The 71934-nt window shown below is 42.2% G+C and overlaps 2 protein-coding genes across 3 annotated transcripts; one reads left to right on the top strand and one right to left on the bottom strand.

Annotated features, from left to right (window-relative positions):
* Window positions 1–13081: 13081 nt before the first annotated feature.
* On the top strand, window positions 13082–48918 carry GALNT5 (polypeptide N-acetylgalactosaminyltransferase 5). Of its 2 annotated transcripts, XM_030580742.1 has the most exons (11): window positions 13082–13149; window positions 13389–15119; window positions 22627–22793; window positions 25503–25622; window positions 27139–27274; window positions 27662–27781; window positions 29406–29523; window positions 30735–31058; window positions 36562–36642; window positions 37806–37967; window positions 42658–48918. In XM_030580742.1, exons 2-11 carry the CDS (start codon window positions 13606–13608, stop codon window positions 42796–42798), a joined length of 2883 nt encoding a protein of 960 aa, XP_030436602.1. In that variant the 5' UTR covers window positions 13082–13149; window positions 13389–13605; the 3' UTR covers window positions 42799–48918. The 2 variants fall into 2 exon arrangements, with proteins under 2 accessions (XP_030436602.1, XP_030436601.1); XM_030580741.1 differs by lacking the exon at window positions 13082–13149 and having other exon boundaries at window positions 13260–15119.
* A 2171-nt stretch (window positions 48919–51089) lies between these two features.
* On the bottom strand, window positions 51090–62529 carry ERMN (ermin). The gene is made up of 3 exons (XM_030581089.1): window positions 62071–62529; window positions 61588–61680; window positions 51090–53736 (listed from the first exon to the last, which is right to left on the bottom strand). Exons 1-3 carry the CDS (start codon window positions 62315–62317, stop codon window positions 53243–53245), a joined length of 834 nt encoding a protein of 277 aa, XP_030436949.1. The 5' UTR covers window positions 62318–62529; the 3' UTR covers window positions 51090–53242.
* Window positions 62530–71934: the final 9405 nt, after the last annotated feature.

The raw sequence follows: 71934 nt of genomic DNA, 5'->3' as shown, positions 1-71934 counted from the left end.
TAAAATCTCTTGTTTTCAATAGTTCATTAAGGATCACTTGCCAGATTTTTCTGAATAGCACAACAGGCTGCAGAAAGCTTGGGCCTTCCATGCTCCTAATGAAAACATAATAGTCAGTGAGAATTAAAACAGAGATTTAAGTTACTGAGACATAATTTAAAAATATGTTTTGGTATTACAAGCAACCTGAGAAAATTTTAGGGTACAATAGTACCCCCACTCTAGAGCAGTCCATAGGGTTTGGGATTCCTAGAATAGCATGAGTCATTGCTGAAAGGAGAATTAGTGACACAGAAACTCAGGATTTTCCTTCTACTCTGTTTGTACAGAATTCCTGTTCACCTTGAACAAAGAGGGCAAAGACACAGCTATGTCCCAACTCTTTAGCGCTCAGCAGCTACACTCAGACCCTTTCTCAAGCACACAGTGCCAATTTCAGTTTGTGCTCTGTGTGGTATCCCAGCTACAAACACTAACAGAATGATACATTTCTAACTGAAGTCACTCTAAGTCTTTCCTTAGTTCCTCAGTGTGAGTTAAAGGTGCAAGTACTGGCTTCACTCTGCAGCCCCATGGTGTTCTTTTCGTACATGTGGGCTGATTGTGGGCATTCTCTTGTGTACAACAACAATACCAGACATGGTGCCTCCAGCTCAGTAGGAGTTTTGGGTGGACATCTGACCATCTTTGTTATAACAACCTTTTAAAATCAGATATATGCATATAACATTTGTTTTAATAACACCATCAAGTACAGAATGTTACCTTTCAAATATATTCCTATTTCCTTCTAGAGATGAGGCCACTTTCCTTAAATGCATTTGGCTTTTCAATATAAATTGGAACTGATTAAAGACTTTGATGTCAACATCCATTCCTTGGCTCATGTAGTTCCATGTACCGTGGAATATTGTAATCCTATGTGAGAGAGAATTCAAGCCAAGTGGTGATCTTGTTTACCCTGTAGAATAATGGGATTAGGCAATGTACGTCAGTCATTCCTGTAGGCCAGGATGCTGCTTCCAGCAGTGTTTGAGACCTGATGCTTCAGAGAAAAATATAATTAATCAAGACAGTTGCATTATGGTAGGGTAATTTCTTCTGGACCTATAGGCAATCTCCTTGACCCTGAATTTTGTCTTACCTTACAGAGGTGCAATACCTTAGACACCATGGGAGTTGCTATAAGGTCACCTCCTCTCTTGAGGCCCTTCTGACAGAAAAATCACCATGTCTTTAAATCCAAATTTACTTCCCTTCATGGGTTTAAATCTGATCCTAACACTATTCTAATGTACCAATGATCTGGATTTAATTACTTAATTTGTCCCTATAATGGCAGCTGTCTCACATCAAGAAATGCTGTGCAACTACCTGGAACATTTGTATTGCCAAGCAGGAAAACCAGAGGATAGAGTTTACAGTGGGAATGTTTGACCACACCAACACCAGCAGTGCATTTTCATGACACATAATGTGAAGGCAAAGTTTTAAAAAAATGCAGAGGGTATACCACCATTCACAGTGAATGAGTCATTCATTGCCCGACTTTTCTAGATTACAATGGTAAGCATTTCCTCTTGAGTTACAGGTAATTAAGGGCCAGCCTAGTCTTGTCAGGTGCTGTGTGCTCCCTGAGAGGTGCTGGGAACTGAGGGTCTCCAGCACTTCAGACAATTCCATGACAAACCAGTAACAAAATCATAACTACCATCTAAGGCCCCAACTGGGCATTCAGATCCACTAGCGTGTACCCTCCTGCTTTGTGGAGCTTGGCTGAGATGCATGGGTCTTCTGTAGTGGAGCTAATGCCAGAAGCAGGACCTAGATCTGCAGTGTGCACTGTAATTCTCAGACATAATTTGTTTTTTATATCTTTATGTTGTGTATCACTTTTCAAATGGCTGTGTTATTGTCCCAAATTATAACAGTTGCAGAGCCATAGTACCTCTGGCTTTGGAATATTACCGTAGAGCCCATCAGTGCCTGATTCAGACAAGTGCTGCGCACCTGCAACTCACTTTAATTTTAGTGGGATCATTTAGCACTTCTCAGAACAAGTCTCAAAAAGGAAGTGGATGGACGGTCCTGAAAAATAAGATCGTCTATATTATTTATCCGCAAAACAAGATGCTAAGGGCCAATATCACATTTTCCCGTTAGCGTTTCTCACACTCCCCATGCCCAAGGGCCCTCCCTTCACTTGCTGGATTTTTCCATTTATAACAGCAACACTGGGAGGAAACGTCCTTTTTGTTTTTATTTCCATGTCTCTGAGAGAAGGCAAATAAACAGAATTGTACAGTGCTGCAGCTGTTAATGCCAGTTTCACTGCTTAAATGTGATTTTTCTTGCCAATATTTTCTCTCTTTACTTTACTTCCATGGAATAAAATGTCTGTGTGAGCCATCTCCCTCTTCAGATTTCACCCTTTGTGAGTCTGAATGCTGCTGATCATGTGTATATGACTCACCCTACAAAGATGTGACCTTGTAAACAGAATTCACCCCCTGACCTTTGCAATATTTGCACCTCACAGTGATATCCAACTTCTGTAAGTAGGAAGGCAGTTTTTTCGCAGTGGAAATGGCAAATATTAGCCCTTGGAGCAAAATCATGAATTTTCACAAATTTGACTCAAAGCAATTTTTTTGGAGTGGGGAGAAGAGGGGGAAAGACCAGGTTTGGGTGAAATCAAATTTTCATATGTGCTCGTGTGTGGGATGAGTGGGATGAGGAGCATATGGAAGTTTATCCATGTGTGAAAAACCTGTTTATTCATCTGTATCTGTGATACACATTTTTATATTCCAGCTGCAAGCTCTACAAGTACAGTACCTTCTCCAAATTTCACTATGGATTTCTAAAAATGTTCTTATGAAAAAATATTGATGAAAGAAAAATAGAAGAAGCAGAAATATGGTGTGACAAAGTTCCTCCTCTATTTTGGTGGGTCTTGCGCTTATTGGCAGATTTGCTCGCCTCACAGATTCACCCTGTGGATTGGGAAACAGCCCAGAGACCTTCCCCTCTGGTAGAAGCCAAAGTCAAGGTCAATTCCTCCTGTGTTTGATCAGGAATTGGGAGGTTTGGGGGGAACTCGGGCCCGCCTTCTACTCTGGGTTCCAGCCCAGGGCCCTGTGGACTGCAGCTATCTTGAGTGCCTCCTAGTGCAACAGCTACAACTCCCTGGGCTATTTCCCCATGGCCTCCTCTCAACACCTTCTTTGTCCTCACCACTGGACCTTCCTCCTGATGTCTGATAACGGTTGTACTTCTTAGTCCTCCAGCAGCACGCCTACTCACTCTCAGCTTCTTGCACCCTCTTGCTCCCAGTTCCTTTCATGCACTTCCTCTCCTCTGGCTAACTGGCTCTCTTTGGCCTGACTGGAGTGAGCCCTTTTATAGCATCAGAGGAGTCTTAATTAGAGTCAGGTGCTTACCAGCCTCACCTGACTCTTAGCAGGTTAATTGGAGTCAGGTGTTCTCATTAGCCTGGAGCAGCTCCTGCTCTGGTCACTCAGGGAACAGAAAACTGCTTATCATCTGGCCAGTATATCTCCCTTCTACTACTCTGCTGTTCCCAGCTGGCCTGGGTCTATCACATAGGTCACTCAATGAGTGCAACAAATATTCCATATTTATGATGTGCACAGCCATAAGCTATGCACTTCTGAAATCTCTTTGAAGTCCTGTTCCAAAAAATAATACAAAGTAGGTGTGAAAGAAACACAAAATGAAAGATGACGACTAATGTCACTATGAGGACTGAGTTAAGGCTATTTGGTTGATCTTAACTGTGCATTTCCATGCAGAAAATATTTGTATATTACTTCCTCCATTTCTAAAGGTTGTTTTTTGCTAACTACAATGATCTTTGATGGGTTTTTTATAACCTTTTAAAAACTGATAGGTACTCTTCGCCTTGCTTCCATTTTAACTATAGGGGCCAGTCCTGAAAACTCTTAAGAATATGCATAGCTTTACTCATATGAGGTAGTCCCATTGAAATCAAGATAGACCAGGCAGAGCTGAGAAAAAAATTTTCCCTTAAAAAGGAAAGAGTTGGAAAAATATCAAAACTGCAGCATCTTGAAAGCTCATTCTAGTCTTCAAAAGGGAAACACAGACATTTGGGATTATCAACCCTCAAAAAGAGATTGATTTGATTCCACCTCGACTTTTTTGGTTTCTGTTATTTCCTACATGCATTTTTACTGTGTTTGGCTGTCTCCCCCCTTCCCTCATTTTTTTTCTGGTGTGTTTCTTTTTCATTTCCTTCTCTGTTGCTACTGAATCTTGTTGGGTTTCCAGAAACGTATTGCTTTAAATTATTTGTTAATACCAGTATTCAAAGGATCTACAAATATTGGCCAATGCGAGATTTTCACTTTAATAACTGTATCCTGAATTTCCTAAATGATAAGTAGCATTTTTGTGTTGGCTGGTAAATTTTCATGAGAATTTTCCAAGGCTGTATGATTAGCTTTTTACAGAGGAATTTTAGAGGGGACTAGAAAGCCATTCTGTTGCTCCATTGCTTGTTGTCAAGGGGCCACATTCTGCATGCTCCCCCACCCCCAAAGTCTGAGTAAGCAGGATTTGTTCAGGATGTATAATCAAGATTGCACACAAGGATTACACTGGTCTACAATTTTTGAGAAGTCATCTGCTTCAGAGATAAAATGTGCTATTTATTATGTATTACGATCTGCTGAATTCAAATATGACAATTAAAACAACTAATTGGCTACTGTTTCTAAGATATTTAAGTTTTTACATTTTATGTCTATGTATATTGTGTAGATAGTAGAGTTTTAATCATAAATTGTAAACCTAGGTCTTTTCATGTGTTTATGGTTGCTTTACATGATAATATTTCACCTGTTTTGTTTATGTAACACTTTAAAAATCAGCAAAAGGGTTATATAAATAAAATTTATTATGAAACAAAAGGCAAAAAACTATTATGTACATAGTTTAGTCCTATTCAGTGTCTACTCAGCGCTTCTTGGCTTGTCTCTTGTATTCATTACATGGAGCATCTCTTGTCACTGTCCAGTAATAGTCTGCAAGCATTGATGGGCTCCATTTGCCCTGATAGCCTGCTAGGAGATTCCACTGCTGTAGTCTGGAGCCCAACAGCTCTGCCTTACTCTTGGGTAGTTCCAAATCCCTGACAAGGTCATTCAGTTCACCTTGCATTATGAGGTGTGGTTCAGAGGAGGAGGATGGGAGAAAATGTGGGTCCTGTGACATTGATGGTTCAGGACCAGAAGTTTCATCCCCTTCCTCTTCCTCGTCTGACTCAAGTGAGAATGATTCTGGTGCATCAGGAACCGGCAGTCCTTCTCCGTGGGGTACTGGCCGTATAGCTGATGGAATGTTTGGATAATGCACAGTCCACTTTTTCTTCTTTGACACACCTTCCCCAGCTGGAGGCACCATGCAGAAGTAACAATTGCTGGTATGATCTGTTGGCTCTCTCCAAATTGCAGAGATAACTTTACTCTTTTTCTTTTTTTTTATTAAAAGTTTTGCTTTTAAGACCTGTCTGATTTTTCCCCGTGTTGAGGCTCAAGGGAATTGAGTCTGTACTTAACAGGGAAGGGGAAGGGAGGGGAGAAGGGTGGAATCCCTTTGTTTTAGATTCACGGGATTGAATCTGTTTTGCTTCTGGGTGAGGGAGAAAAGGGGAGGGGGGAAGGGACATTCCTCCCTGTTTTAAGGTTCAAGGAGTTCGAATCACGGTAATCTTCCAGGGTAACCCAGGGAGGGAAATCCTAGGAGAGGCACGGGTGAGGGAAAGAAAGAGTTTACTTTCCTTGTGTTAAGATCCAGGGGGTCTGGGTCTTGGGGGTCCCCAGGGAAAGTTTTGGGGGGACCAGAGTGTATCAGGCACTGGAATTCCTGATTGGTGGCAGCTTATCAGATCTAAGCAGGTAATTAAGCTTCGAGGAATTCATGCTGGTACTCCAACTTTTGGACTCTAAGGTTCAGATTGGGGAAAGATACTATGACAGGAGCAACTTAGTCATCCACCACCTTTTAATATATGATGGCCTATAGCAACTTTTTACGCAAAAATACTGGGACCAAATATTAATGATTCTATTTACTGCAACATTCACTTGCACCTTAAATCAAATGAGAAAAAGAAAATAAGTGTATCCCTTTCTGCTAATGCCTGGCAAACCTTTCCTTGCATTTAGCTTCTGCATATTAATGAATGTAAAAACTATATCATCATTTATTCTATATTGGTGGCTAACCAAATCATACCGAGAAGGACCCTGGACTTCAGAAAATCAGACTTTGACTCCCTTAGAGAAACTGATGGGCAGGATCCCCTGGGAGGATAACATGAGGGGCAAAGGAGTCCAGGATAGCTGGCTGTATTTTAAAGAATCTTTACTGAGGTTGAAGGAACAAACCACCCGGATGTGTAGAAAGAATAGTAAATATTGCAGGTGACCAGCTTGGCTTAACAGTGAAATCCTTGCTGATCTTAAACACAAAAAAGAAGCTTACAAGAAGTGGAAGGTTGGACAAATGACCTGGAAGGAGTATAAAAATATTGCTCAGGCATGCAGGAGTGAAATCAGGAAGGCCAAATCACACTTGGAGTTGCAGCTAGCAAGAGATGTTAAGACTAACAACAAGGGTTTCTTCAGGTATGTTAGCAACAAGGTGGTGAAGGAAAATGTGAGCCCCTTACTGAATGGGGGAGGCAACCTAGTGACAGAAGATGTAGAAAAAGCTAATGTACTCAATGCTTTTTTTGCCTCTGTCTTCACGAACCCAGACAACTGCACTAGGCAGCACACCATAGGGAGGAGGTGACCAGCCCTCCATGGAGAAAGAAGTGGTTCAGGACTATTTAGAAAAGCTGGACAAGCACAAGTCCATGGGGCCAGATGTGCTGCATCCAAGGGTGCTAAAGGAGTTGGCAGATGTGATTGCAGAGCCATTAGCCATTGTCTTTGAAAACTCCTGGAGATCAGGGGAGGTCCCAGATGACTGGAAAAAGGCTAATGTAGTGCCCATCTTTAAAAAAGGGGAGGAGGAGGATCCAGGGAACTACAGGCCAGTTAGCCTCACCTCAGTCCCTGGAAAAATCATGAAGCAAGTCCTCAAGGAATCAATTCTGAAGCACTTAGAGGAAAGGAAAGTGATCAGGAACAGTCAGCATGGATTCACCAAGGGCAAATCATACCTGACTAACCTAATTGCCTTCTATGACTAGGTAACTGGCTCTGTGAATGAGGGGAAAGCAGTGGTCGTGTTATTCCTTGACTTTAGCAAAGCTTTTGATACGGTCTCCCACAATATTCTTGCCGCAAGTTAAAGACGTATGGGCTGGATGAATGGACTATAAGGTGGATAGAAAACTGGCTAGATTGTTGGGCTCAGAGTGTAGTGATCAATGGCTCCATGTCTAGTTGGCAGCCAGTATCAAGCAGAGTGCCCCAAGGGTTGGTCCTGGGGCCGGTTTTGTTCAATATCTTTATTAATGATCTGGAGAATGGCGTGGATTGCACCCTCAGCAAGTTTTCAGATAACACTAAAATGGGAGGAGTGATAGATACGCTGGAGGGTAGGGATAAGATACAGAGGGACCTAGACAAATTAGAGGATTGGACCAAAAGAAATCTGATGAGGTTCAACAAGGACAAGTGCAGAGTCCTGCACTTAAAATGGAAGAATCCCATGAACTGCTACAGACTAGGGACTGAATGGCTAGGCAGCAGTTCTGCAGAAAAGGACCTACAGTATGGACAAGAAGTTACAGTGGACGAAAAGCTGGATATGAGTCAGTGTGCCCTTGTTGCCAAGAAGGCTAATGGCATTTTGGGCTATATAAGAAGTGGCATTGCCAGCAGATCAAGGGACGTGATCATTTCCCTCTATTCAACATTGCTGAGTCCTCATCTGGAGTACTGTGCCCAGTTTTGGGCTCCATGCTACAAAAAGGATGTGGAAAAATTAGAAAGAGTCCAGGGGAGAGCGACAAAAATGATTAGGGGGCTGGAGCACATGAATTATGAGGAGAGGCTGAGGGAACTGGGATTGTTTAGTCTGCAGAAGAGAAGAAGGAGGAGGGATTTGATAGCTGTTTTCAACTACCTTATAGGGGTTCCAAAGAGGATGGATTTAGACTGTTCTCAGTGGTAGCAGATAACAGAACAAGGAGTAATGGTCTCAAGTTTCAGTGGGAGAGGTTTAGCTTGGATATTAGGAAAAACTTTTTCACTGGTGAAGCACTGGAATGGGTTATCTAGGGAGGTGGTGGAATCTCCTTCCTTAGAGATTTTTAAGGTCAGGCTTGACAAAGCCCTGGCTGGGATGATTTGGATGGGGATTGGTCCTGCTTTGAGCAGGGGGTTGGACTAGATGACCTGAGGTCCCTTCCAATCCTGATATTCTATGATTCTATGAAATCTGAGATGACTTCTTCAATCAATGGTTGGGCTAATAAGATTTCCAGATTGTTATTAGTTCTGTTAGTGCCAATCTGAAAATAGAAACAAGTGCAAGGAATACCGTGGCACATGGTCACTACACAGTAACACCATAAGTACAGGATTTCCCTCTCTCTTCTGTCAGATTGTTGGTATACATGCCTGCACTTGGCAGAAGTCAGTTGCAGAATTTTCTTGGAGTCGGACCTCCTGTTAAGAGTTTTTAGCTTGACTGGTTAGAGTCAGGGCCGGTGCTTCCATTTAGGCGATCTAGGCGGTCGCGTAGGACACCAGGATTTGGGAATGCAGCATTTTGTGGCCCTCAGCGGCAATTTGGCAGCGGGGGGGTCCTTCCGCGCTCCGGGTCTTCAGCGGCAATTCTGCGGCGGGTCCTTCACTCGCTCCGGGACCCGTCGCTGAAGTGCCCCGAAGACCGGGAGCGTGGAAGGACCACCCCCCCCACAGCCGAATTGCCGCCGACCGGGAGCGCGGAAGGATGCTTGCCTAGGGTGCCAAAAACCATGGTGCCGCTCCTGGTTAGAGTCATGAGTAGGCTTACCATGATTGAAATCATAGGTGCCGGCTCCTTGGGTGTTCCGGGGCTGGAGCACCCACAGGTAAAAAATGGTGGGTGTTCAGCAGCCTCCCTATGAGCTCCCCACAGCCCCCCTCCTGCCCACCGGCAGGCCCCATGGATCAGCATCTCCCCCTCCCTACTCATGCCTACCACTCGCCACAATCAGCTGTTTCGCAGCATGCAGAAGGCTGGAAGGGAGGGGGGAGGAGCAAGGATGCAGCACGCTTGGGGGAAGGGGTGGAACTGAGTGGGAAGAGATGGGGCGGGGTGGAGTAGGGATTTGAAGAGGCAGGGTGGGGATGTGGGCATGGGGGATGGGGAGTTGTGGGGGCAGGGCCTGGGACAGAGCCAGGGGTCAAGCATCCCCCGGCACTTTGAAAAGTTGGTGCCTGTGATTGAAATGCAAAAAAAAAGGCATCCCTCCGAAAGCAAGCCTGCCATAACCCCAACCACAAGGCAACTCTGTAACCCTCCCGCAACAGCCACTTATAGTATCTAAAGAGATAACACAGATAGATAAGATTGATAACATCGCCCATCTCCTCACTCTCGTATTACTCAAACCCTCTCACACAGACACACACATGGTGTGCTGGTGTGTCAGTGGGCAGACAACTGCTGTATTTTCAACAGTTTTGATCTGTTACTGCTTAAAGTGCAGAAGTGGGAACACTTCAGCATCTTTAGCTGCACAAAGAAAGTTTTAACAGTAAATATCCCAGTGTGTTGTGATAATAATGCAAATCTTTAGACGCATGTAAAAATGATTAAATTATTTTCCTGGCAACTGGCAAATCCATAAAAAAATCCAGCCAGGCCAGTCAAATACCAGCCAGGTAGTAACTCTGGTCACTAGTGAATGTGTATCATAAGTGCCAACACCTCAGAGGCCAAAGGGGACATTTCCCTCTCTCCCCAACTGTCAGACAGAAGGAATCAACAATATATTTCATTTGCCCCAAGTTTGAACCACTTCTGGCAGGGAGACATTGCCATTCCAGTCCCAAAAGCAAGCTCCCTCTCTTCCTCCCCAGGCCCCTCTGACAGATGATGAACAGAGATTAGAGCTCCTCCAACCACCTGAAAGGTAACGTAGTGCCACATCCATCCAGCAGAGGGAACCAGAGGTACGAGACCAGCATCCTTGTTTCTTGCAGTACTAGCAGGGACATGTGGAAGCAGGTGCATCCCCTCCTCACAGGCCTGGAGCACATGGAAGGAGGCAGAGGGTAAATATTAGCCCCTCCTCTCCCCATGGTATGGCATGGTAGGGAAAAAGTTACTAGTGGGAGAGAGTCAGACATATTCTACTGGGGAGACTGGAAGTGAAGTGGAGTGGGGAATGGTGGTGACACACAGCTAGAGGATACAGAATGCTGTGAAGGAGACCAGGGGTTCCAAACCATGTGAGTGGGAGGTGACGCAGCATGTGGGGGAACAGGTCATAGAGCATTTAGGGGGACACAGCGCATGGAGAGCGACACAGAACTCAGGGGGACAGAGTGCCAGGCCCGTACACACACAAGCACAGTCCTGCTCATACACATACTTCATGGTATCAGTGGAGGATGTGGGAATTTGGAAGTAGGGGAAATGAGTGCAGCTATGAAGCCAGCTCCCTCCCTTCCCCCAACTTTTGGATCCATAGGTCCCACCTACCTTTTTTCTGCAGTTGCACCAGTAGCATCTACGTTCTAGTATGTGGATATGTTCATGTTCAGGTGCTTTTGCTCATCTTTTTTCTTCTCTTGCTGTGTTATTTATAGGGCCCTACCAAATACACGGCTATGAAAAATGCCTCACGGACCGTGAAATCTGGTCTTTTGTGTGCTTTTACCCTATACAATACAGATTTCCCCAAGAGACCAGTGTTTCTCAGACTGGGGGTCCTGACCCAAAAGGAAGTTGCAGGGGGGTCACAAGGTTATTTTAGGGTGGGGGGTTCACAGTATTGCCACCCTTATTTCTGCACTGCCTTCACAGCTAGGTGGCCCAGGCACCCAGCTCTGAAGGCTGCGCCCACTAGCAGTGGAAGTAAGGGTGGCCAGCGTTACCATACCATGCCACCCTTACTTCTGCACTGCTGCCTTCAGAGCCGGCCGGCCGGAGAGCGGTGGCCGCTGACTGAGGGCCCAGCTCTGCAGGCAGCAGTGTACAAGGAAGGGTGGCAATATCATATCCTGCTCCCAGCCAGCAGCTGCCACTCTTCAGCTGCCCAACTCTGAAGGCAGCACCACCAGCAGCAGCAGGGCAGAAGTAAGGGTAGGAGTAGTGCGACCCCTCCTCCCCCAATAACCTTGTGACCTACCCACCCCCACAGCTCCTTTTTGCGTCAGGATCCCTACAATTACAACATAGTGAAATTTCAGACTTAAATAACTGAAATCATGAAATTTACAGTTTTTTAAATCCTATGACTGTGAAATAGACCAAAATGGACCATGAATTTGGTAGGGCCCTAGTTATTTAGGATTCCTTGTTTATGGAAAAGTAAAAAAAAAAAAAGCCATTTTTAAGCCATAGGTTCCCATGTCTACATTTAGAGAACTTTAAATGCTCCTCCGCTCCCTTCGGCTTTTCCTTATAGAACTATACCAGACCAAATCAAGACCCTGTATACTGTCATGGCACAGAACTCCAAGGGACAAATTCTGCTCTCAGTCCACCTCATTAAGCCCTATTGATTTCAGTGAGGTTGCCTCCCTTTAACTGATGTTGGTATTGTAAAATAGGAACAAACAGCCAAATGCGCTCCTTTAACATGTACTGCAAAGAAGAGCAAATGTGTGCTAAATATGTGAAATCTAGCCAAATATAGCAACAAAAGGTGAACAGTTGCCCCTTCCGGTGTTGTCATCTCCTTTGTTCTCTTTTTAATTTAGATCCTGATTCAGCATGTGCAGCAGTGTTCTTCCTCATCTACAGGGATGTTTTCCTGAATTGAGCCTTTGATCATAGGCTTTTTGGGGCAGTGAATCCAACTTCTGCACCGTAAAGTGTAGTGTGCATTTATGGTGCTCTACAGGTATTAATGGACAGCACTGTGGGGTAGGGTGTTCCTGGGGTATTAAGGGATAGTCTCCAGGGTGAGCAGACCTACAGAGCAGCTTCTTTGCATGACTTGCTTCCTTGGGAACCTGGCAGTGAATTCACCAATTTTATGCTGTTCAGAACAGGAAGTTAATGCTGGTGTAAACCACAGCACTGCACCTCCTACTTCACCCTCACCCCTAGTCTGGCTAAAGGGCCTGGGAGAGTACAGTCCTAGGGTGGAAGCTAGTGGCAGCCTGGCTGTGTTGTGAGCTGTGCTGCTGTACAGTCACAGCATTGGATGAAGCATGGAGAGGAAAGCACAATGCATGGATGTCCTGAGATCTATGGATCCTTGACGAGTCTGAAGTTACTGGGACACACGCCTAGTCCCCCCAAATGACCACTAGCTTTTCCCCCCACACTGACCCCCAAGAAAAGAATGTGATGGGTTTTCAGTGATATGAAAGCTGTGGAGCTTTTGTCTTTGTTTTCCCCTGGATGCATCTTTGTGCAGGGACAAGGAAAATTTGGCTCATTCTGCTTAAAGAGCATGTCCATTTTTTTGTCTTTCACTTCCTTGGACCCTATATAGAACAGCTCTGTTCACCCTACAGCTAGCTACACCCCACAATTCAAGTATATGAACAAGAAGTTTACAAGTTTTAAGCTAACCCATTTACTTCAAGTATATCTGCCATCTGCAGTGTAGCAGGAGAAATACAAATACTCACCAAAACACTGCAGTTATACTGTTATACTTCTAATTATTATACTTGTGTTATCTATTGCTAATCAAGATAGACTGTGGTCAGATGTTGAATTTTTGCTACCTTATCTAAATGAGACACTGAGCTACATTTATCCATTGATTTAGAGTTACACTGGAGATAAATTTTGTCCTTTTAATTTATTATTTACTTAAGGTGAGCCAGTGCAGTAGTAACAGTGCCTTAGACAAGAAGAGTTAATGAAGGGTTAACTTTCAATACTCTAAGAAAGTATTACGAAACAGGAACTAAAGTATTGCCTCTGGACAGATTGCTGTATAAATGGTTAATAAACAGAAGAACTCGAAAGGTAAGAGCTGCACAGAAAGTTTTCTGGGTAATGGACTGAAGTAGTTTCCTTATGCGAGGAGGTGTTGAGTTACAGCAGGAGGAATGAGAGCTGGGTGGAGAGAAAGAACATCTGATCTGCAACCTTTCCCTTCTCGTAGGGCAACGTGTATAATAGTTAAACAAGAAAAGCAACGGGAATATAACGTGCAACTTGTACTTGTTGTTTCTTCAGTGACCTAACGCCTGTGTTTACTGTAGATGAAATGAAATGCTGCTGGATTAATCATGAAAAGCTGAGGAGACGCAGATGCCCCGCTGTAAAATGCCACGCAGGCAAAGACTGACAGGCAGCAGGATCTGAGGTTTCCCCTGGATCACTAGTCAGACGTGTTCCAGGGAGCGGGGAGTGCTGGCTCACTAAGGTAAGAGGCCCAGGGGGGCAAGCACAATAAAGAAGACAAACAAACTTTTCAAGATGAACAAGATCCGGAAGCTTTTCCGAGGTAGTGGGAGAGCTCTCGCGTTTATATTTGTTGCCTCTGTCATTTGGTTGATCTTTGACATGGCAGCTCTCAAGCTTTCATTCAGTGAGATCAATACCAGGGTTCTGAAAGATGAGATGATCAGGAGGGAAAGGGAAAGATTCAAAGTTTGGCGAAACCTAGAGAAGACCCCTGAAAGCTCCAGAAGGGAACCAAAACCTCCCCCGAAAGGCTTTGAAAGGGGGAGATTTAGTAGAGAGAAATATAGAAATATAGAAGAGAAAATGGTAGAGGCTGAAAATGATATAGACAAACAGAATGAAAAGAGAACACCAAAACCAACAGAAAAGAGAAGCATGGCCTATAAGAAAATGATTGTTCCACTTAGGACATTCTCAGTGAAACTGCTAAGCCCCTATCCCTCTGTTCCCATGGAAAAGAAAGAGAGAAAAGAGCATGTAAAGGCTGTAAACTCCACGGACCTGCTGGGAACAAAGCAAACTGTTCCCAAAAGGCTTCAGCAAACCCCATTAGCTGCAGCAACTGGGAGATCAGTTGTCAAATTAACACACAGCACAGCTACTGTAAGAAACAAAGTTGCACAGAAAGAGAACCAACCTGTAACTAAGGCATCAAAGGGCATTGAGGGAAATTTAAAAATTGGGATTACAGAGAAAATCCCTTTGGCTGGATTAAAACAGGAATTGCAAATAGAGGCAAACCCCAAGGAACCTCAGAACAAACCCCCAGTACCAGATTTGCCAATTCCTGGGCAAATCATCCTTGTAAAGCAAAACAAGATTGGAGTGAAAGCAATAAATGGCACCAAACACAAAGCAAACAGGAGTTTGGATGTACCTGTCAGCAAGCTGGCTGCTGCAAACAGTGCCGAGAAAAAGGGATTGTCCAAAAAGACAACAGGACCAGGAAAGCTGCCGAAGGAAGACGAAACAAAAGCTGCTCATGAAAAGAAACTAACTTTCTCTGAAAATCAGTTTGTCATTATTAGTAAAGAAGGGATAAAAATCAACATCCCAGCAGCCCAGAATCTTGTAGCTGATTCTAAAGGAAATTTTACAATGAGCTTGAAAATGAGAAAAGAACAGCAATTTATTAGCAACAAAAGTGAAGATGCCCCTAACATGAACTCTGTAACCAAGACTGCTGAGTTTAATGGTCTAACTAAGAAAGCAATTTTGACTGAAGGTCCAGAGCTAACAAAAGTTCACAGTGTCAGGTTAGATGATAAGGAGCAATTAAGGAAAAGAAATCGAAGCAGCTATACGGTCCACTTTACAAGGGACACTGGGATGCACAAAGTCTTAACAATTGATGTAACACTTTCCCCAAGAAATCCCAAAGCTCCCGGTCAGTTTGGGCATCCTGCTTCAGTCCCTGATGATAAGCAAGAAGAGGCAAAAAGTAGATGGAAGGAAGGAAACTTCAATGTCTATCTGAGTGATTTGATCCCTGTAGACCGAGCCATTGATGACACAAGGCCTGACAGGTAAGATCTGTTTCCCCCTGCATAAATTCTCTCAGAAAAGTTTGGATTATGTATTGATCAAAAGGATTTGATCATGATATGCGTTCTGGAATGCTTTTAACCTGTATAAAAATGGCCCATAACTTTAAATAGTCAAGTGCTCTTTCAAAACTGCAGTGCACTGTTATTAGCCCCATGAAAAGTATCAATGAAATATCTCTCTATTTTCAGCTAATGGCCTAATCACAGTGTAGATAAAATTTTCAGCGGCACCTAAGGGAGTTAAGAGCCCCTACCCTATTTTAAAGAGACTTGGGCACATGGAAGCATGCATCCTATTGACTTTCAGTGTGCTTAAGTCACTTTTAAAAATAGGACTTAGTCTCCCAAGTCATTTGAGCACATTGGAAAATTTTACCCAGTTTATCTGGTGTAATATCCAGCATTTAAGGGCATCATAAGCAAAATCAAAAACTTTTGGCATATGGATGTTTGGTTTCCAAGTTAATTCTGTCACATAATTGGTCTAAGCACAGGGCTGGTAACTGGCAGCTCATGAGGGCTCATCCTTGCTCTGATATTGCCTCCCTGTCTGATCTTTTTATTTTCCTCAGTTTCCCAACATACATGGTGGAGATAATATTTTATACACAGCTGTTACAAGCACCTTGTAAGGATTAGTTAGCTGATATTTCTACCATGCTCTGAAGATGAAAACTAATATGTAAGTGCTAACTAGTAGTATTTTTAAATAGCATTGTGCATACTGTACTTGACATATTGTTTGAGATATCTATTAGGTAATGCACCCTTGCCTAAGATTAATCTAAATGACCACTGAGTAGTGGCACTCTTAGTTTAGTGAAGGACCCATTGGAGCTCACTTTCTTGGTTATAGCCGGGGCAGTTCTGAAAGACAGACATTTGTGCATTTCAGGTTTAAATGCCTGCACAGTGTGAAAATGTAGATTTTTGTTTTTAAAATTGTTGGCGGGGAAACCAAACATTTCCTTGAAATTTGCAGATGTTCCTGGAAATTTCATTTTTGTGCTCCAGATGCAAAAGTCCATGTCCAAATACAGAAGTGATGTGTAAGATACTTGTATGCTGGTCAATAGGTGTGACAGCATCTCATTGAGTCTAAGGGAGCCTGAGGTAGTGAATTGTAATATACACATAGAGGATCTAGAAGAAGATTCAGGTTAAAGTTGGGGACTTAATTTAATCTGCTGTCTACTTTTGTACATCTCCCTATTAGCTGCTTTTCTCACTGCATCCTTCTCGCTTAGTCTCTTGGTTATTGTACATTACTTTTCATACTCCTGGGGGAATTCTGTGCCACTGCGCAAGTGGAGATTTATTGTCCTTTGCACCTTCTTCCCTCTGAGGAATAATTGATTCTGACAGTGAGGGGAAGGTGCAATCATACCTTTTGCCCACCAGGGGCTGATGTGGCACCAGAAGAGAGGGCGGCTGGCTCATAGGCTGGAGCGGCCAGCTGTGGAGAGGGAGAGGGCAAAGGCTACTTTCCTCACAATTCCCTGCCCACAGGGCTGCTGGAGGGGTTACATATACTGGGGTTCAGAAGGGCTAGCAGCGAGACAGACTGGGACAGCAGCTAGTGGGGTAACAACATTGAGCCTGGGGATGAATGGGTGTGGGGATAGGGCCACATGAGGACAGAGGCAACTATGCTTGGCTGAGTGAGGGTGCAGGGACACATAGGGGCAGAGGGAAGTTGGGTACAGGGCCACGTGAGGACATGTGCTTATATGCATGGCTGAATGGGGGTGCAGGGATACACAGGGACAGGGCAGATGTGCCTGACTGATTGGGAGAGGCTAGTGGTCAGCCAGGCTCCCCATCTCCTTGACAATCCCTCCCACCCCCCAAAAAACTTCTATACTTCTCTGTCCCCCTCCCAAGAACCCTCCAGGTTCACTCCCAGGCTCCTTCCCTCTCCCTCAGCTCCTCTTTTACCCCTGATTCCCCCAAGCCTTTGCACTGCTTCTTAGGGGTACATGCATTTCATGTAGTTTTACATGAATTATTACTCAAAGTCCCATATTAATATGCCTAGTAAGGAATCTATTTGTCAAAAAACATTTCCTGAATCATTTTTGTTGTCTGTATTGTTACAGATATACTTGCTGAAAGGTATTCTGAAACAAATTACCAAAATAATTGAAACTGGCATGATTATATTGTGTTATTTTGACAAATAAAATATGCAGAATTTTGCAGAATTTTAAAATATTGTGCACAGAATTTTTAACTTTTTGGTGTAAAATTTTAGGCACAGAATTCCCCCAGAAGTAAAACTGCATTACATTCAGACTCCCTGCGCTCTAGCCTGCTACAACTTCATGCACTCACTGATTTCAGTGGCAGCTGCATGCATTTATAGCAGGATTCACTACCCCTCCTCACTGTTACTTAAAACATTTTATACATCAGGTCTGAAGTTGGCTCCATGATCAAAGGTGAATTGCTACAATGCGTAACCTACCTTTGAAGTGATGAGACATTGGAAAAAGCTATGATAGTTTTCCACTTTGTATTCTATGAAGCACAGCAAAGCAGAGAAACTACAAGTGATATGAGGCAAATGAAGAGCAAAGAGGCAACACTCATGTTTCATAGAACAAAGTTTTGTCTTGAAATAGTAAAGTGTCACCTGAAGAAAACAGAAGACCCACAGAGACCAAAATCAGGATATTCTCCTTCCAGTATTATCAGTGCATGTAACAGGTATATTATAGAACTGTAAGGTACTTAGGTAATGAGTCAGAGCTCCCAGGAAGGCTAGAAAATGGGCATCTACCTTGTTATCACAGAAAACACCATAGCCAAACATGGGAGTGTTGTAGGCAATATAGCACCTAGGCAAACTGCCCATCTGATATTACAGCTTAGTATTACTGTGTCTGAAAAGAGACAGAAACCATACTTGGCTACATGGAAAGTTGGCTGGAATATTTTCACTGTGCTGGTAGCTTTTTCCATTTCTAGAGGGCAAAGATTTCTTCTTTGTTTAGCTCATGGAGTATGCAGTTCCCGAGTTAAAATTTCCCAGCAACAGATCCTGTATTCTGCAAAGCTCTCTAACTAGTGGTGTCTGATGTTGGAATAATAATTTAGGTAGAAAAAGAAGATGCAACCAAGCGCAAAATTATGTACCAACTGGAATAGGCCAGTTGCTATTTAAAAATCCATAACTACTTAAATGGATGCCTTTTTTTTTGACCCACATCAGCCAGAGCCAATCCAAATTCTTTGCTCACTGTCCATTGGCAAGAAAGCAATACTGCATGTCCAGTTTTCAAACAGCTCACAGTGCAATGAATGTATTAGAGAATCTGTTTGATAAAATTGCCATTTTTTTCTCTGAGATCTCCTAATCTTTCCCATTTACACCTCAGCTCCCCTTTTAAGCCGTGCCACAGTACTAAGCTAGTGAACCGAACCCCAGTAACCAGGCAGGCCTTAGGAACTTGTTCCATCAGTGTCTTATGCCTTTCTAGCCCTTAACACAATAAAAATAAAAACTCACTGAGGACCAAATCCACCCAGGTGCAGAATTACACTGGAGGCCCCATGAATAGTGGGACCAGTACAGGAATGGGAAAGATCCTAAGAATCTATGCAAAGAGAGATCTGGAATACGCACAGTGGGATGGCCAGTGGATTTGCAAATGAAGTACTGGACAAAACCCATTTGTAGGATTTGGCTAGCAGACAATGGATGCTACTGCACACAAGGGTCATGGAAGGACTGCATAACTGGTCTCCATCTTCTCTGAACTTGGTGGGTAGGATTCCAATCCCCTGGCCCTAACTATCATTGTAGTTCCTCTTTGCACAGCTATTTACCTGGGCTTTGCTCATTAACCTGGATTTGTTTCTGAGCATGCCCAACCCATAACAACCTCACTTGGTAGAAGAGCATCATTTCCTACATGCCACTCTGCATCTTGGCAACCAGGTATCCGTGCTCGCAAAGTCATACATTTTAGCCGCCATTCTAGCAGCAAAAGAAGATATTTTAGGGCACCAACAGTCTTTAACAAAAAAGTGTCTAGTGACACCTCCAGATGATTAATGCAGATTGCATGCTCTGACTCCATTATACTCTCAAACTCATGAATCAAGAGAACAGAGGTAACATTTTCAGAAGAGGCTTCTAACTCACTTAGACACTTTAGAAAATGTTACCCTGAGCTAGGAAGCAGATGCAAGTCACCCTCATGTAAATGCAGAGACTTATCACTAGAGTGTCAGACCTTGGAGCCATGTTGATTAAAAATGTCATTTAAGGTGAGTTGTTCAAAAGCCTTCACAGTTGGCTTCTCTCTGTTGCTCTCTAAGTCAATGGTGAGCTGACTTCAAGGAAAGCAGAGTCAGGCCAACGCTGAGCACTTTGAAAGTCCCATCTTTAAGCCACATCATTTGGCTCCTTTCATTTAGTTGTCATGTATACATACATATTAATTTCAAAATTTCCCTCAGCTAGTGTATCAATAAAAAGAAGAATGGACCCACTGGTCTCTGTGCGGGGAACTTATCCCTTTTCCTTCAGGCAAAAAAAGAGACACTGATGCCATTCCTTAATTTAAGGTTGCTCCTAAGGGTTGCTTTAAGTCCTTAGGGGCTGTTGCATCATCCACAGATTCATCTTTGCTAGAGGAATTCCCCACTACTTTCTAGATGCTTTATGCTCCCTAAAAGATTAGAAGAAGGCCCAGAGATCTGGACTAGTGATAATAAAATTAAATAGTTAAATGTGGATATAATATTCTTTTTTATATGTTACTCGCCTATTACCACCACTTGCAGTCTATTGAGTCTTGCTTGTGTCTTCATTGTAGGGCTACTTTTTTGCCCCTTAAATCTCTCTTTACAGTGAAAGCTGTTACTCTCAGAATCTACCTTCTGCCTCCACTGAGGTCACCAACAAAATCATCCATGTCACAAAGTTTTTTAAGAGCAGGGAAGGATTGCAAATTCTTTCCTCTTTCCCATCCCCACCCCCCCCGTGATAAATGCCTCTCCTGTGGTACATTCAGTAAGTGTTTTCTAGTGACTTTGAGAGTCCTGAACTCACTTTCAATCCAAAATCTCCTGCACTGAAGCAAGCTGTGTCATTGCTATGGGCCAATATGTTGATGGTTTCCAACTAAAACATATCAAATATCAATATTCCCTTCTGGCTGATCCAGTGATGACTGGTGTCCTAAGATGAACCCCTTGTAAATCGATTACAAAATCATTCTCATGCTATAAAAGGGGGAGGAAAGATATACTTAAAGGAATGCTAGAGAGGCTGATGTGGATTTTTTGTATAGCCAGTGCTAGAAAAGAAATCAAAACTGCACTTACAATTAGCAAGATACAGATAGGCTCTGCCAATACTTCTTTTTTATGGCCCACACTTCACTTTCTTTCTGAGATATGCAGATATGAGAGCTGCATCTGAGCCTATAAAAGTATAATTTGATGGCTTATATTTCCAAATATAAGAAAAAATATGACTTTTCAAAATTATTCTGGCATGTAGGGCTTTGGTGCCTGCTTGTTTTTAAAGGGTAAGTATAAAAACAAATGGTGCTATCTGTTTTGTGTTCACCAAGAAGAGCATTATTCCTGTAGTATTCTCAATTAGCAAGTGGGTTGGTTGCTCTTCCTACACGTAAGAGGCCTATCCTGGAAGAAAACAGATCAAACCTTTGCCAGGCTATACTTTATCAGTAATAGAGAGCAAGCAAGCCCCAATAATGCTAAGGTATTCTAGGTGAAAAATAATATAATTCTAGGAAGAGGAGTTTGTCAGTAAGATGCTCTGTACTCCTCAAGATCCACTTGAAGATACCAGCGCTTAGGGAGTGAATGTCCCCTTAAGGCACATATCAAAGCAGTAGTTGAATTGCAAATAGAAGATGAGAAAGCTGCTCATCGACCTTTTGTTCAAGCTTTGTAGACCCAGACTTGACCCTGCCATCACATTTTGACTGTCATGGAATAAGATGACAAATTCATAGAAATTGGAGAAATTTTATCACTCCCTCAAATCTGCTGATTTTCATCTTTCCCTGTTTGCTAGGCGAGTAGGCTACATTCAGACCCTCTGGATGGAAGCTGTTGATGAGCATTCAGCATTCACAGGCTGAGTTGGCCGAGGGAGTGGAGGGAGGGGGAATTAAGTTCATGTAAAAAGGAAAGGTCTACATATTTTGACAAAAGACAGCAAATGCTTGATGGTTTTAGATTATGAGATTGTTTGAGAAATGGAATCTCAAAGATAGTTTTGTGCGTGTTATGTGTATACAGATTTAATTACAATATACCTCACATCAATGCAATGTCATCCCATCCCCTCAAGATTAATCCATTTTGGTCCACTCAGTACAGTTACATTGGGTAAGTTTTCTTCTGCATCCGCATGTTGTGTGTATTGTTACTGTACTATGAATAGTCCTTTTTGGAAGTAATTATTTCCCTGTACTATTACATGTACCATTGGATTTTTACATGCAGTTTGGAATGTCAAGGAATTCAGACACTCTGTGAATCCTCAGCATTTCTCTCAGTCTTTCTCTGCTTCCAGTTCAGTACAGCATTGTGCAAGCGCCAAGAAACTGATGCTCTGAAAAAACAGCAAGGCCACTGTGCCCACCCTGCTTTTTCTGACCAGGCAGCACTTTCTTAAACATAAAAGTGGTGATACCAGTTCAGGCTGTAGACTGCATTTCTTTATGAGCAACTGGGGACTGTGCTTAGGGGAGAGACACAGCAAGAGAGAAAAGAAGGCATGCCAGCAATAAGGCAATTTGAGCTATAAGACAAAGACATGCCAGAAACAGGGCAGCATGAGCTATACAATACCTTGAGCAATAGAGGAAACATTAGGAACAAACACTGTAATTATTTGTTGTTCTTAGGCCCTGATCCTGCAAAACCCATAAGCACATATGAAACTTTGCTTACATGTGAAGTCAATTGCAATCAATAGGAACACTCCCGTGAACAAGTATGTATCTGCTTATTTGAGGGATCAGGGCCTTAGAGGATGTTTGTTCATGATAATGAGATAATTGAACAGTGGCTAGTTTGCAGTAGATGCAGCCTCTGTGAGGTGTTAATACAGGCTTAGCACTCTGTAGGTGGGTAAGAAGTAGGGCTGTGAGTATGTGTGTGCACACATGTGAGTGAGAGAGAGGACATCTTGGCCTCTCTTCTGAGACTGCCCCCACTACAAGTAGCAATATATACATTATAAAAATCATAATCTAATGCACCTGAATGCTCATCTTTGTATCACTGGAATTTCCTTATTGTTGTTATATCTTTATTATTCAGAATACTTCTCCCCACTCCTCCAACCACCAGCTTATAAATCTCCAAGCTAAACACAAAACAAGCAGCCTTTCAAAGTTTTACTGAAACTTGCAGAAGTTTAAATTCTCTGGCCTCATGTACATTGAAAACATCACCTGCTGGATGCTGTTCATTTGTATTGTTGACATCTTAGGTGTTCAGAACAACTGGTTCATAATGACCTTCCAACTACCACAATTATCATGTGTTTTGTGGATGAAGTGTGGTCCACTCTTCTACGCTCCGTTCACAGTGTCCTCAGTCGATCTCCTCCTCACCTGATTAAAGAGATTATTCTGGTGGATGACTTCAGCACAAAAGGTAGGTGAAGCTTCCTTTAAATTCAGGAAATGAATGTGTCCCAGGGCTAAATAGCAATTTGCTTCTCTGTACTTAAATTCAGTATAGGAGAAGAAATAATTTTCTTCATTAATTTCAGTTTGACCCCATGTTTTAATCACCAAGTTATGCCACCTGGTGCTGTAATCACAGTTTGAATTGATGCCCCCAGCCAGGATGTGGCCAATGTAGTGCTTGGATAGGAGACTTCCAAAAACACCTCAAAGGAAGTAGCATGGATTATATGATAAATCAGGAGATGGCATGCTTACTTCTGAATCAATATGAAGCCAATGCCCCATTGTGTTATGAAAACTGTGATGCTTGAGGCTCCATCTTTCACATGAGATGTAAAATAGGTGCCCTGACCCAAGATACTAAAACACTTGCATGACAGTTGGAGTGATAATCACAGAGTCCTGGCCAAATTCAATTACATTTGGCCTACTTCAGTGGCCCTGGAATCTCAGCTACATACAGTACTGTTCTTCATCTCTTAAGCTATTGTGTAGTATGAAAGCATCTAAATGGTGACTATTATGTACAGTCAAGTTACTTGCACAATTATAGTAATTGCAATGCCACTGAGTCTCTGCTTTTTAATTAGGGTGACCAAATGTTCCGATTTTACAGGGACAGCCCGATTTTGGGGTCTTTTTATTATATAAGTTCCTATTACCTCCCACCCGCATCCCAATTTTTCACACTTGCTGTCTGGTCATCCTATTTTTAATACTTTAGTTCTCAGTGCTCCACAACAGAGTTCAGCCTTGAATAATTGGGATTATTTTTAGATTGTTAGCTCCTCATGGCAAGCCCTGTATCAAATCAAGATCATGGCCCAATCATGCTAGGTGCTGTACAAACACATACGAAGACAGGATCCCTATCCCAAAGAATTTACAATCTAAAAAAAGAACTGACTTGAGGAGGATGAGAGGAAAATGAATTAATTCAGCATATAAATGTTATAGACATTTGCAATTTTTTAGGCAAATAAATAGATTTGTACACTATTTTCTAGCAAACTTTCCTTCACTTTTGCACTTCCCTTTGTATGGGCTAACCAGCCGGTGGCATAATGAAAATACTGGGCATCTTGCAATAGAAATATCATGGGTGGTGGTAAATAATGAGAGAACTGTGTTTTATGTAGTATTGTATTTCTAGGCGTGGCAGAAAAAGCAGAATTTCTAGTGTGGCCACAAAGTTTAAAAACTCAGGCCAAGATTTTCAGTTGGCTTTTGAAATGTAAACAATTGTTTCCTTTGGAAAAGTAAAAAAGGACATGTAAAATTCAGGATCCAAATCCTAAGGCTCTTTCTCAGGCAAACTTATATAAACAGGAATTGCCACAGTGAATTAGTTCAGTGGTCAATTTATGCAATACCTAGTCTGTAACAGTGGCCAGCTCTAGATGCTTCAGAGGAAGGTGTCAAACTCCACTGTAGAAACTCTCACTGAAACTCTCTCTCAGATTTCACTTTGTCTTTACTGAGGCAAAGATCTGTCCCAATATATTTAACCCACACACACTTCGGATTGCTACTTACTCATACAGCAGGGATTGGCAATCTCTGGCGCGTGGCTCACCAGGACGAGCACCCTGGTGAGTTGGGCCAGTTTGTTTACCTGCTGCATCGACAGGTTTGGCGGACCACAGCTCCCATTGGCCACGGTTCACCATCCCAGGCCAATGGAGGTGGCAGGAAGCCACGGAGAGCACATCCCTCACCCACACCGCTTCCCACCACTGCCATTAGCCTGGGATGACGAACTGTGGCCAGTTGGAGCTGTGATCGGCCGAACCTGCCGATGTGGCAGGTAAACAAACTGGCCCAGCCTGCCAGGGTGCTTACCTTGGCGAGCCGCATGCCAGAGGCTACCGACCCCTGTCATACAGCTTTCTTTCTCACACTATATTCTTTCTGATAATTTTGTACAATAAAACCCACTCCTACAACAAAGTCAAACAAATATAAAGTGCCACATGAGAATAATGACATGCAATGCTGCATTCCTCACTCAATTTAAGACCAGATGGATTGTTTAACTGTAGTCATTAATATTAGCTATTGGAATTCAACAGAAAATTTGCAAAGAACAGAAAAATACAGTCACCTTATGAAAACCAACTTAAGAGCCAGTTTTTTAATGGGAATTATAGTGTTTTAAAGGAGAAAATTCTGATTTTTATAAGTTTTAAAGGAAATGTTAAGTATAAGCTTCAATGGGGAATGCCAGAGGTTGGCAGGGAACCAATGTCACACAGGCTGGGATTTTCAAACTGAGCAGCAATAACCTAATTCTGCTGTCATTGACATTAATGAGAGTTTTACCATTTACCTGCATAGGAGCAGAGTTGGGCTAATGCTGAGCGCTTTCGAAAATCCCATCCACAGCATACATATTTTTGCCCTGACCCTTCTGATTGGCTGTGTTCCAAACTTCCATAGAGCTCAAACACATGATTCATACAAAGAGGCTTCCAAATAGTTTGGGGAGGGAGGAAATAGTGCTGCTAAAGGGCCTAAGCCAATGCTTGGGAATGTCTCCAAGTGGAAAAAAAACTAGTGCGTTTCATAGATGGTTTAAAATTTAGTGAGAAGGAACTTTTTTCACTGCTTTGTTATGGCTTTAAAAAGACAAGCCAATCATCTGTAAGAATTTGCTAATTTCTCTCCTGTTTAGAATACCTCAAGGGTAGCTTGGACAAATATATGTCACAGTTTCCAAAGGTTCAGCTCCTTCACCTCAAAGAAAGACATGGTTTAATACGAGCCAGACTAGCAGGGGCAGAGATTGCTAAAGGTAAGAGGAAAGTTATTCTTATTTGCCATTTTGGGCTTGTCTGAATAGGAGATTTATACTACTGTAATCGTTTATTACTGTGCTGTATATCATAGCATCTTGAACTATTATTAGAGAGCTGAATATTATTTGGCAAGTTTTGTCATTGTTTGGCAAAGAATTTTGCAAGTATTTGACCAGCTTGCTATGTTGTACTACTCAGCCCATCAAATATTTGGAAAATAAAGGCAAAATTTGCAGGATACATTTATTTGACTTTTTTCCTACCAGCTCTAAATAACGGGATGATTTGAAATTAGGTAGTAACAAAATAAAGGATTTGAGTAGGATTTGTGAAGTAAAACACAACAATTTTACTGAGCAGCCGAAAAGCTGGCCGGCCCCTTTGAGCTAAAGTGAGTTACCGTGAGGCTCTATATTTTAGAAATGCTAACATCCTCTGTCTTTCCCTCACCTCACTTCTTAATGCTCACAGACCCATATCATTTTGTCATTAAAATGTCTGTATTGTCTGCACCAATGAGGTCATATACTGAGGGTGGGTGTCCCAATGCAAACACTTGGAATTCCTTTCCACACTCCTTGAAATTCTTTCCACACTCCCCGAAATTCACCACCAGATGTCAAGATAGAGCTCATCCTGACTCTGCTTACATCTACTAACAAACCAGTTTTGTCTGGAATGTCTTAAGCTTATTTTGTCCATTGTTTTGTTGGCTGGGAACTTGTTTGGGTGGTAAGCAGAAAGGGGTGTATGTTTTTCTGAGGCTGTTGGAATGCGTGTTTGGGGTCATGGGTCCTACGTTTTCTTTCACTTTGCTCAGGAAGCATTTTCCCCCTTATATTGTGCATTGAGTTAGGGAAGAGTGCCCCTTTTCAGACTTACATTCTAGTTTTGCCTTCTTTACTAGGAGGTGCACTTTTGAGTCGAAGATTCTGTCCCAGTGCTCATACCCATTCTGCAGGAAGCATGGAGGGGACATGTTGCAGTTGGAACCCACAGGAGAAATTGTACCTCACTTAGCAAGAATTCCTCCTAGATGCTTCTGGGAAGCATTCACTAAAGCAGCAGCGGGAGTTTGCTCCACATTCTGCATCTGACCAGCTCTGTCTGCCAGTTCAGATATGGAGCATGTGCCACCCACCTCGTTGTCCCTTACCACTCATCTCAGATGTTTAGCATCTACAAGGGTTTTAGGAGAAAGTAGGGAGAGTCCTTCCCTGGGATTCTGGCTACCGTTCTGGTACACATTCCCCTCCTGTCTATGCACGTGTGCCAAGGCTGGCCAGAATGTGGCATTTTGTGAGCAGGCAGACACTCTTTGCAAAGCAGTTGTCTGGAAATCATAACTGAGCTCAAAATGTGTTCAGACTGAGGGCCATACTTGGGCTCTTCCTAGGTGGGTTCATGGGAGTAGAGTATTTTTGTTAGGGGCAGTAGTTGCTGGACATGGACTTTACTGAAAATATTTCATTCTCAGAAATGAAATAATCCCCTCTTGGTTCTGCCCTCTAGGTGATGTATTGACATTCTTAGATTCTCATGTGGAATGTAATGTAGGATGGTTGGAACCACTTCTGGAAAGAGTCCGTTTAAACAGAAAGAAAGTAGCGTGCCCAGTTATTGAAGTAATCAGTGACAAGGACATGAGGTAATTTCAATATGGCATAGAAGGTACTTCCAGATCATAATACAAGCAACTTTCACAAAAGAACACTTACAAATTACAAGTATCAAAAATATTAATTATGGGAAGGTAAGATACTTAACCTGCTAATTACTTTTCACAAATTATTTCACTCAAGAATAAAGAAAAAATTTACATGAACAAATATTATAATAAATACAGTCCCCTCAGTTACCACAATTTTCATTTACTGTTTGGTAGGTCATGAATGCTTAGTGCTCAGAGAAGATACATAAAGAAATTATTGAGATTTTTGCTTTAATTATATAGACAAGTTCATTTTCACTTATTCCTTTTGATTATGAGTCTGCTTAAAAACTTGATATTATAGCTTTCTCTTTCTGTGTTTAGTTACATGACAGTGGATAACTTTCAGCGTGGGATTTTTACCTGGCCAATGAATTTTGGATGGAGGCAGATTCCTCCAGAGGTCATTGAGAAAGATAAAATCAAGGAAACCGATATCATAAGGTAAGTATATAAAATTAAGCACTTTGTGAGCAGAAATGCTTCTTCATCAGAGCTTCAAACAGCTAGTCTTTTGAGGGCCAAAAAGTTCCCCTTTTACATAAATGGGCACAGAAAGGCCAACATTCAGAAAAATCTGTGAAATTAAGTTGTATAGGAAGTTGCACCATCTGATGTGTGCCAACCTGAGTCGCAGAGAGTACAACAGGCATTGCTCAAAATCCCATGAACTGTAAATATTCTGCCGGACACTGCATGTCCTCAAGGGCTTCAGCGTAACAGGTAAAGGATGCCACTCCTGGCATAGCCAGAGATAAAGGTCATGTACTAGAACAATCACACTGCAGCAGCAAATGGTCCCTTTATGTCAGAAGCCACACAAGCTTTTGCAATTAGATGCACTTAAGATCAAAAGAACTGGGATGACTTTGCACCTACCAGCCATAAATCATGTTGGGTTTCTTGTCAGCACCTGAAGTTAGGGGGTGGGATTCCTCAGCAAAGTCCACTTTGTGCCACTCGCTTTTTCCTTTGGTGTAGGAGGAGGGAGGCGATGAATCAGGGTTGCAGCAGAGTGGGCTAAGAGCTGATAAGGGGCATGATAGAATGGACCTCCACTCTACCCAATCCCCCACTAGTGTAAGGACACAGAGGGACCTCACACCAGCAAATAGACTCGATCAGCTCCCAGCAGCTCTGACTTATACCAGGGCTGGACAGTGCTGGATCAGAGAGCCATAACTCGTTCCTACATCTCATCCCACTTTACTGTGTTCAAAACTAAATGGGTGATGTGGAGAATCCAGCCCAGACTCTTTTAGGAAGTATCGTACAGAGTAAGTGGTCTTTGTCTCTGATTCCTTCCATTTTCCTAGTGACCGTCTCTCCTACACACATTGTTTGCATAGGATGAGAATCATCTGTATGGTGGCCTTTCTGGTTTACATCCATTCTTTTTGTATTACCTTGCTACTTATCTCATGACTCTACTTTGCACCACTGATTAAAGCATTTGGCCTCTAGTCTCTAACAGGAAAAAAAACCTCTAGAAATTAAATCTAAAATTTGAGCCCAAGATGATATTTCAGTTCCTCTGGCACCAACCTGGACAGATAGACAGACATATAAAACTGTTATCAGAAAATTACCTTAGTGGTTCATTGAAATTTTCAGCTTTTGCTCAGCCACTTTGCCAAAGCGTACGGTACTTTCTTTTAACCAAGGCTTTGCCTCATGTTTACTTTCCATCACATGCTTTTTTTAAAACATTAGTATCCGTTTTATTAGTGTGCTTGCCTGTCTACAGTGAGGTAACACATATGGTACTCTCCCTGCCACTTAGTTAACTTCAGATTTTAAACAGTGTGGTTTTGCTTATTTTCATATCCAGTGGGTCTCTCCATTTCTTCAAACTGATCTGTTTGCTCTCTCTGTTCATTAACTATCTAGTGGCTGTTTAGTTTCCATTTTTGAAAGTGCAAATTAACATAGGGTGTTACACTTAGCACCTGTCACAGGACAACTGGGAGTCCATGATTTCCAGGCTATCCCTGTGTAGGGGTGCTGTGGCAGGTGCATTTTCATTGTCTCACAGAATACCAATGTAAGGTCTGTGGTTCATTCCTAGGTGTCCCGTAATGGCAGGTGGATTATTTTCTATTGATAAGAAGTATTTTTTTGAACTTGGAACATATGATCCTGGCCTGGATGTTTGGGGAGGTGAAAATATGGAGCTTTCATTCAAGGTATGCTGCTTTCCTAAGTAGTAATAATGTTGCTGAATGCTTCTTTTAGTCAATTTGAATTCTCGTAGCCTTTAAATGTTATTATCTCTGAATCTCATTGAGGCCCCAATTCAAATTCTTCAGTGCTTTGCTGAATCAGGGCCTCTACTAGCAGTTAAAGATTAAATCAGGAGGGTTCAAAGTTCAACAGTAACTCTTGCATTCACGTTGTTGCAAAAAGGAATCATGGCTTTGAAACCCAAGGCTCTCCTCCCCTTTCCAAAGATTGCTGTGGAAATTACTTCCTTTTTGGCCTAGGACATGGGCCACAAGCTATGCTCATCATTTATTTATGATTTTTTGCTAATACAAGCCAGGTGTAGAATTATTGTTCAACTCAGCAATGCTTGGAGGATTGTTTATCAGTATTTTCAAGTTAGTCTGCATGAATAACACATTTGACTTGATTTTTAACAAGACTTCTCCCTGATCTCCATTTTTGTAGCCACAGTTTTTTCCCTGAAAATAATTCCATCTATAACTCATGGGTGAGTATTACAGATCCCCCTGTGTACTGACCCCCAAAGGAAAGGAGTTTTTAGTGCCAGTCATTATAAAGGCTTGGCTCTTCAGCTCAAGCTGTAGCAGTTCACAATTTTATCTCAGGAGGTCTCTGGTTCAATTCCTGGTCTATCAGCCCAAGAGGCATTTATCATATACCGCCAATTAATTGCTTATGCAAACACTGTCATTAAGGCATCTAAGTATTTGAATTGCTGAGATACCTAAGTATTATACATATACAAAGGCCCAAGAAACCTTCATTTTCATCCCAAAACAGGGACCAGATACACCAACTACAGTCTCTGCTAGGCAAACCTCTCTAAATGGGTCAGAAAGAGGAAGGGCTTTGGCTGTGTGCCTCCTCTACACCAGCCTAGAAGTTGGTGAGATAGGCATATGCTGCTCTTTCCTAATGGATGGAGGAGTGGGTGTGGCCCTGTTTCCTGGGGAGCTCTGAAGGGATTGTACCTGATTGAGAGGGTTCCCCCTAGGGTAATACTGCTCCACAGACCATTTCCCATTGGGCTCTCTTCATTTGAGCCTACACATAAGTGCAAGTTACACCCACAAATTGTGTTGTGCCTACAAAAATTGAGACCACTTTTCAAAATCAGATCTATTGTATACCATTTACCAACATTTTTATCAAATCAAACTCTGTTTGCCAGGTCTGGATGTGTGGAGGAGAAATTGAGATCATCCCATGCTCCAGAGTTGGACATATTTTCAGGAATGACAACCCGTACTCCTTCCCTAAAGACCGGATAAAAACAGTGGAGCGGAATTTGGCACGTGTTGCCGAAGTCTGGTTAGATGAGTACAAAGAATTGTTCTATGGACATGGTTACCACTTAATCCAGAAAAACCTGGATGTTGGAGACTTGACTCAACAAATAGAACTGCGGAAGAAGCTTAAGTGCAAAAACTTCAAGTGGTATCTGGAGAACATCTACCCAGACCTGGAAGCTCCTCTTGTTAAAGCCAGTGGGCTGGTATGTGAACTTTACAAGGGAAAATTACACTACAAATGCATGTTTACATTTCTCTGCTAACAGCCACTCTTTTTAAACTTACTTTCTATGGTTGGGCTGTGACACACAAGCTCAATGACTCCTAGAGGTGTGGAGGGCCTCATGCTGTCTTCCTCAGCTATGGTGAATTTCACCTTTACTGCGGATCATGGTTTAGGACAAAATGGTTTCATTATGTTGTAGTAATTTTCTTTGCTCTATGACAGGTGACAAATCTGAAGATATGGCCCATTGGTTGGTATTTGTGCTTCTCTTTGCATTTTCTATTGGTGATATTTCTGATAATGAAGATTCCATCTTTTTTGCACTTCCCTCTTTTTTCCCCCCCAAAGACAAAATTTTACATTAACAAGCCTCTTCAGTGATAACTGACATGATACTTTACCCCATAGTAGTCAAGATAATAGTGAAACATCTGAACAATTTACCTAATTTCCGGAGTTTATATTTCAGAAATCTTGTGGCTACATACAGAGATATGGTGGATGCAGAGATATATCATCTATAATCTCCAGTATTTTTAGTGCTTCAATAATTTATTCATGAAATCAATATAGTACATGAACAATAATTATTTTGTACTGAGAGCCTGACACCACTAGAGTGCACTAGAAATCTATTTTTCTCTTCTACAATAAATACAGCCTCATTTCTGTTTTCAAACAAAAAAATAGACATATCCTCCCAAACAGTCATTTCTAGGGTGACCAAATGTCCCAATTTTATAGGGACAGACCCAATTTCTGGGTCTTTTTCTTATATAGGTTCCTATTACCCACCACTCCCGTCCTGATTTTTCACATTTGTTGTCTGGTCACCCTAGTCATATCCATACCAAAGTGCAGCTAAAACCCGGTCTCCAGTACTTATATAAATGCAACAAAGGTATAGTGGACAGAATACTTTTTCAGAAATATTTTGGGTTCAGTCCTGCTTTCCCTACCCACCCCAAATTCCCATTGATTTTAATGAAAGTTGTGGTTGTGTAAAGAATATAGCAGGATCAGGTCGTGTGTATTCTCTGAATTTACTTCCCTTTAACTTCCTCTGGTATTATATTCATACCATTCTGTGAACTTCAGTGTCAGGTGAGTCTCATTTTCACAATGTGCTAATTATTCACATATTCAGCATCTCTTTTACGTTGTGTGTGTGAAGAAAATGTAGATTCTGATCTTGGTCCATATTTCTTCACCAAAGTTTAGGGCAGTTGGAAACATTTCTAAAAATACAAGAGCATAAAATAGTCACTCCTGAGGCATCATGGACATGCTTCTTCATTTATAATTTCAGCATAAATTTAAATTAAAAAATCTGATTGTTAAGAACAAGTGACAGTGATCCCAGGTCACAAAATACAAAAAGTTCTGTCAGCTTCTGAAAGTCTTTCTAGTTTTAGAGTTTTAGTTTAGCAAGAGTAGCACTCCTGAAAGTAATCAGTCAGATCCTCAGCTGTGCTTGTGCTGTCCTGCTGAGGGCAGGAGCATAAGTAGTGTTACACCCATTGGCACGGATGCTGGCTGTGGGGCAGTTCAGCCCCCCAGTACAGCTTCGATTTACCTCCCAGGTTATTCCAGCAGTCAGGAGCAGACATAGCCATAATCTACCACACCTCAGACATGCCTCCGAGGCCAAGGGCAGTGCCAGGGGTGGTTAAGAGCTGCTGTGCTGGTTAAAAACTCCCACATATTTCTCTGCTCCAGGGAATCATAGAAGATTAGGGTTGGAAGGGACCTCAGAAGGTCATCTAGTCCAACCCCCTGCTCAAAGAAGGGCCAATGTCCCTGGGGAGTCAGTGAAGCTGGGTTAAGGTTGCTTTACTTTAGCTGTGATGTGGACCATATTTTCCAGTAGAGTTGATCAAATAGCACAATAAAAATAAATACTGATTACTGAAATAATCATTCAGAAGCTACCAGTAGGATGAATAATATTCATCAAAACTACTTGGAAAATATTTTATGAACAGCAGATTTACTCACAGAAATCAGGATTAGTTCATAAAAGGTTCAGTAATCTAAAAAGGGAGGAAAGCGGCTACATTTTTTTTAATGATAGCTCAACCAGCTATAATTTTCAAATATTGCCATAATTATCTTAAAATACAATAAATATTCCTGAATTAGAATCATAGAATATCAGGGTTGGAAGAGACCTCAGGAGGTCATCTAGTCCAGTGCTTCTCGAAGCCGGTCCGCCACTTGTTCAGGGAAAGCCCCTGGCATTCCGGGCCGGTTTGTTTACCTGCTGTGTCCGCAGGTTCGGCTGATCGCGGCTCCCACTAGCCGCGGTTTGCTGCTCCAGGCCAATGAGGCTGCAGGAAGGGTGGCCAGCACATCCCTTGGCCTGCACCACTTCTCACGGCCCCCCCTGGCCTGGGACGGCAAGCTGTGGCCAGTCGGAGCCGCAATCGGCCGAACCTGCAGACGCGGCAGGTAAACAAACCAGCCTGGACCGCCAGGGGCTTTCCCTGAACAAGCAGCAGACCGCCTTTGAGAAGCATTGATCTAGTCCAATCCCCTGCTCAAAGTAGGACCCAATCCCCAACTAAATCATCTCAGCCAGGGCTTTGTCAAGCCTGACCTTAAAAACCTCTGAGGAAGAAGATTCCACAACCTCCCTAGGTAACCCATTCCAGTGCTTCACCACCCTCCTAGTGAAAAAAAGTTTTTCCTAATATCCAACCTAAACCTCCCCCACTGCAACTTGAGACCATTACTGCTTGTTCTATCATCTGGTACCACTGAGAACAGTCTAGATCCATCCTCTTTGGAACCCCCTTTCAGGTAGTTGAAAGTAGCTATCAAATCCCCACTCATTCTTCTCTTCTGCAGACTAAATAATTCTAGTTCCCTCAGCATCTCCTCATAAATCATGTGCTCCAGCCCCTTAATCATTTTTGAGTCCACTGGACTCTTTCTAATTTTTCCACATCCTTTCTAATTTTTCCACATCCTTCTTGTAGTGTGGGGCCCAAAACTGGACACAGTTCTCCAGTTGAGGCTTCACCAACGCCGAATAGAGGGGAATGATCATGCCCCTTGATCGCTGACAGTGCTCCTACTTATACAGCCCAAAATGCTGTTAGCCTTCTTGGCAACAAGGGCACACTGCTGACTCATATCCAGCTTTTTGTCCACTCTAGCCCCTAGGTCCTTTTCTGCCGAACTGCTGCCTAGCCACTTGGTTCCTAGTCTGTAGCAGTGCTTGGGATTCTCTCTTCCTAAGTGCAGGTCTTTGCACTTGCCCTTGTTGAACTTCAGACTTCTTTTCCAATCCTCTAATTTCTCTTGGCCCCTCTGTATCATATCTCTACTTTCCAGCATAGCTACCACTCCTCCCAGTTTAGTGTCATCTGCAATCTTGCTGAGGGTGCAATCCATGCCATCTTCCAGATCATTAATCAAGATACTGAACAAAACCAGCCCCAGGACCGACCCTTGGGGCACTCTGATTGATACCAGCTGCCAACTAGACATGGACCAATTGATCACTACCCATTGAGCCCCACAATCTAGCCAACTCCTCATCTGTTATAAATCAATGATTGTTCCATTGACTTCCTTGTGTGTGAACTGAAGGCATTTGGTACCTGGCAGAATTCAGCCCAGAATAAGCAGCATTCTGATATAAACTTCAGAATGCATAAATGCCCTTAGAATCCATTTGTCTGGTCATTCAAACAGCAGTACAAGAAAGCTTACTGCAAGCCATAACTTCTCCAGATGGTCAAGCTAACAAGGTATCATGATGATGACTCCCTGATTTAACGACAATTGTAGAGAAAATAGAGCAGAAGAGGCAGAATGAAGAGATACAAGACACCTGAGGCCACCTGTACTGCAACAAAAACAAAGGAACATCTGGAAAGAGAAAATATTTAGACACTTTTTAAAGAAAAAATTCTCAGTTGCATCTGCACTTTCTAACTAGCATTCCCTGACAGACAATGTTCGGTCACTCATTCTTTTTTTCCCCTCCAATATGATGCAAAAGTTTTTAAAGATAATCATAAACCTTTTGGCTAAGTTAGAATTGAAATTCCTTCTTTCCAAAGTGTCGGTATGTACACAACTGCTGCTGACTCTTGTATTACCATAAGTACCAATACTACCCTTTCACTGATAGGGTTGGCTGCCCTTGATCCAATCTGTGAGGGCTGAAGAGTTATCTTAGCAACATGACACAGATCACATTATATATAATAAAATTAAATAGATATAAAAATCCACAAACAGTTTTCCCCTTGGGGAAGGAGAAGGAAAGAAAAGTATACATGACAGATACTAGTCATGTAATTTAATTCCCTGCGGGGAGATGCTCAAATGCAGCAATGAAGAGTGCAGTATAATAGCCTGAATAGAATAGAAATGTATCCTACCACTTGTGTCCTAAATCCATCACCAGTCAGAGGTCTGATGACAGCAGGTAGCCTTTGCCAGCTATTATGGTTTTCGGTTTTGTTTTTTTGACCTTCTAGTTAACAAAGTGTAGCTGCATGACTAGCTCCGAGCAGCTTTTAACTCTGAATTAGCTTTGGGTGGCCAAGATAACTGGAGATATCTGATCTCTGATTTGATTGGCCAGGCAATCAAATTGTCTGCATAAGGTCAATTTAAGAGGATTTTTCTCCTAACCTGCTGCCCATTTGGGTTGGTTAGACTGTGCTGCAGGAATGTGAGAGGATTTATAAATCGTTTTTCAACAGTTACAGCATAAGCAGCAGCAATAGGAAAGCTGTGCCTAACAAAAAAAAAAAACAAAAACAAAGAAAACACTTACTTTTGCTGTCTCCTATGTTCCAGAAAAAGGCTAATGTAAAGCATCTCTTGGCAGACAAAAGAGTTCAAGCAGATATTACAGGCACCACCGACACCAGCAGAGAGTATGGTCCGTTATCTTTAGTTTGCCTAGATTACGCTACGTTTCTCTTATAGAGAGCATCCAGTAAAAGAGATAATGCTACCCAATTATTTCTGGAATAACTCCCTGCGTAGACAAGCCCTAAAAGATTCCTGAATAGCTATTCCTGGATAAATCCATGTGTGGATGCTCTTATTCTCTTGTCCACCCAGGGAGTTAATCAGTAATAGTTAATCTGTTTTCAGTTCATCCCCTATCTTATTCCAGATTAACTTTCATGTAGAGACAAACTCTTATGCTAACCAGAATGCCTCGTTGTTTTTATACTGATTAGAATGTAATACTCTTAAATATTAATATATTGGGTGACCTTGGACAAGTCACTTCCCCGCTCTGTGCCTCAGTTACCCCAACTGTAAAAGGGGAAGAATGATACTGACCTCTTTTGCAAAGCACTTTTAGATCTGCTAATGAAAAGCACTATATAAGAACTAAGTATTATTATAATTGTTCTATTTGCAGTGTTCTGTCTCTTGCGTTTTTGTGCCTCACTTTGATGTTATTGCCTTTTCTGAATTTCCATTTTTAATTTTGCTCCCAGATTGTTAACATAGCCATGGCTAGATGCATTACTGTGGAAAACTCCACTCTGGCCTTTGAGACTTGTAACATTAGCAACAAGGTAAGATGTATTAGAGATTCCTGGTTTGTATATTGGATGTCAAATATTGTCAGTTTTATTGCTTATGCTAAGGAATCTCCCTACCCACCACCTCACTGACTTGAAGTCCATCTTGGAGGTTCATGTAATCCTTACTGCCAGGACACATTACCAAAAGATGCCATCTTGTAAAACAAGAAATGAGTACTGGGCTGTGTTTGTAGAGGCAATAGATAAGATAAGAAATGGAGCCTGATAGATAAGATAAGAAATGGAGCCTGCACCATTTCATGAAAGCACCGAGACCCCCAAAACCAAGTAGAAGTCTGCAATTAGCTGAAATGCAACTCAGATGCAAAATTTCATACATGCCTATAGTGGAGAGAAAACTTTAAATACAATAGGCCCACTAGCGTACTCTACCACAGTAACAAAGCCAGCATAGGAGGGAGGATATATGGCAGTTGCTGCAGGAACAGGGCTACTTTCCTCTGCTGTCTTTTATAGGAAGTACCTCCTGATGGATAATACCTCACTGATTATGAGCCAATATAGACATCAAGAGTAACTGACCTAATGGGGGCAGGGTTGGCCTTTTGTCACTGAGCGCTGTTATGCCATCAGGGGAGGCCAGTCCTGAAGCCCCACCATTGCAATCTGTTGTTGGCAGTAGCAGACAAATCCCCTTTTCAGAATTTGTTCAGGTGCTGTCTCCAACTCTTCATTTCTACAGTCCAGTTTATAAAAGATCCTCTCATGGATCCTCTCCTCTCCCACACTCACAATTACCCTGTACTCCGTTCTCTGTGGGCCACCAAGAAATGCTTTGTTGACCATAGTTGGAGAATCCCTGTAATAGTACGTTGTTAATGCAAACATTAGAAAACTTCTGAGTTATTGGGCTATGTACTGGTCTCAGCTACAGCAATTTGAGAGACGGATTGTTTTCTAATCAAAGTTGGAAGTAGTCTGGTTACTGAGGTCACCAAGAACACGATCAGGCCTTAGACCAGAACTTTATTCTGTGAATTCGCTCCAGATTCACACTAAAAGAACAGAATCTGGCATATCTGGAACAATTATACAAAACCTAGGATTATGTGGTTGGATTTTTTAGACGTGTAAAGGGAAATAGCTCACAAAACCCAAAATGAAATCAGTTTGCTATTGTTTCTCCTCCACAGAACCAGAAGTTCAACTACACTTGGCTGAGACTAATAAAACACGGGGATTTCTGCATAGCACCAGTAGATGCAAAGAGAACACTGGGCCTGTACCCTTGCGATAACAGAAACAATAGCCTGAAATGGTTGCATAAATCATTGGTGGCCTTTCAACCAGAACTGGTAAGTAGAGCATTTGTAATGATTTGCCCTCCACTACCTCTGCAGTTATACCTGAAACAAAACTAAATAAAGGAAAACAATACTTATTGCTGGTGTTGTATGATTGTCATGTGTTTGGCAGTGAGAGAGACTATTCCAAATTCATAAAGATATCAAGAGAAACACACAGTTTGTCTCTTTGTGAATTTCTGAACAGATATGAGGAAAAAAAGAGGTTGATAAAAATTGCCTTTTTCCTAAGGTACACATTACTTCAAATTATTTCAAGCACTCTGATCATTAGTCTGCAAACGCAGTTTTCAATCCTCAGGATTATTTTCCTCCAAGTTACATTGAAAGCTAACCAGCTGCCAGTGATTTCACTCCCATGGCCCCATTTACCTTTCAGGGTGGTGTATATCAGTGTGCTACCTTAGCATTGCATTAAGCAAAATGTAATATAGTGAAACTAACCACACACAATCATTCAAATGACATTTTGTTCTCTTTTTTCCTATGCTTGCATCCAACAAAGTCAAAGTTTCAGGCTTGTAGATAACTCTAAGCATTAAAAAGTTCCATGAATAATTAGAAATGATTTTTCCCCCTCTGAAATGGCATGCTTTTAGAGGAGCCTTCAATTTAGGAAACAAAAGTATAGCTGTTGTGTTACTGAATATCGATCAGGTAACACATTCCATTATTGACTCTCCTTCCATTTGTTTCTTTTTAGCCAATCCAAAACAACAACAAAACCCTCCTCAACCCCTCCCTCCCTCCCCTCCCCACCAGCCAAATCACTCCTTACAAAAGCCAGGATATTTTGTAAAAATAAAAGAAAATTGCCAGCCATTTATGAGACCAGATTGCACAGTAAGTACAGTGACAATTTTTGATGGTCAGAAACTGTTCCAGGCTGAACTTCAAGCCTTAAACTAGATACATGTGACAGTTCCTGCTAGGATACAGAAAGTCATGTTTCACTTTACAAAGCCACAATACCCAATTCAACACAATTGGACACAGATGATTGTACCTGCATAGGACTGAACTGGTGACAAGCCTGAACTATACCATTTAGTTCACTGAAATAGATCAGATTAGTTTTTAGGAAAGCCCTGGACACTGGAACCATATAGTACCAGCCTTGTGGGGAGAAAGACAGTTGAAAGTTATCACTGTCAGTCCCCCTCCTTTGAAATCAGCCATAAAAAACTCACAAACCAAAAAGCCTTGAATGCCTTTCTCCCCCACCCTCACTAATGAAATATTATCCTTTCTGGGCCCTCTGAAGAGCATAAGAATGGCCATGCTGGGTCAGACCAAAGATCCGTCTAGCCCAGTATCCTGTCGTCTGACAGTGGCCAAAGCCAGGTGCACCAGAGGGAATGAACAGGTAATCAAGTGATCCATCCCCTGTCGCCCAATTCCCAGCTTCTGGCAAACAAAGGCTATGGACTTGTAATTATACAAAGAAAAACAAAACGTTGCCCAACATGTTACTATTAACATCTCCTGAATTTGGGTGTTTTATTTTATTTAATTTGTTTTGAATATTAATGAGCATGACTATTATTCATTATTTGTATTACTATGTCATGTAGAGGTCCCAGACATGAGGGCTATTTACCCTAGGCACTGTACATACACATAATAAGTGTCACCCTATGCCCTGAAGAGCTTTTAATCTAAATAGACGAGACAGGGTGGAAGAGAGGAAGTATTATTATCACCTCTATTTACCGGTGGGAAATTGAGGCACAGTGAAATTAAGTTACTTGCTCAATATTAAGGTTTATTGTATCTACTATTTTTAAAAGTCCTGGAGGGAAAAACAAAAGTTTATATATTGAATATAGTAATTGGATTTGTAACACAGGATTAAAACTGATATTTTTGTGCTAGCATAAAATATAACCCCAGAATTTGAGAATGAGACAGGCTGATTGATTCTTATTTTGCTGAGGAATGTGGAAATTGCTTCATTGTTAAGGTTGCAATTGAGTTTCCCTTTTAGTTCAAATTTGGCCACCACCTAAAATCCACAAAATGTTAATCTCAGAATTAGTAGGTTAGTTCTGAGGCAAGGTAGAAATTTTCCACAAAAATTGAAATTAATTGAACAAGGACATCCTAACAACAGATAATCAAAGTTCAAAATGTCTAACTCTTCAACCACACACAGAAAAAACCAAAAAGATGGAGAGAAATAAGATTTAGTGTTTGAACCAAAACTTTCTAGATGAGATTAAAGTTCAATTTCAAAAGTTCTTACTTTTTAAATCGGAAATATCACTGGGGACCTTCTGCACCGCTGAGCTTAATACCACAAGTGAAAGAACTCTAGAGACATTCAAATAAAAAAATAAGTCATTAGCACATTTCCTTGCAGAAACAGAACTTAGAATGTAAATTGCTCACTGGGGATGTGGGGTAATGGAGAGAAAATATCTTCCACCAAAAGGCTTATAAATGGAGCGAAGGAACACCCTTGGTTCTCCCCTCGTGCAGGTCTGAGGAAGTCCACACAAAAGGGATTTAATCTTAATCTTCCCCTCTCAAGACCAGGGTTCAAAACGGGGGTTGTGATTAGGGTTCATCTCTAACTAAAAATAAACATGGCTTTTTTGGTTTACTTCTGTGTGTGCGCAATGGAGTCAACTCTACTCTGGGAATGGAAGACTGTCATGGGGTTTGCTCACCACTAGTGGCACTCCTCCAAACCATTCCTGGGATTAGCTCCAGCCAGGTGTTATGCTATCTCCTGGAAGTGTCTCTCCCATTGTCCTCTCATTCTACTGAGCCCTCTCATTCTACGAATCACAGCTTCCTCTGACTTAAGCCCTCCAGCCAGATCACTCCATAGTTCCCCCTTCCAGGATAAATGTAACCAGGTTTTTCCAGGATGCCCAGGCAGTCTGCAGTCCTCTGCCTGACCTGTGCCATATCCCCAGTGGGTGGTAGGAGAACCCAGGCCTACCCACTACTCTGGGTTCCAGTCCAGGGATCATATACCTGCAACTATGGCCTGCTTTCCCACAACCCTTGTCACTCCTTCCCTGGACTCCTTCCTACCACTCCTAGTTCCCCTCCTTTCTCTGAGTGTATTAACTCCAAATCCTCATCCCTCTTCTCAAAGAGTGGTTACAGCCTTTCCTAGGAGCCTTTGTCTGTTACCAGCTTCCTGGCTTTATAGGCCCCACCTGTTCCTGCCCAGCTGTCCCTGGTTTCAATCAATTCCCTGCTCCCTGGCTTCCTCTCCAGGCACAGCCTATGCAGTTAATTGGCCTGCCCAGCCATGTTGTGTGGGGGTAGACACCCCACCACAAGGGCTACTTAACTCTTAACACAGAGTCAGCTGGTGGAACACAACATGGCTCTTGTCCAAGTCCTACAAAAACAATGGCTGTTGTTAGTTTTGTTTCAAATTGTTCAGGAATGATAGAGTGTAATGTTAGAAGTCAGATACATTTAGAGTTCAGGGGGCATTAGAACAATCCTAAAGGCAATTAAATTTGGAGCCTAACAGGACTGAAGCATTTTGTGGTGTTCTGGCAAATGCTATTTCTGCAACAACAACAAGAACAACAACAAATGTCATTCCTGAATAATATACAGTTTGGAGAGGGCACCTAATATAACCAAATCTCTAACTTTCTAATGTGCGTGTCACTGTACTGTCTGCAAGGAAAAAGAGCATTATTGTAATCCAGGTAGGTTCGCATTCATTGGCTTTCCATATGGTACTGGATGCTGTTTTTCTGAAAGATCATTTGGAAGCTGATTACAAAGGAGACTAGTTTGAGTTACTATATAACAAGGGTTAAAAACTAGTCACTCCAGCAATTGAATATTGCAAACCAGAAAACAAGGGGGGAAATGGGTTAATGCTGGCCACAGGAATAGTGAAGTCCTCATCAGGTGTCATAATTCTCATCAGAACAAAGGCACATTCAATGCATTTGTCATGCACACACAAAGCCCCAAATAAAATAGTCTGTTGGTGATATCACTAATATTTCACTAAGATACATGACTGAAATTATGCTATCAAATATTATACAATAAAGCAATAATGTAAAAATGTCCCTACCACTGAGGATACTTGTAGTATTGCAATACTTGTAATATGTATAAGTAGGTTAAAAAAATTGCACACATAAGTGCAAAAGGATAAGAATAAGGCCCCTAATCATTCAAACTCCTCACGATTTCATAATCCAATTTAGCATCCCAGCTCTTGGACTTAATTAACAAATTACCTAACACACTTTTCATCATAGCAAGTGTGCTTTTACTTCATCAGTTGCAAAATACCACAATATGAAAATCAAAGTCTCCTGCCATACGTTATTCTATATTGCAAATGCATCTGGAGTCATTTTCTTTGCATGATAATTACCATTCAGACAGCAAGTGAACTAATCCGTTAATTTCCAAAGAATTAAAATTAAAATGAAGCACAGAAGGTGTAATATAGTTCTAGTTCAACAACAGGTGTAAGCTTTGGATCCCACCCAAAATTCCCTTTAAGCCTGTGAATGAATCATTACATAATGCAGAAATGCAAAAATGGGCGCATCCTCGGGAATCAAAAATCTCCATTAGGGAACACTGAGTATAATTTCTGAAGCTTTTTTTTCCCAGTTGCAAATAATAACAATTGCTGTATGAGTCCTGTTACCGATTGTCCTATGCTGTTTCCCTTTAGATGGATCACATGGTTTTAGAACACCTTCAGCAGCCAACATGTTTGGAAGTGGATCAGTCTCACAAAATCCTGAGGGTTAATGCCTGTGATGCCTCAAATCCTTATCAGAAATGGCAGTTTGGAAATTATTATGCTGACTGAAGAGAACACGATCAAAACAGAAACAGAGAATTCAAATCATGTGAATTCAAGAATGACATCTGAGAGACTTGTGACAGCAATTACAAAATTGGAGGTTCATTTCCTAATGGTAATTTAAATCCATCATTTTAAATCACCATATTGAGAGATCAAAATATCAAGCAACAGCACATCTGGTTTGATACGGTTTAAAACATTCAGGCATATTTTCCACTCACTGTGGGGCACTTGGGGAAGGTTGAATGAAAGTTGTTTCAGTAAATGGAAATACTTTCTAAAGTTCCTCATTCCCACCTTAAGCAGACCTTCACTGACTGGCTTCAGAGAGATTAATGTAAGCTACCAGAAATAGTTCCAGGGTTCAACCCCTATGACTGCACGTAGCATCTTGTGCTGCTGTTTGGAAGATCCACATTTGCTCATTTATCCTTTCACAAACCAGCAAAATGAAAGTACCCAGGCCCAGTACCTAAAAATCCATCCAGGATAACAGGAATCTGCTCCTACCAAATTGGATTCACTGATTCTGAAAGGTAGGTATCTGGAGCCACCTTTGAAGCTTGGTTTCCCATGATAAGAGCCCGTCTTTAATCACAAAAAAATATAAACCTTTAAGCACTTCTAACCTAGCAGCAGGCAAGGGTCTATAAGTGCTGTATTTGCACACAGGCACCGTGAATTTGCTACCTTGGTTTGACCTCCTGCTTCCTAGATGGGCAGGGAGTAGTTAGGATGCAAAGCAGTGGGGTGTGCCTTATCTAGCTCTACAGCTAACCCTCTGGGCCAGTGCAAGAACAGTATGAATGCAGTAGACTTTAAAGAGACTCTCCATTCAGCGCTTCTCAGCCAGAAAGACATGCCTCAGCACAGCACAGAGCCATGAAAAGGGAAAATAAACCAAAGGGTGTGGGAACCGTGTGCTGATGAATATCCTCAGAAAGGGCCTGCTTAACCTGAAAAAAACAGACCTGCAGGGACTTGTTTCTCGCTACTAGTAAATCCAAGATGGCACCCACACACTGTTGGGCATGATTTCATGGCTCCTGGGTTGGCCACATGTTATGCGATAGTACTGTATATGTATTCAGTGCAAAGCAAACCAGAAAAGCTTAAATAATGTTAAACTTTTAACACAAGGGGACAAAAGCTGAGAAAATCTGCATCTATGTTAATTGCCTGTTCCTTTCTCATGCCACTGTGGAAAAAATGGAATCTTTGTTTTTCTTAGAATAGAAAATGATCTATCATGGAAGCTTTGAATGTTTTTGTACCTAAGATGAATGAGAAGGTGGGCAGTTGTTAAAAGTATGTAATAGCAGATTAGACTTTTGCTGAATACATTCCTGTCTGTTGAGTATAGACATCCATATATTTTTTTAATCCATTTGATTGGCTGAACTGTAGCTGGTCTGTGATGCAAACACATAGATAGGGCATTTTCTATGCTTCACTGGCGGAGCTGTGCATTGGTGGGAGCAGAGTGGCAGTGGCAGCTGTGTACCAGGTAGAAGCACAGGATAAGAATGTCTCAGGGTGGGGAGAATGCAGCATGTGCACTAGCTGACTGCAAAGGGTGATGTCTCCTAACTGACTTTGCCCACTTGAGGTTCCAACATTTCGATGGCATAATAGCCTGTTACTATCTCCTTCTGCTCCCCTCAGCACTAAATAGTTCCTAGCTTGCTGCTAGTAGGGAGAGAGGATGAAAGTGACTCCCTGTGTCTGCTTATGCCCCAGGGCAGCCATATAGCGGAGGGCAGGAGCTAGCCTTGGTATTGTATCGATTAATGATAAAGAGCATGTGATGTTACACTTTGACGGGAAAAGCAGTTGTTATAAGAATTGGCTAAAATGTTTGGTTTCTACAAACCAAGCTTGAACCTTTTGAAAAGTGTAGGATTGGTTTATTAAAAGAGCCCCTCTCATAGCCTTACCATCAAACTCCTTCCTGATGAATCTCTTTGCTTGGCCTACACTAGCACCTATCCACAGTCCTTCAGCTCCCTCTTATGACTGCCCATTATCTCCTTCAGACGACCACCAGCTACGCTGACCAGTTCAATAGGCATGGCAGGGTCATGAGCCTTTGGACTGGCTAATACCACTAGCAGCAGTAGCTCCTTGCAGACCCTGTGCCCAGCTGAACATATGGACTCATACCCTCCTGAGTCCCTTGTACATTCCCTCAGAGCCAGAGCACAATCAAGCCTTATACTTTTTGTTTTGCTTTGCATTCTCTTCACTGGAAAGCAACCAAAGGGAACACTGATAAAAGTTGCTCCCAGAGAAAGGGTATAATGGTGGCTCTTTGCTCTGATCTGCCCTTTTTGTGTGTAGAACCCTCCAGACTTGATTTAGAATATTCATAGGAGGGGGAGACAGTGAGTAGGAGCTCCACATGTCCAGGAGCAGGAGTTGTTCTGTGCATGAAGAGAGGGTAGAAGATCTGAGTGAAGATCCACCCTGCCGCACTGAAGGCAAAATTGTCCCCTAAGACTATATGTCCCATATTTCCATTTCAGACTTTCCAGATAAGTTTTAAGCCTATGAACATAGAAGCTAAGGACACGTAAGTGCTGACCCTTCCCTCATAAAGAGCTGATTTGGAAGATGGGTTTCCATGTTTACTCTCTTAGATCAAAGTGCTACAGTTGTTAAGTCAGTGGGACATATAGCGCTAGATTCTCCCCTGCATCTGGACTTCACCCAACACAGAGGAATTGAGGGAGATGTTAGGGAGCAAGTTAGAGCCCTTGAATCTGGCCTGATCCTGGCCAGTCTGCAATGGCTCATCTCAGAGGCAGTTCTGATTTATATCTCTGACCTAGGATCCCTAGGGGACCCTACACGAGTGGAGGATTTGTTTAGTGCAGCAGAGCTCTGCTAGCCTCCTTATCCACCCTAATACTCCCCTTGTGCCATGGGTGGTAGGCTGACACAGGAGCCGGCTGTGACAGCGTTACTGCAGCAGGGGAATTCTTCACTGACTTTGCAGCCAGAATCTAGCCAATAACATTAAAAACCCCATTAAAGTAACTAAGCGTTTTGTCTGAAAAAGGGCTGTAGAATTTAGTGCTTCCTGTTCTTGACCTTATTCATGTACCTCACATGGAAAATAGAATTAGATGTAGTGCAGTAAAAATGAGGACTCACCTTTACTCTTACAGCTTTTGGAATCAATACACTCAGTTGACAAAACTCAACATATTGAATACCCCTCTGAATTAATCCTCATGTACATTTTTCATACTGTGAAACTTTTTAAAAGATCTTTTATGTCTGTTGTATGGGAAGGGGGGAACCCTACTGGAATAACTGTCATCATTTAGCAAAAGAACATTTATTACTTTTTTGATAGGGTCAAATTCAGCTGCGACATGATATCTACATCCAGGATATCGTAATGTTTTGCACATGGGACTTTCTCCTTGAGCTTTTTATTATGCCTTTTTCATGTTTTTGTTATGTTTTGTGACAAACTGGAGTCTCATGTAAGTGTGAATGGTCCATAATAGAAATGTAATTCTTACACTCCTTGGCCATTGCCTTGTATGTTGAAAAATTGGTTTATCCAGATATGAGCATGTTGCCTTATTTCTCTGCATACATAGGACTGAACGTTCAACTCAGTTCATATCTTGCTGTTCATGACAGCCAAGCCTTCGCCATCTCTAGTGTTTACAGGCGGTTACGCAATAACTCGTCTTTTCTCTTTGATTTTTCAAAGGGGCCTCTGTATAACTTTACCTTTCACATCAGGGTGCAACACTGACAGTATTTGACAGGCTGAGCCTGCCAAAATATTGATTTGCCTAACAGACTTTCACAGTTGGCTTCTATCCTAACTGTCTTCCTGATTTTTTTCCCCTTTTGTAATACAACTAGCCTGCAGTGACTATCAGAAAAATTACACAGATGTTGTTTGTGCAGTCATGTTTTATCAGACGCATGAATTTCATTAAATTCTGCTTGCTGACATTCAATCATTTGTCACTTAACATGCACCAAATGGTCATATGTCATGATCACTTCACATTTCCAGTCTTGTCATTTGTACTGTTATTCCTGATTTGTGTAAATGTTCACTTCGGTGTTGGTATCTCTTACTTAACATGTCTAACATGTCCCTAGGGACTACTGGTAATAATACTGTTGCTGTTCTGTTACACAATATTATGAAACATTCAGATTATACCAATCAACCTTGTCTGAGAACATTTTTCTGGCATACTCCCGAAATATTCAAAGAAGGCTGCATATGTTTTTCTTGGTTTCATGGAACCACTCACAATTATATTTGTCCAAGAGGGCCTTCTAGAGCCCACGAGACGTGAAGAACACCTTTGTCCCTGCTCACTCATTGACATTCCCATGTAAGAGACCAGATTACCATTACCACCTCCAGTGTCCTTAGTTCACAGATGCAAATGAAAATCACTTCTAATTAGAAAAATGTGAGACCATTTACTAGAATGAGCCTTACTCCCTTTGGCAACTCTTCTGCAAGCGTGCATATGTTTCCGGCTCCTCTGTAGCCAAGTGGCTCTGACTTGTTTGGCTAGGATACAGACAGATGATTATCATGCTCATCTTTTCAAAAATCAAATAAACAATTTTAACACTTTCCAGTGATGTCATTCACAACCTGAGTACCAAATGCTGCACTCTAATACCTTTCATGTCTTTGGATTATAGACATTAGAGATGTACGAGACCTCTTAAATCATATTCCATCCCCCTGTCGATGAGGGATCATCTATTATACATATATTAGAGCGATGATCCAGGCTGTAGTCAGAGTAGCATGTGCATTTAAGGGTAGAAATTAACACAGTCTCATTCCTATAAGGATGATGAAAAAAGCCAATAACACTGAAATTCACATCAATCTTTTCCAGAGATTTTTGCCAAAGACAGCAAAAATTAGGATCACTCCAAAACAATAGAAATATTTACGTACATCATCTAACTTTTCTAATGAGTCATAAAAGACACTACACTAGAAGCTTGGGACCAGAGCTTTGGGACAAAGAATTTGGCACTTGGGGGAAAGTAGGTGCTGCAAAGGCTGTTGGCAAACTTGGTAGGTCCTTGATTCTTGAGCCTCTGCATGTTAGTCCAGTCCTCAGGAGCAACTTACTGCAGCAACAGCCCTGCTCAAAGCAATAACAGCCACCAACAGATCATTCCAGCAGCCAGGGAGTGCCAAACCACAGTACTGCTCATCATTCCTCCTTTACCCCCTGGCCAACTACCCTATGATGGAATCCCCGATTAGCCAGTTATGGTACGTCTACACTGCAACCAGGAGGTGCGATTGCAGCATGTACAGACATACCTAAACTAGTTTTGATCAAGCCAGCTCACTAAAAATAGCATTGAAGCTGTGGCAGCACAAGTGGAGGTCCCATGCAGGATTGTACTTGGGCTGGCAGGCTGTGGTGACACCATGTCTACAATGCTATTTTGAATAAGCTGGTTTGATCAAAGCTAGGTTGGGTGTGCCTATACCTGCTGCGATCGCATTACCCCATTGCACTGTAGCAATACTCTTAAATCAACTTTAGGCCTGTTTTGGGAATGTGAGCTGTGCAAACCAGCCATCTAGCAGTGGCCAGAATCTGACCCTTGGTCATTGTCCACTTGCGGCTCAATTGTTTAATTGAAAATGGTGCTAGGTACTTTTTATGTTTTAAGCAATGAATTGTCCTATGTAGGCATCATTTGACATATAACTGCTGTTCCTGAACTTAACCCTTTTATTTTAGTTTCCATTTGTACCTATTCAAAAAATTGAGATTATTTCTGCCTAAAAGCATTTTTTGTGAATTTTAAAATGTACCCAGGGACACTATGCAATGTAAATATCTCAAATGTAAAAGAAATTTTAAGAATGATAGCTTTGTTCATGACCATGTTGATGAGAAAGGTGTACATGTTTTTAAAATGTGAACAAATGTCTTCTATAAAATGTGATTTATGGGGAGTTTTAACAGTCCATATATGCTGTAAAATAACAGGCCTTCACCCTGTCAATTTATCTAAGTAGTCTGGATCCAAAAGGCTGAAGTTGAAAACCTGATTTGATTTGTATACAAAAATAAGTTAGAAAAGATGGAAATAAAGGACTGTACATGAATATCCTGTTCTGGAGTGTCTCTATGGTTACTGTGTCACTAGCTCTCCTGAATTCCAAGGAATGTTTCCTTCTCTGGGTCACTGTTGGGTAACACTGCAGATCAGTGGCAATCAACCTGCGGCCCGTCAGGGTAATCCGCTGGCGGGCCACGAGACAGTTTATTTACATTGACCATCCACAGGCACAGCTGCCCGCAGCTCCCAGTGGCCGTGGTTTGCTGTTCCCAGCCAATGGGAGCTGCGGGAAGTGGCAGCCAGCATGTCCCTAAGGCCTGTGCCACTTCCCGCAGCTCCCATTGGCCAAGAACGGCGAACCATGGCCACTGGAAGCTGCAGGCAGCTGTGCCTGCAGACGGTCAATGTAAATAAACCATCTCATGGCCCGCCAGCAGATTACCCTGACGGGCCGCAGGTTGACTACCATTGATCTGCAGGCCGCAGGTTGCCTGTCACTGCTGTAAATTATTAAAATGCAAAGCACTTTTAAATCTCCAATTCACTTTGTACTAATAATGCTGTTTATTTCCATTTTGCATTTCACTGAGTTTAGCTAGTGAAAATAGACCTTCCTCTATTGAATCTGGTTGTTGTTCATGGTAATTGTTGCTAACACAGCAGGAAGATGTTGAAATCCAAATTAAAATGTTGCCATTTAAATAGTTAAATTTTAAAAAATGTATCCATTGGTATCAGCTTTTCTAAAACCCTTAAAAAAATCTCAAGTGTGCACCAACATCACATGACAGGGTACCTCCACTGTGGAAAGGAATCAAGTCTTTGAGATATGTCTGAGCTATGCCAGTTGGTCATCTATCATGGAGCCTGATCCTGCACGATTTAAGTGAATGGGACTTTTGTCATTTGGATTAAATGGAAATAGAATCAGGACCATAGAAACTTCCATCCTATAAGTATTCCCTTCCCTTTGTTCTACTCCTGAGATGATGGATTTCATAGACTATCGCCTGTTGAAGACTGCCGAAAGTCACAACTTAGCCTCTGGCTGCACTCACTCCTCCCAAGACTAAGCTTATTTGACCTACATGTAATAAAAACTAACCCACCCCATTCCACTCAGAAACATGTGTGCGTGTGTATTTATATACACACACACTTGCAGAAAATTGCCTGCTTCTCTGAGGTAAATTAGTCCATTTTTTTCTGTACAGAATATTTTTAGCAATATTGGCCTTTGAGAGAAAGAGAATAAATTCCATGACTTTTATTCAAAGGCAAATGTCAAGCAAATTGAATGGCGAGGTAGGGAACTGTTAAGCTCAAGGGGCCAGATTTCAAAGGCACTTAGGCCTCTAAATATGCAGGTAGTTGCCTAGTGGGATTTTCAAAACCATCTCAGTAGGTAAGGCACCTAAATCCCATTGACTTCAGTGAGACCTAGGTATCTAACTTCATTATGTGCTTTTGAAAATCCTACTATGTGCCCATCTGCATCTTTAGCCTCCTAAGTGCCTTTGAAAATCTGCCTTTAAGTGATTGGTTTCAAATAAGGCTCAAGCAATTAGAGCACTGATAATCAAAATCACATTGCAGCCAGTGTTTCCCACCCTCCACGCTCATCCTCATCCCAAGAAGATTCCATCTTTTACTTTTAGGCTACCCATTCTAATCCAGCCCCAGGTTGGCAATCATTGAAATTCATGACTATTTTGATGGCTGTTTGGTGGCCCCATGAAATGAATTGTGATCTCATTCCAGCTTCTGGTCAAGAAGTATCTAGGTCATAAAATCACCAGCACAATTGGTTCTAATTGTCACCTTTACGATTGTTTCAACAGCAATTTTTAGTTTGAATATTCCTGAAGATGGAATTGCCTTCCAGCAGTAGAGACAGAAGAGTCCCTCCAGGACAGGATTGAAACACATTGGTGGGGTAATGTGGGGAAACTTGCATTGCTTATGTCCATGATGTACCTGTTCAGTGGATAATCAGCTTCATTCTCCAGGGGTGTTTATCTAGCATCTTTCATAAGGCAGTTAATTAACTCTCAACTGGTGAACTTGATGGGGTCTGGTTCTTCAGAAATGCTTTTCAACCACAACTTCAGAAGTCAATGGAAGTTACAGGTGCTCAGCACCACTGAAAACCAGGCCCAGCAATGAAATACTTTTTAAAGAAAATAAGTAATTCTCACTTGAATGTCCAGGAATGAAGTCTGGTTTATCTTATTTTTTAATAAAACAGCAATACAACTTCATAAGAGCTAACCACTGGGTTTTCACAAATCAAAGAGCAAATAAACAAGGCTGAATAGTACAATGAGCACTGTGTTTTGTTTGTACAATGAAGAATTGTCTTTTTTTTTGTTGCATATAGCCAATACATAATTGCCTTTTATGTAGGACAAAAAATTCAGAACAATATTTGGTGCTGCTGAAAATGTAAAACTAGTTATTAAAAGAGCCATTATTCTAGCAGGTGTGGTAGATTTCCCTGTCTTTAACAGTGAGTTCCAACTTCCTTTCTAACCTCCTCTCTCACTCTTGTTCTGTTGCTGACCACTTTCCCAAACAAATTCCTTCTGGGATGAAATTTGCCAAGCTTGTCTCAGCCCAAGGTGAATTTTTCTTTAAAATATTTGAGCAATGTCAGCTCATGCAGACTGTAGTTATTCAAGAGTTTACAAATATATTGAAATGTGCTCAGGCAACTTAAAACAGCTGATGCTTCAAATGTGCCTGGTTTTGAAAATCTCACTAAGATCTGAGATTTAAGCTGCATTTAAAGAATATTGAGTATTTTTAAAACTGATAAGAAATGTTGTGAGAAACACTTGGATCCAAAATGGCAGCATTTGAAGAGTACTGATTTTCAGTGTTGTGGGTTTTGATCAGGTAGACAGACAGACACAAACACATGATATGTGCCATATATATGTACGTGTATAAAATGCTGACCTTCAATTTGTATGGTACAGTATCTATGCAATTATCTAATTTACCAGTAACTGATGGAAGATTCACAAAAGATACATATGAGCTGTCTGGATATTAGTTGCCACAGCTGCTCATGGATAAATTAACCATTCATGTCATGTTTAGCCAGCATGCTTTCCTCCTCTCCCCTCCCCTTTTTTTTTTGGCAGGGAGGGGAGAGAGAGAGAGAGATAATATTCATGTAAGCTCTGAATTGAAAACAATTACATCTCCTCCCACAGTAACTGGTGATACTCTGGCTACAGCTGACACAGGCTACTAAGGAAGGAATTTTATTATGAAGTGATTCTCTGGGAAAGGGGAAAAGATATTTACCAAAAAAGGGGCTGCTTTTAGTTACTGGAGATATTCTCATAAAGCTTAAAATTATGTTAACTTTTTTTGTATTCATTTTATATTTAACTTAATCATATTAACTAAAATATATGGACTGAAACAAAAATATCTATTACTGTAAAAACCATTTAGTGCAGATCTGAAGTAATATATTATTGTCTATTTCCTAAAGATTCAGAATATATCAACCCAAGAATGAGTTTAATTGAAACATGAACATTTTAACAGCAAATGCCAACATTTACAAAATGAATTATATATAGTGCCAGCCATTAAGACCCAAAAATTAAGAGGTGCCCTCAGATGATACTAATGGTATTAGATGCTGGATGTAACTGTTTGTAATTACACCAGTGCATTCCAGATTAAAGTTATATATTAAGGAGCACTACCAGGGTGTGGGCCAGAGAAGGAACCTTTGTCAAATGAAACATTATGTGCTTATTTTCTGTTGATCTATATTTATGTGTTTATGCAATTAGCCCTTGATTCCATCAGCACAAAGTGGAAACGGACTGGTGATAGCACAAGGCGGCTTTAGTGCACCGTAAGACACCAACATAAACAGATTTCAAAACAGAGAGCATTGCTGTTGCAAACAGTTGTTTCTTTTATTATCATTACTGCACTCTCTAGTTTTACTGGAACTGTTCTGCTGCCAACTAATTACCAGAATGGCAAATAGCATGGGTCATTTTCTGCTGCATGCAGCTACAGAATTTCCAATTAGTTCAAAAATTTCTAGTGCCTGAATCTTGTTACAAAACCAGGACGAGGGAGATGGGGATGGATAAACTTTAAATCAGCTTGTATTATATTTAGCAAACTGCTGATTTTATTTTTCTCCTATGGATGCTTCTGTATGATTTCAAAGTGAAATACAGAGGTTAAATTTACACAGTGTATTATGAAATTACATACAAAAAGGATATAATGATGACTTGATATGACATGAAGCGATACGTCTTGAAAAAACAAAATGCACTCTCAGCTTAGGCAAATTCCCCACCTCAGTTTATAAATGCATCATGGACTCAAATTCATCAATTCTTTGTTTAGTGTTTCCTTTTCTGATCTTGCGATAGGAGATTGTATTGTATCTAGAATAACTGTGCCTGGAGATATCATTTTTTTTCCCTGAGCCTGGCTGCTCCTCAGGTTTCTCAGCCTGGAAGTTAAAACTGGGGCTGGTAGGAGAGCATTCCTCCCTGTCATTTTCTTGCTTCTTTAAAGGAGACTGCCCACTATTTTCTTTCTTGCTTTCTATCAGCTGTGCTTCCTCCTCCTCCTCCTCCTCTGCATTCTCTCTGTCGTCTAATTGTGTATCAGCTTTAATTTGCTCCTTGGGTTCAAGCATCCACGCTTCTTCCTGGGCTCCTGCTGTTTGGAACTCCTTGGCCTCATTAGCATGAGTAGCTGTTTCTTCCTGAGGTTGCTCTGTGTTCCTTTCCTCCTGTCTAGTTATTTCACATTCTTTGGTGCTTACAGGAATAATCTCCTCACAGGGTCCTGCATCAAAAAACAATTAGTTTCGGATAAAGTATGGGATGGGGGATTTCTTATGCTGCAATATGTTAAAAGTTGCATTTGAATTTTAGTCTGGCTTTCCATAGCTCACATATGCAGATCCCACCACCATGAAAGTGCAGGATAAACTGAACAACCATTTTCCAGAACAGGACTATGTGTCAGGAGCTAGCTATATCTTGAGGCTGGATTTTCTATCACCAGGAACACTCAGATATGCGCCACATTTATACCAACCTGCCCATTCGTGGATTTTGTATCTAGAATAACTATTTGTTCCAGTTTGTGGTTTTTACCAGTACCTTCCTCTATACCATCTATCACGCATCCACCATCTGTCCTTGAAAAGGAGAGGTACTGTGGTAGCACATGGACCTGGAAATCAGGGACACCTAGAATCTATTCCTGGACCTGCTCTGTGATGTTGGGTGAGTCGCTGTGCCACTGCTTCCCTTCCTATCCTTTGTCTGTTTAGACTGGAAACTTTGGGGGCAGGAACTGTCTCTCTCATCATGTGTTTATATAACACCTAAGCAGCATGGGGCTCTGATAATGGTTGGGGCCTCAGTACTGTAATGCAAACCATAACAACTTCCTTCTTCAAGGAGTGGTGTTTGTATGTAAACACTTGAGTACTATTATCTAGTTAAAATAAATAAACCACATGGTTCAACCCTCCCCCAACTGCATTCAAGTAACCTTGTGTTCATATTGTCTTCAATCTCTTCAAACTCCAGCCCTTTCTGTCCTATTGTCTCCTCCTAGTCTCTGTTTAGAGCCTGATTCTGAAAATTGTTATTACTAGGTATTAGTGCTCGCAGGCATAACTCGTTGACACGAATGGTACCACAGCCAGAATTGGGCCCTTCAACTGTAAATTCTTTAGGGCACAGATCACGACCTTACTTGTTTTGCAAAGTGCCATGCACTTCTATAGCATTATAGGTGTGATAAATAATATCAATTTGTGCACCTTCATGATGCTGGAAAGTTATGGCTTGTGACATAATGTGAAAGCAAATCTAAATATAGTAAATGTTTTGCCAAGGTTTGTTATGGCTAATGTAAATAATCAGTCTTAATGCAATGTGAAGGTCCTGAAATCAAGCTCTCAAAAGTCAGGAAATGCCAAAAAGTCAGGAAATTGGAAAGATGTCATGGGCCATGGTTTCTCTTTCAACGTCAACACGGTCACAATCTTAGAGTCAAATGATGGCTAGGCTCCTGCATGGGGGTGGTGGGTAAGAAAGGGCACAAGGAGCCTTTCTACTCTCTCACTAGGATGGGCATGCTGGCCTGCCACCTCCTTCCAAGAGTGCAAGGAACTAATGCAGCCCATGCTCTTATGAGGCAACCTTGTGCCATTAATATTGCATTAACATAGTGTGTATGGGGTAGAGGGAGGATTGCTGGACTTGTTTGGACTGGAGGTATGGGTGGGGGGAGTTGTTTTGCTTTTTTGCATGTTTATTTTTACAGAAAAGATCATTTCAGAGCTATTTGTGGCTTGAGCTGCCAAGCTCAACAGGCTTCATCAGCTAAGCTAGCTCTGGAGTCAACCTCAATTATCTTGAGCATAGTTAACCAGAACTCTTGGGGCTAGAGTCACAAAAAGACTTGGGTGCCTAACTGCCAGTTCAGACTCCTAAATCCCAGATTTAGGGGCTACTTGTATTCACAAAAACCCAGCTCAGCTGCCACCTAACCCTGTAAGCACCTATACTCACTCAGCACTTACATTTCAACAGTACAAATTCCCTAGGTGCCTAAATTTCTGTCTCTGGGCATGCGCACTGCTGCCTAGGTCTAGGCATCTGAACGCCTAAGCTCCAATGTGATTCACAAATGGAGGAAAGAGAGGTGCTTCACCACCTAGCTTATCTGTAGGGCCCAATCCAGTAGGCATGTTCAGATGCTGCCTAACTCCACACAAAATGGCTGAAGTAGGATCACCTCTCTCATAACTTTTAGCCCAGAGATAAGGTTACTCACCTGGCCTGTGGGAGAACTCTGGCTCAAGTCCCCTCTCTGCATGATGAGGAGAACAGAATTTGAACAGGAATTTGTCACCTCTCACATGAGTTCCTCAACCACTGGGCTATGGAATATTCTGATAGGGGGCAGCCTCAGTCTCCCCAGTTGAAGCTATTTCACTTTGGCTAAATACTTAAAGAGTCAGTGGGCCAAAGAGCAAAGGTGAGAATGAGTCGATGGCCTGGTGCGTGGGGCACTCACTTAGGAGGTGGGAGACTAAATGTCCAGTCCCCTCACTCCAGTTTATTTAACCAAAGAGGAACAGCTTCACTACACAGCTAATACCTGCTTGCTGTGTTCCCATCCTCCATTGTTCAGATAACAACCCCCTTAGTCTATTCCACTGGACATTATATGCAGCAAACCAGACAGGGTTTCCAAGATAGCTGAACATGGAACCAGTGTAACATCACTTTCTTGCACAGTTGTTTGCCTCCACAGAGAGAAGGTTCTACCTGCTTTTCCTGCAAAGTGTGTCACTCCACTCCTGGATCAAGAGTTACAAATGTGCTATAAATTCCCTCAGGCACAACAAAGAGGCTGGTTCTCCTCACAAGCTCAACAACATCTTGCTCAAAGACTATTAAGCCTATTGAGTTTGCAATCTCTTCCTGCTTCTGCAAATGAACTTGTAACTTCCTGTAACCAAACAACTTTGCTGTGTGTGTGTTTTTTTAAACCACAATATTTTTATAAGTGCACAGCTAACAGCTCACCAGAATTTTCTGCTGCACATGCTCAGTCCCGTATATTCAAACCTTTAGGATTTTGTTTTAAAACCATTTTCCCCTCAATACAGGCCAGATTGTGATATCCTTACTCGTGCTGAGTACACTACATGGCGAGTATCCCCAATAATGAGACTCACTGAAGAGAAAGATGTTAGGCACTGCCAGTAAGAGATAACAATCTGGCCCTAGGGCTAGATTTTCCTCTACATTCCTGTTCTATTCAGTTTAGATAAGTGGGGGAGGAAAAAGATTTAGAGAAAGAGTTATGACTACCTAATCCTGTGGGCTGGTCTACAATGACACAGTCATGAGTTAGGGTCACCTCAGGGTTTATACCATTTAAATCTTTGGCATGGGACCTTCAGCCAGTGGAGAATCAGGAAGTTATGTTCTTGATCATTCTCACCATTCTCAAGGAGGCACAGCAAAGATTTTGTCCCATGAGTCATAACAGATCATTGTTCAGTAGATCCAGGATATTTTCTCTCTTCAGTTATGGATATGTTACTGACAGACCAGACAGCACGGCATTCTAATCCTTGATTCTGTCAGACATTGCAGCTTAAAAGGATTGAACACTGTTTCCCTTGTGGCCAGCTGTGGTGGTTTAAGGCAGAATGTGGGTCCCCAATTTGAAAGGAGGCTTTGCCATCTGGAAGAGACAGCATCCTACATCTTCAGGCATGGGCTCACGCTGCAGATCCCTGGGCTGCATCAATTGGTTTTTTTTTCATTCCCTCACCAAGCAGCACACTAAGCAGCTCAGCACAAAGACTTAGCAGCATTTTGCAGCAAGTAGGCTTTTTCCTACCCTGTGAGAGGCTGTAGGAAAAGCACAGTGAGACCCCAGAAGCATGGAATCAAGCAGGAGTCCATCCTAGGGTTCTAGGAAATTTTGGTATTTCTGGGCCCCATTAACTCATACTCTACTACTGGTTATCAGCACTTTAGTCTTCATCCATTCATAAGAGTAAGACTCTTCCAGGATAATGAGATCCAGTTAAAAACATTGGAACAGAACTGCAATAACTTAAACAATGTTTTCATCATGGTATCAATGAGAGCGGACAGGCATTTTTCCAACTGTAATTTGTTTAAAAAAAGAAACTTAAAAAACAGAAGGGAAAAAAAAAGACTAAAAAGACAAGAAAAGTGAGAGTTCCGGAAACAACCTGCTGGTTTGAGCTTTTGGAATTAAAATGAATTTTAAGTGAACTGGATTGATATAAGTGAATATATAATTTGCTAATCTCTTTTTAGGAAATGGTGAGTCATCATATGGTCACTTGTTTAGTGCAGACAATTGGTTCATCTACTCTAGTTTCTAACAGTAATTGTATCATTGCCTACACTTGATGCTTCAAGGGAAGAAAAACCTCAAGAAACATGATTTTTGTACTTTGCCATTAGGGGAAACTCCACGCTAATCCCCACTCTAAATCAGCGTATGCCCTGAAATGAGAGACCTTTTTTTTCAAAGAATCAGCAGAAATCAGAAGGTGGAGACATATTAGGTCATCTAGACCATACAATTCTGCCACAAAAAGGTTTAGTCCCTAGAATAAAGGTAATGGAGCTTTCTATAGGAAAATATTCCACAGATTTAATCTTTGGGACATTTTGCCTGATATTTAAAGTCATCTTATTTAGCTCCAAACATATGGTATTTTTATGTTTTTGTTATTTCTCCAATGCAAAACAGGTATTAAAATCGGTGATCCTTACACCCATAAGGGGAGAATAAAAGATTTTCAAGAGAAAGGAAAATGAGTCCCAAGTTTCAGTGAGCTGTTCACTTAAGATTCAGCCTACCCTTCATTCATTCATTAAATATGAGATGTAAAACTAAAATTAAATCTCAATTAAGCACTGGTTTCTGTGTGCTGAAAACCTCAATAACCTGGCTTTGAGGAGTATTCAGCAAAGAAATAAGTTTTAATTAACACTGCCTTTTTCTCACTCTGTGAAACCTTCTTGCTCCAGGGCCACCCAGAGGATTCAGGGGGCCTAGAGTCTTCGGCGGCAGGGAGCCCCTACTGCTGAATTGCGACCAAAGACCCAACACTTCGGCGGCAGGTCCTGGGGTGGAAGGACCCCCCACCACCAAAGACCCAGAGCTGAAGAAGCTCCAGGGGTCTGGGCCCCACGAGAGTTTTCCGGGGCCCTCGAAGCGAGTGAAGGACCCCGCTCCAGGGGCCCCATAAAACACTCGTGGGGGCCCCTGCGGGGCCTGGGGCAAATTTCCCCACTTGTCCCCCAGGGTGGCCCTGTCTTGCTCCAATGGCCACAATTAAAAAGTGAGGATTTGCTAACAATTACCGCAGGGTGGTATCTGAGATACACTATCACACTTGCCCTTTATAATTAGAATAAGAAGCTATGTGGTAACTATGTGGTGTCTATTACCAAACGCTGATATTTTAATAGTACCCACTGTTCTTCCTCTTTATGGTTCTGAGAAGATATAACAGTATCTGGCATCATAAATACCAGGTCCCAGAATGAGGTCCCAGAATGATACATTCTGAGATACCATCAGTGAACCAGGAAGTTCTGAAAGAATTTTAGAGGAGGAAAGATAGAATAAAGAAGAGTCTAGTTTAAAGTTATTTCTGTGCTGGATACCCCCACTCCCCCAGCCTTGTGAAGGTGGACAATCAGCTCAGAAAGGTGTTGTTGTTGCCATATAAAGATGAATTGTGTTGACAAAGAGTTAGGAGCTACTGGAAAATGTAGCATTTGTGCACTGTCTTTGTCGTTAGGTCTTTCAATGAGATGGTAGTAGATGGACCCAGTGAGAATCTGAAATAAAGGGGAACTGCAAAGTGAATATCATCATTGTGTTTGCTCCATTTAGTGTTGAAAGATGGCCTCACCTCATGATCTCACACTATTAATTCCCCTCTTCCACCACTTCCCTTGTTTTGCCAGAGACTTTGGCAAGATTTTTGGAGGACCTAGATTGGTGATATCAAAGGAAGCTGACACCTCAGCAGATGGTCTGACAGCTAATTAGGAATGGGATGTTGAAGCTTGCACATTCCCTGCCACCTCAATATCCCTGCCCCCTCAGTTGAGATGGGAGAGCTGCAACTCAGAATCTGAGAGTCTATGAGTTTCAGCCTTGTAGGAGGTAACGCTCAGTGGAGGCAGTGTAACTGGACTGGAAATTAGGAGATCTACTTTCCATTCTACTTTTAATTTCCAGCTTCACTTCTGACCTGATGTGTGAATTTGTGCAAGTCGCTTCACATTTCTGTACCTCTTTTTCTCTTCCCAGCCTTTGCCTGTCTTGTCTACTTAGATTGAAGGCTCTTTGGGGCAAGCTGTCATTTATCATGCATTTACATAGTATCTAGCTTAATGGGAGCCTTATCGCAGTTGGGACCTTTAGGTACTACTGTATTGTAATACAAAAAGTAATTAATAATCCCATCATCCAGGTCCTCCAGAGATCTTACCCAAAATTGTCCCTCCACCAAAAATAGAAGGTAGTCAAGATCTGATATTTCTAAAGTAATAAAACAAACAGGAAAATAACTTTCCATTATAAAAATAATCAGAGTTGGATTTCCTGCCGTGCAGAAAGCAGCGAAGTAGAAAACACTGACCCACCAGAAGACTGAAGAAAGGCTTAAAGGAGGTTTCCATGACTGCCAGGGAAGTAGCTAGAGATCTTGGGGGAATGACTAAAAAGGACACTGGAAACTGAAACAAGGTAAAAGGATTGTTATGGGTGGGTGGGGGGAGAAGAGGAATTTAACAGTGTGGTGAAAGTGTCCTTGCCTTGGGAAAGAGCTGTTAGACGAGCCAATGCAACTGGCGTAGGTATTCTACATTGGCTCATTTGAGGCCCAGTCCTGTTCTTACTGAAATCCATTGGTGTTTTGCCACTGAGGTTAATGGGAGAAGGATCAGGCCCTTACCAGGAACCAGGATTCTAGCAAGCCTTGAGATTAAACTATACAGTGAGGGAGGCAAAACAGGCCCATTAGACCAGTTTTCCAATGATCTCACCCTCTCCCTACATTGTATTTTTACAGCGCAACAGTGACATCCAGTCGCCAGCTGGATTAATCACAGGTGGTTTGTATATTCCCTCAAGACATATTCTATACTTGCTTCTCCCATTCAAAGGTGGCAGACTACATTTAGATGGGTATCTCCTATTTGTCCTATTTGGCACATCTCTATTTTAAATGACGCTTTAATGTTGCGACAAATGATCTATTCAACATTTTGCCTGTGGGGTCTTAAGTATTAATTAGGCTAAATTGGTTCGGTACTAAAAAGCTGCCTGCAATTTAGAGATAAAGTGCTTGTGGCCAGGCGTTGGGGAGAGGGGAGTCTGTGAAAGATTACTTACTAGGTTTTATTGTACACTTGTAAGGCAACACTGCTGGAATATAGATGTCACTTTAAGAAGGAAAAGCCTTTCTCAAACCTATGGAGCATCTGAAATATAATGTAGCCACTGATAAACGTTTATATATTGTTCCTTTCCTTAATCAAAGCAAGTGTAATTATCCTCAGAGTCTGAGGATACCATATTTGGTAGCATTTATACAGCTCTTCTGCACCTATCCCTGAAAGTTCCATATAGTAATTCTCTGTGTTCACATGATTTTAACATTGAAATATTTTTCACACTTGAATCAGAGTTATTTTTCTGTATTTTTCTAAATAGATCTATACTGTATTTGAGGAGGTGGTTACTATTCATGTGCAAGCTGGTATGGTAAGAGCTGGAGATACTACATGAATGATATTACAGTCAGATGGGCTTATGAAAAAGAAAGGTAACTATAGCAATCTCTTCTCTAAACACTAATAATCAGATCCGCTAATTCAGGCATGTTGCACCTTGAAGTACCAGTTATGTTTTCTAAGGTTCAGCAGTGCTATAAATCATGAGTGACTTACTGCTCATTGCAGAATTAGAATTCAGAGAAGTTTCCTATCTTGTTATTTGGAAAAATAAATACCCGTGCAATTGTTCTTTTCAAAAGCCATCCCTGTGTTCATATGGTCAGCAAAATATCATACATCAGACAGCATTTCTCATTACCTTCTCTTGATTTCTCTTCATCAGTTCTTGTGTTCTCGGAAGGGATGTCAGCTGATCCCTCCTCTAGAGTTGCATTGTTTTCCTCTTGTTTTTCTTTAGAAGACACAAGACAGTGAGAAAGTGACTAATGACAGGAGTTAGTAATGATGATGATGACTAGTTTTCATAGTTATATACTGTCACCTGTATATGATAAGTGAGAACTAAAAACTGCTTATCTCTTCAGCTCTTACTTCATCCTGCCATGCTTGTAGCAATACTGTAGACAGCTAATAATTTCTCTTCCTCATTGTTTCCATTCCTTGTTAGTTCAAATTTATATCTGATTGTGAATCACCTCTTATCCTGGTTTATGTCTATTCACATGTGTGGAGTTTCTGATAACATGTAAATTACATTCTATTATTCATTATGCTATATGTGAAATAAAGGATTGGGTTTTTTTCCCCAAACAAATTGAAAAGAGGCAGTATTGTACTTTACCTTCACATTGCTTCTCCCCGTCAAGAGCACCACATATTGTGTTGTCCTCTACTGAATTCTTGTTATCTTCTTGATTTTCCTTTTTAAGTGGAGCTTCAGGACTGGTTTCTGAATTTTCACATGGAACTGTCCCAACAGATTTTGCTATTTCGTCAATAATATCAATGACCTGCAGCTGAGTTTTTTCAGGTGGTACATTCCCATTGTACTCAAGTATGCTAGATGCAATTGGGACTTCTTCTGTCATGATTACTGTAGTGTCCAGTTAATTCCTTTGGGTCGTACACTTTCACTGAAGTTCCAGTATCCTACAACCACTGCAGAAAAAATAAGCCAAACACCTTATTACCTTTTTCACTGTTCTGCCTCCCCCCCTCAAATAGTCAACAAGCTTTTCTTCTTCTGAAGGCGTTGTAGCAAAACAGAGAACAGAGTAACAATGTCAGGATTTGTCTAGGATTTGCCAGCAGTCTTTTTCTATAAAACTATCCAATCAGCACCTTGCTTGTTGCTTAGAGTCTTCCAGTTGCATAATTAAATGCACCATTTTAATTTACATAAACAAACAATCTGAAGCAACAAAGCTTTTGTGCTGGTATGCAGAGTGGGTCTTTCAGCATGTCAGCCCCATGGTAATAAACAGAGATTTTGTACTCTTGTCACAATGGCTCTTTGTGTGTTCGCCTTGTAACAGGAGCAACAATTGTTCTAAATCTTTAAGCCATAGTGAGTGACCACCTTTATTCATATTAGTTATATGTAACCAGCTTAACATTCCCAACCAGGTTTATGTTCTGGTAAACCTTGAAATACTGTGGGGTCAGACAATGGCTTCATTTTCTATTTGGTAAGAAATAAACTAGCTTGTTTAATAAGTGCACATATTTTGCATACAATACAGTATAATGCTACTTCCTTTAGGACAGCATCACTCGGGCCAAAAAGGCTTTACAGAGATAGGGGTAAACCATGAGAGGTGCTGAGCACCTGCCATGGGCATTTAATTCAGTGGAAGCTGCAAGCACTCAGCATTTCTCAAAATTTGCCACTTAGAAATAAGACCAGAGAATTAAAATGAAAAAAATAGCAGCAGGACAGGCACAAGAGACAGAAACATTTTGAAATGAGATTTGAAATGAGAAGGTGAGTCGATGGGGCAGAGAGCTCCAGATGACAGGATATTTCTAAGTGTTACCGTGTGTGGTAGAAAAACTTCCAGTAGAATGAGGATAAAGTCTCAGCAAACAGCCTGGCTCATAGTATAACATATCAACAGTGTTTCCCTATTTTGCCAATCCAAGTTTTAGTCCCAGCAACAATAATATTCCCTATGTTAAAGGAACATAATAGGGCAGTGGCATGAGACTAATACGTACATCACTGATTATCAACCTGACCTACAAGCTGACTGAGTTTGAGAAACTTTTTCTAAGGTACAGTACTCACAAAGAATGAGTGAACTCATTGCTGTAGTTCACTGGGAAGCAGCTGGCTGGACCTGGGTGTCAGGCATTTTCTGCCCATAGCTGAACTTGTCCTCAGAGTCTCTCCTACAAGCCAGGCATCTGAAGCCAAGTTTACGTAAGAATGAAATCTGCTTTAAATGTCTTTTCATGTCAGTGCTGTTACACCCTGACACCCCAATATTCACCACTGTCAAGTAATTAGGATATGTCTTATACAAAGTATGCCTTGTGAGGTGTCATTCTAAAAGTTTTGATCTGGTAGACAGTGATATCTCATTGGATTGAATGTGCTATCATTGTGTGTGAAGTTATGAAGTTTGACTATCTATGTGCTGCTGAAACATGTCCTGAGGTTGAAAACACCCATAAGCAGCCTTTTTAAAAAGGCCAAACAATGTTAATGGCTTACTGAGGAAATGCACACAAGCACAAAGATTACCCCAGGAACTGTGTACAATAGAAGTCTCTCAGAGATAGCACTACACAATGAGAACCGTTTGACCCAGGTCACAGAAAAAGAGCAAGTGGGGAGAAAATACAAAAAGGGGAAAATGACATGATGGCAGGGCAGGAAATCTCACTCTCCCTACAACAATATACCTGGAAACACCTGAGGAACAAAGACTGAACCGTGGAAAATGATGGTCCCAGGCTACAGGGATTTTTAGCCTATGTATGAAAACCTGGGAAAGCCAAGGCAACTTGTGCCTTAAGAAACTGCCAGTCTGTCTATCACTCAAGGTGAGAATTTGCTAATTTATATCTTACCTATCTAGTGCGTTAAGCTCAGTTTGCGTTTTTCATTTATTTACTAATATAATCTGCTTTGATCTATTTGCTATCCCTTATGATCACTTAAAACTTACCTTTTGTCATTAATGAACATATTTCTTGTTTATAACATAACCCAGTTTGTGCAATTCATATTGGGAGTGGGGGTGGGGGGCGCAAGAAGCTGTGCACATCTCTCTCCACATTGATGGAGAGGGAGAATTTTTATGAGTTTGCGCTGTGCAGATCTTTCTATACAGTGCAAGACAATATTATATTGAGTTTATCTCCCAAAAGGGGTGTGCACACGAGTGCTGGGGGAGTCCTCTCACACAGAGCTGACTTCAGTCTGTGTCTGCAGCTGGGTGTGGCCCTACCTCTGTGTGTATGTGTGTGTGTGTGTGTGTGTGTGAGTGAGAGAGAGAGAGATAGAGAGGGGGGTGAAAGTAATTTAAAGGACTTGCCGGTACTCCGGAATCTGGAGGAGGGGCGTGGCCTCCACCAGAAGAGGTGGAGCCTTTAAATCCCCAGGCCCTTTAAATCAGGATTCAAAGGGCCCGGGGCTAGGGCTGTGGTAGCAGCACCTGGGAGCCCCAAGTCCTTTAAATCACCCCCTGAGCTCCCAGCTGCAGAGGTGGCTGGGAGCCCTGGGGTTCGGGGCCAGTTTAAATGGGGTGATTTAAAGGGTTCGAGGCTCTAGCTGCTGCTACCACAGCAGAGCCCCGGGCCCTTTAAATTGCCAATGGAGCTCCAGGGCTCCTGCTGCCACTACCATACAAGGCCCTTTAAATCATCTCTGGAGCCCTGCTGCTGGCACCCTGGGGTAGCGGTGACAGGGCTCCGGTGGCTATTTAAAGGGCCCAGGGTGGTAGAGGCAGCGGGAGCCCCGAACCCTTTCAATAGCCACCAGAGCCCTGCTGCCACTACCCGAGGGCTCTGGCAGGCTCCGGGGGCTATTTAAAGGGCCCAGGCCCTTTAAATTGTCCTTGGAGCCCTGGGGTAGCAGCAGTGGGGCTCCAGCAGTGATTTAAAGGGCCCAGGGTGGTAGCAGTGGCAGGAAGCCTGGGCCCTTTAAATCACCACCTGAGCCCTGCAGCTGCTACCTCATGGCTCTGACAGCAGGGCTCTAGCAGCAATTTAAAGGGCCCTGGGCACCAGCCCTTTAAATTTCTGCCTCAGGAAGCTGGTCCACCCCGGTATGGCACACCAGCTCTTGCTGGCAGGTGTGGCAGGTTTGTAGAAATTTTGGTGGTGCCCAGAACCTGCCCCTGCCCAAACTCTGCCCCCCCAAACTCCCCCCCCACTTTCCCAAGACTCTGGAAGGGAGTTTGGGTGGGGCAGGAGGTCTGGGGTGCAGGCCCTGGGCTGGGGCAGAGGACTGACATGCAGGTGGGGTGCAGGGTGCAGGCTTTGAGAGGGAGTTTGGGGATGGGAGGGAGTATGGAGGGAGGGGGTGCAGGTTCTGAAGGGAGTTTGGGGATAAGAGGGGGTGTGGAGGGAGGGGGAGCAGGGGTGAGGGCTGTGGGGTGAGGCTGGGGGTGGATTTGAGATGTGGCTGGGGATGAGGGGTTTGGGGTGTGGGAGGGGACTCAGGGCTGAGGCAGAGGGTTAAGGTGCAGAGGGATGAGGGCTCTGGCTGGGGCCAGAGATGAGGGGTTTGGGGTGTTGGAGAGCCTCAGGGCTAGGGTAGAGGGTTGGAATGCGGGGGGGATGAGGGCTGTTACTGGGGGTGTGGGCTCTTGGGGTGGGTCAGGGCTAGGGATGAGTTTAGGGTGCCCTGGGACTGGAGCCAGAGAGGAGGACTCCCTCCAGCCCTCTCCCTGCTGGCAGCAGTGAGCTCTGGGGTAGGGACCTCCTCCTCCCCCCCAGCAGCACACTCACACACACCCCACTGTCACTGCATGTGCTCCTAGGGCCCCTCTCAGATCCAGAAATCCCCCTTGCCTCCCCTGTGGTGGGTGCCATGCTGGGGGGGGGGGCTGCTATCATATGTGTGCCTTCTCCCTGCTGCTGCCCCTCACTGTAGCCTCACTGGGGCTGCCTCTTGCCCAGCGTGGGGCAAGAGCAGTGCCTGCGGGCAGGGGGGCGGCTATACTGGTGGAGGGTTCCACTGGAAAATGAAAGGGTCCAAGAGGGAAGGGCAGCCTGCCCTGGCAGTAGTGGAGCAGGGGCACTGGGACCCTGTGGCGGCAGTTAATGCAGGCAGGCAGCATGGAGCTGCAGGGGATGGGGAGAGACAAACGCTCTGCACTGGGATCCAGGGAGGTGCATGGGGGCAGCAAAGGAGGGCCAGGGCACACTCGGGGAGGAATGCTCCATTTTCTTGCCTTTAGCTACTGTACCTTTTCTTACCGGTCCTCCGTACCAGCCCGCACCGGCTTACTTTCACCTCTGAGTTTGGTGTAAATGATTTGTAATTGTTTTAACTTTTCATGAGAGATGGCTACAATATAAAATCTTGAATGTGGATTGAGGATATGTGAGCATAGATAGCCACAAGGAAAGAAACTGGATACTGGGAAAATAGGTTAAGAGTGCGATAGGTAATTTTAAAATCATACACTGCTGCTGCTGCTGTACCCCCTGAATTAAGAAGAACATTCATGTTTGTTCAAATGGCCTCCTTAAAGCAGTGCTCTAATTTAGGGTGATGAAATGTGACATGTTCTTATTTGTCAGTCAGTCTTGTTCCTGGTGCTTCTCCCAATGGGGCAACACCACTGAACTGGAGGCAGAAATGGAGCTTAACTGAGCATCTCTAATGTCTTGGTTTTCAAAGTATGCTGTCAGTGACACCTGTGAGGCCCACTTAATACAGTGTATATTCCAATATATTGGTATTAACTATTAATGGGTTTGTGTAGGAGAGGTAGAGTGGCTCAATGTGCAGCTAGAATCCCGTGATACCTATTGCATTCATTCATCATCGTGCATTCTGAAAGACAGAAATGTTCTCTCCATTCTATGTTAAAGGCCAATGTAGTTAATTAAAGAAAAATCAAATGCTTGTTGTTCCATTCTGAACCTCACTCTGGGCCATTTTCACCACTCCTATAACATAAAGAGACCAGAAAGGTGGCAGATATCCTAGGAGACCCCCTAGGTGGCATAGACCTGTGTCAGTGGGGACCCTGGGGTGAGTGACTCAAGCACTGCAGCACTCTGGTAATTCTCATCTGGTGGACCAACCCTTCATGGTCATATCCAGCAGATTATAGGTGAGAGCAGCCCCAAACCATACAGGGGCCAAACTAGCCTAACTGGTGCCAGAATTCAACTCGTAAGTCAGCAGGCCAAGGAGAGGCAAACAGGTTTCAGAGGATTGCAACCACCTTCCATTTTCTCCTCCACTTACCCTTTTCACTTTAAAAAAAAAGTGTCTTTCTAGTCCTTACAGTTGCAGACACAAACTTAAAAATGTGAACTGAACATGATCTAGTGCAGGGATGCCTGTCTGGATCTGCAGACTGGCTGAAACAATAGATCTAAGAAGTGTGAACTGCCCCATTCACTTTGGTCAAGTCCCTGTGGACTCTATCATTCTGTGGCCATGGAATTTGATATCATAAAATCACAGTTTTGCTATGGAATTCATCATTTGGCTGCAGCCAGGCAGCCAATGCTATTTTTTCCTCTCTCACTGTCTCGCCAGGACCTATCTGTAGCTGTTGTTTGCCCTCTAGGTTTTGCTTCAAAGGGAAGTGAATAGGATTACAGTGTATGGTTCCTGCACTGTTCCATGCAGCCACGCAGAAAGGTGTTCCTGACTACTTTCCCACCCCACCAGCTTTCTTTCTTCTGTGGATTCACTACTTGCAGCTTGACTTTCCTCTCTCATGCACCCAGACCAAAGCGCACACACTCAATTATGTATCAACTACCACAATACGTGTAAGTAGTTGACAGTAGCTGTCCAAGCATTATGGGGCTTGCAAATAGCCATTAAAAGGAGAAAACACTGAGCCATCTGAAGACCGCACATGCATCATAGTTTCAGATGTCTGGGAAAGCTGTTTAGAAGAGTTCAGGAGAGCAGTACTTCTCTATATTAATGGATGAAACTACAGGAATGTCTTTTTCTGCCCACCTTTTAACATTTGTCCACTGTATATGATAAGGCCTATAGATGAGTCCTTTCTCTGTCTCTGTTCTCTTACAGGACATGCTACAAGAAAAAACATATATCTTCAAAGCCCTACAGCTCTCATTTCTTGCAGGTGGGTTGCACTGGTATCGCTGTATTAGTATGGATGATGCCTGAGCTATGATAGGAAACACAGTGGCCTTGTCACTAGAATCCAGCCTTTTGCACCTCAAGACGCTGGGCACCTTGTTCAATTTGCTGGGAATAGTTGGCAGAAAAGAGGATCCTGGTGGAAGTGAGAAAAATATTCGATAGGGCTGTAAAAGTTGCAAACTTTATAAAAGAGAAGCTCAGCGCATAACCTCTTCCCTATTTTATTTGAAGAAATGGGGACTTGACATCATCACCTCCTTTTCCACACCAAAGTTCAGTGGCTTCCACATGGCAAAGTTTTGAATCATGTGCTTGAGCTCAGAGAAGAGGGGAGACTTTTCCCGGCTCACGGTGGCTCTCCCCTGCCCCTTGGCAGAATGCTTGCTTGACCAGTATCAGCTTGCTCCAAATGCTTCTAACCAGGGCTGTGCTATAACATGGGTTTTCACCCCGGGGTCACAAACAGGCTTCAGAAATTTGCAATCACCTTTCCCATATTGCTAAATGGCAGGGAGTATCGGGAAGGGAGGTCCCAATATGGGAAAGGTTAAGAAGCACTAATCTACTCTCTCTAGGATGCCAGTCACCAGGGTATTTAGCATTACTTCCGTTGCCAAGAGGGCCAGGGTATCTAGAATACCCACAACTGGTCAGAGGACTTCAGTTTTGTGTCTGATAGAAGTAATGGTCATTCCAGCAGCACCATGTGACATTTCATTTGAAACACGACTGGCATCTTTGTAGTATCCTACATTTTTTATTAGAGTGACGGGCTTGATATTAGGAATGAGCACTCAGATCTGATTCAACAAGAATTGACCCAAACTTTTGTCCCAGTTTTCAACAAAAACCAAAAAGCTTTTTCTAGGTTCCTAAAAGTTCTAGGGAGCCCTTTTACTCCTCCTCTACCTGACTGCTAAACTTCTATCCTACTGAAATCCAACATTGTGGCTTAGTATTTCCTGCACATTTTTTTTATTAATTATTTTTATTATTATTTTCATTAGTGCTGGTAGTGATATCTGTAGTTAAGGTTGCCTAACACTTGCCATTATACAGCCATTTTTCTCTTGCTTAGATCTTTGCAAACTTTAGCTGTTTGGGCTGAAATTTTCCTATGCTGGCTGTCTGGCCAAGGCTGATTTTTTTAAGTTTCAGCAAAAATAGGTCAGCCTTTTCCAAGAATGAGGTTAGGGGAAAATATATTGTTTTGCCCAAAGCTTGCAATCATTTCACTGAGACGCTTTAGCAACACCATGATTTGGAACAAGGACGTGAAATTTGTCATGGGAATCACCCTATTGTCTGGAATGTATCTTTTTCTGTCCCAAATGTAACCAAATTATAAGTCTCTAAAAAAAAAAAAAAAATTAACACTTTGCCCACGCTCAGAAAAGGTGTATTAGAAGCTGGCAGATAAATTCTCCAAAAATTCCACCTGCCTTGAGTATACCCTCTTGCCACACACCTCCATTGTGCCAACCATATGTATATGCACATCCCCACAGAACGAATGAGCCTGCTCCACTCAAGACCTTTAGGGGCCTACCAAGATCTCCCCTGCAGTTGCCGCTCCCAGCTACCAGAGGCTGCTGTGGCACTGGACACCAGAACTGTGAGCACGGAAATCGTGCTGGAACCCCAGTAGCCTGACTCAAATGTAGAGAGGATGGAGGTAGGGGAGCCAAGGATAGGCAGGGGATGACAAAGGCACAGTGGGAAAGGAACAGGAGCTGTGGAGGGGAAATAGGAGCAATGACAGAAAAGGGACAAGAGATGAGTGAGAGAGGAAATATGAACAGGAGGGTCTCCATAACTTCTCTCCATAACTTGGAATTGAACCCAGGAGTCCTGAATCTCAACATTCTTCTGCTGTTAGAAAATAACTATGAAACTCACTGGAAAAATGTGTGTTTCTTCCCCTTCTACTTTCTGTTTTGTTCTGTTAGCTTTTTTATAAAATAGGGAATTACATTTTACAACTACTTTAAAAGAATGTTAAGTTGCAAAGTTGAGCACTCAAAACTTAAAGAACGAGGAGTACTTGCCACAACAGCTAACACAGCTACCACTCTGAAACCTGTCACCACTCAAAACTTTGGAAGTGCTAGAATTAAAGTTGCCCATGCAACCTTAATTTGCCCCCCTTGTATGCATGCATACAGTGTTTAATTACATAACCACATACAGTTTTTTCCACTGGACGCCTTCCTCAGTCAGTGCATGCTGGGTGGAGCTCAAAAAATAACTCAGGTTGTGTAGTGAAAGAAGGTGGTGTCTGTAGGACCCCTGCCTCATTTGTTGCAAAATTTGGAAGGTATGCAGTGAATGAGACACAGAAAGGATGATCTTGTGGTTAAGACATTTGAATGCCACTCTGGAGAATCGGACTCTGTCCCTGCCTCTACCACAAAGTTCCTATGTGATGCTTGGAAATTGCCTTATACCAAAATTTTCACAAGTGGCCACCGTGTTCCTTATTCTCTGGGTGCCTGTAGTGTGTAGGAATTAGATAATATCCCTGCAAATAGTTTGGGAGCCCTCTAGTGGGCCTCCCTGTCTTTCACTGCAGAAGCCATCAGATCCTAGCAGAGGATACCATGACCATAGCTAGGCCTTGAATGTTGGATATAGTAAGTAAACATGGTTATTTGGAACGCAACTTTAGTTTCCTCATATTCTTAATGATGCAAAGAAATAGCAGTGCCCAACTTGAGACACTTGGGGCCTGATTTGCAGAAGTGCTGAGGAATGACTACTACTGCAAATGAAGTCAAAGGTGTGTACTTTAAACAAAGTGCCTATAAAAATGCATGGTACACTGAAAAATTAGACCTTAGGTGTCTCCAGTTGGGCACCAAAGATTATGGATTACTGATGGCAATTTTCTCCTAATCTCTCTGTTCCTCATCTCTAAAATGTGGATAATAATACCATTTTACTGCACAGCATTGTGACGAAGATATATGCTTTGATGTTTGTCAAGCACTCACATACTACAAAATCCAGGAGGAAATTTATAATTCTATCTTTGGCCCAGAACCATGTTAGACTTTACAGTATGCAACACTACACCACCACAGAGTCACTTTGCAGCTGTATCCTTGCTATGTGTTCAATGAAAAAGTGAGTATCTGAGTGTTCACTATGGACAATTCATACAGTGTATGCATTTCCTTAATTATAAAACAAGTGAAAGAAAGAAAAAAAGAAAGAAAGAACCCAAAGTTCAGTGGGGCTTGTCTTGCTAAATGTCCAAAACCATTGGAAAGTTCACCCATCACTACTTGTCACCAGTCTGACTAACAGCAAAAGGATACTATCACAAGCTATTATCATGAATTTGTGACAGGAAGACAGTGTTCTCATTCAAAGAACAAATTTTTCAGC

Source organism: Gopherus evgoodei, chromosome 11 (genome assembly GCF_007399415.2).
Source record: "Gopherus evgoodei ecotype Sinaloan lineage chromosome 11, rGopEvg1_v1.p, whole genome shotgun sequence".
Lineage (NCBI taxonomy): Eukaryota > Metazoa > Chordata > Testudines > Testudinidae > Gopherus > Gopherus evgoodei.
The sequence above is the reverse complement of the archived record's forward strand: the minus strand, read 5'-3'. Positions and strand labels throughout refer to the sequence as shown.

What these genes read in the sequence shown, in the direction of transcription:
- GALNT5 (XM_030580742.1), top strand. Translation starts at nt 13,606, where the DNA reads ATGAACAAGATCCGGAAGCTTTTCCGAGGTAGTGGGAGAGCTCTCGCG. An exon ending in GATGACACAAGGCCTGACAG is followed by an intron (nt 15,120 to 22,626) that starts GTAAGATCTGTT and finishes TTGACATCTTAG; the next exon opens with GTGTTCAGAACAACTGGTTC. An exon ending in AGGGGCAGAGATTGCTAAAG is followed by an intron (nt 25,623 to 27,138) that starts GTAAGAGGAAAG and finishes TCTGCCCTCTAG; the next exon opens with GTGATGTATTGACATTCTTA.
- ERMN (XM_030581089.1), bottom strand. Translation starts at nt 62,317, where the DNA reads ATGACAGAAGAAGTCCCAATTGCATCTAGCATACTTGAGTACAATGGG. An exon ending in CGGGGAGAAGCAATGTGAAG is followed by an intron (nt 61,681 to 62,070) that starts GTAAAGTACAAT and finishes TGTCTTCTAAAG; the next exon opens with AAAAACAAGAGGAAAACAAT. An exon ending in TGAAGAGAAATCAAGAGAAG is followed by an intron (nt 53,737 to 61,587) that starts GTAATGAGAAAT and finishes TTTTTGATGCAG; the next exon opens with GACCCTGTGAGGAGATTATT.